The sequence below is a fragment of the Helianthus annuus genome, chromosome 6 (genome assembly GCF_002127325.2).
Source record: "Helianthus annuus cultivar XRQ/B chromosome 6, HanXRQr2.0-SUNRISE, whole genome shotgun sequence".
Classification (NCBI taxonomy): Eukaryota; Viridiplantae; Streptophyta; class Magnoliopsida; order Asterales; family Asteraceae; genus Helianthus; species Helianthus annuus.
In genome coordinates this window covers 52,137,506-52,208,400 of record NC_035438.2, presented here as the reverse complement: position 1 = coordinate 52,208,400, position 70,895 = coordinate 52,137,506, and the positions used below count along the sequence as shown (strand labels likewise).

Below are 70,895 nucleotides of genomic sequence, written 5' to 3'. Positions count from 1 at the left end.
CATAAATAACAGGACCTAAATCGGGGGATTGGACAGTATGAGGTTTCGTAAACCAAATGAGTATTGGAAATCATATGATATGGTTTAACAAGGCCCACATACTAAAATGAAACCTAACCTAAGTGCTTATGACCCATTACGACCCGTTTAGGTAGCTTATGCTACTTTAACACGTCGTTTGCGTAAAACGCGTTTGGATCGCCTAACTAGTCCTATGACAAGTAATATATGCCTTAACATGTCTAATATTGTTGCCTAATCAGTTTAGATGTCAAAACTTAGGTTACATATGCTTAAATGAATTTATGCGTAAAAAGGGTATTTTGGTAATTTTCCTAAGGCATATAAACTACCTATCATACAACTACTTAAACGACGTGACCATAAGGTATAACATGGGAAGGTTATTCCCTATACAACTATGGTCACCTAAAGTGTTTGGTCGGATCCTAATGATCGACCAAATGGGTCGGGTTTGAAAGTATAAGCGATTGATTAGATCGCTTACCTTTATGACCCTAAACAAGCACAAATCTAAAAGCGACGAGCTAAACATGCTAGAACATGTTTAGTAAAGTTAGAAAACAGGTTTGGTATTAAAACAAACGGTTTTAATACCCTAGAGTAGTTTGGTTACAAAATACGCGAGAAAACGCATTTTGGCCGAAACTACGACTCGTCACTGAGCCTAGATAACGTGGTAATCAGTAGGTAAAGTCACTAGGGACTATAACCATCGTGATTACGCTCACGTTATAAAGTTCAAACGAACTTTGCGTTGACCATAAACTGGTCAATGCAGAAAGTCAAACGCAGTTTGACTTTAACGCTAAAATGAACGAAAAACGCGAAAGAATACTTACAGAAGGTCCCCGCAAGATTGATTTCCAAGTATTTCTCAGGTATGAAGTGATGACCACTCCAACTTAGAGAAAATCTCAGAAATCAAGTGAGTTGGGGGTGAAAAGGGTGGGGGGTATTTATAGGAAATGGACCACCGTTAGGATCGTTCGTCGAATAACGTGCCTCGATCTCAACCGTCCATGTGTGCCCCTTGTTTTATGTCACACCCCGATTTCCACGTGTCTCACCGGTGGGCCCGATGGGGGATTTTCGTGACGTAGTTGGCAACAATATAGTCAAACCACACAATTATATGAATGCACAGCGGAAGCATAAAGATACTATATTTCAACGTCAAGTGTAATATCAATGTATCACCATTGTTGAAATAATAATCCACATGGGATCTAATAATAATAACAAAAGTATTGTTCAACAGACTTCAGGCATCTTAAACTTGCGAGACTTCTAGTGATGCTAAGGAGAAATCCCAGCCAATTACGCCTAGTACCTGCATTTAGTCTTTTTTGGGGAAAATACGTCAGTTTACACTGGTAAATACATTCAACTGACACTTTTGTAAAAATGTTTAATAAAATTGATTTAAATGCTCAAGGCACAAACTCTTTATAACTTGGGAGAATTTATAATCAAATCTTGTAAAGAATTACATGTTACTATGCGTTCGGTCGCCCGGGTCGTGCCGGGTTAAATTTTAATAGACACACCACATAGCATAAAACCGTGGCGGGTAACCAACGGCTACACTTTTATTGTTATAGACATAATGCCGGGTGTACGCCTACACCGGGATGTCAAGGTCGTGGCCATTCGTAAATGCTGCCAAGGATATCCGGGATATGGTCATTAAGCCCCCAAAGGCGTAAAGCCAACAAAACAAGTTTTTAAACGGGTCACATTGATAATACCCAACTATTAATGAGTTGGGGTCAATTTCCCGACCAAGCGGTATTTTAGATACCGTAACCCAAGCCCGTATAACGGAAAATAAGTTAAAAGTATTTACCTTTGCAAGTATAATCCTTAATTGAATAAATCACAGATAGCTTTTACTGGTCTCCTATTCTGGAACGAAGGTTTTAAATAACCTATTAGAATCCTAACGGGTCTTTATATTTGCCGTAGCTTAGACCGGTCAGTTTCAAAGGATAGTTACGGTTTAATCGCGTGAAAGGCGAAAGCCGTGAATGGAGTGTGATTTTGACCCAACAAGTTTGAAGACTTGTTTTATATGGGAATAATAATCATACTCTGGATTTTGGGGTCAAAACAATATGGTTTGACCCGTTTCGGCTAATTCATGTAAACTAGTTACATAAGCCGAACCGTGCGCGCAAAAGGCGCAACGGGTAACCGTAAGAGTCCTACACTATTTTCCTAAGTCAACATGCTTTAAAGAGGTTGTGGTATCAGTAGGATACCTTCCCTAATGCCCGTAACGAGTTTAAGTTCATATTATGCCCCGTAGGGGTATTTCGGTCTTTTTAAAGATTATAAAAGAGGTTTTAGATTTCTACAAGAAATCTGAGTTTCCCGAACAGTTTATAAAGTCTAAAATACTTTATTTATTATTTAAAATCAGTAGCAACTGGAATCGGGTCAAAAGACCTTGTAGAACTCAAGTTATGGCTGAAAAGGGCATATTCGGTATTTACCGAACCGTTGCCATAACCGCAGGTTATGAGCAGGTTAAAAATAATTAAAAATCTTTAAAAATCCCAAAATATTATTTTACATCAGTGAGTAAAAGGTTTGGTGTCGAAATCCGGGTTTAGATAGGCGTTATGCTAATTGCGCTATTTAATTACCAAAGTTTCGCAATTTGCGCTATTTAGCATAACTCCTATTCTGGACCTCAGATTGACGTGAAATTTTAGGGACATGCTTAGAAATCAGTAACCAAGGCTATGATCCATTCATGTGTCCGAAATTCTCGTTTTAATTTAAAAAGGGCGTTACGGTCAACTTTTAAGCATTTAACGGAAATGTGTAAAAGACTCGGACAAACAACGAACCGGTCACAGAGGGATATACCATCATGTAACCTGGTCCTAAGAGAGTCCTAAGGCATATCTAAATCAAACTTTAACGGTCAGAACTGAAGTCAATGCAAAAGTCAAACTTTTGCGACTTTCGGCTCCGAACCGGGTCTAAACAGAAAATGGTCGGATCAAACAAGCTTAGACTAGTTTATATACTTATTATCATGTTTTATGAGTGTTCAAACAGGTTACATATCATCTACATTACAGATTATGCAAGAAATCGCAAAATGACATTTCTGTTGACTTTTTCTAAGCACGTTTGACTCGATTTTTGATCTAGTTAGAGTGGGAATCAGAGGGTGCCCTTTTAGGGGTTTAATGCCCACATGATTACCATCATATAACTATCTTTGATTCGATAAACCACTGGACCATTTGTGATTTATCGCAAAGTCAATCGTTAATTACGACGGATTGACTTTTAAGCTAAACTAAGCAAAAACAAGGCCATAAAAGGGTTGGCATACTTACAGAAGCTTGGTGCACGACTTAGGATGTTAGAAGAGTGCTTGAGAGCTCCTGAGATGACCAAGAGAGCAGGTTTGAGGTGTGATTTACTTGTGCACAATGTATGGCCTTTTATAGTGAAAAATTTGGCTTAGGATCATTACAACACACCCTACAATGGAGCATGGATGATCAGCAGGTGGCCCTGGGTGCTAGGGGGCATGTAGAGGGCGCCCATGCTTCATTTATTGCACAAATGTTCGTTCACAACCTCAAACAGCAAGTCTGTCCAAGAATTCTGCATCTGGGGCTTGTACGCGGCCCACATTAGATTTAGGCCTTATGTACGCGGGCCGCCTGGATCTTCATGTCAGGAAACGTATCTACAGGTGGCTCGCGGCCCGCATTGACTTGCTTGTTTCCCTCAGGCGGGCCGCCTGAGGCCTGATTTCCAAGATTTTAAAATCTTTTGTAATCATTAACCTGACCTTTCGGTTTCGAAGGGGTAACTTTGTGATTTGGCCCTCGATTATTTACCGATAAGGGCCTCGTGCCTTTTACCCGCACTGTTAAGTCCCCGGTTAGTTTAATTACTATCCGAAAAGCCTTAACTTTTATTGTTGACGCTTTTAACCCTTCTCATACGAATTTGATCGTAACTTTCTCGTTTTAAAACGGAACGTCGCGAAATTTATATATTATATTCTAGTGAGCGTATTTTACTGTTACAAAGCCTCGGGTTCGTCAAGGGTCACTCATAGGTATAATTAAACATGTTGACACAATTAACCCCTATAGCTTGTAATCTCTCACTTTCTCCCGCGTTTCGCTCCGTACGGTCCATGATTTATTCGTTTGATGGTACGAGCATTAATTAGGGTCACTATACAGCATATTTACCCTTTGTTGACATTTATAACCCTCGAATTTACATACTTTCAAGGTTTGTCAACCTTAGTCCTTTATTTAATATTTAATGCCACGTGTAAACTCATGACACGTGTTAACACATTATTGGACACAAAATTTCGAGGTGTTACATCCTCGCCCCCTTAAAATAAATCTCGACCCGAGATTTACTCAAACAAATAAGGGTATTTTTCTTTCATCGTGGATTCAACCTCCCACGTGAATTCGGGACCTCTACGGGCATCCCACTTGACCTTTACTATAGGTACATGCTTCCTTCGAAGCTTCTTTACCTGTCGATCTTCAATCGACAAAGGTTTCTCCACAAATTTCAAGCTCTCATCTATATGCACATCTGTGTGTGGTATCACCAGTGATTCATCAGCGAAGCACTTCTTTAGATTGCAGATGTGGAATACATTGTGAATTCCATTGAGCTCCTCCGGTAAGTTTAGTTTATAGGCAACGGACCCGACCCGTTCGATAACCTCGAAAGGTCCTATGTATCTCGGACTTAGTTTGCCTTTCTTACCGAAACGCATCACCCCCTTCCAGGGTGATACTTTAAGTAACACTTTTTCACCTACTTCGAAGTGAAAATCTTTACGCTTTGGATCCGCGTAACTCTTCTGCCTATCTCGGGCAGCTTTGAGATGGTCTCGAATCTGGACAATCTTGTCCGTTGTCTCGAAGACTATCTCTGGTCCTGATAATTGGACATCTCCAACCTCCGCCCAACAAACAGGCGATCTACACTTTCTACCGTATAATGCCTCGAAAGGCGCAGCCTTTATGCTGGCATGGTAGCTATTGTTGTAGGAGAATTCGATTAGTGGTAGGTTCTTATCCCAACTACCACCCAAATCGATAGCACATGCACGCAGCATGTCTTCCAACGTTTGAATAGTACGCTCACTCTGACCGTCTGTCTGAGGATGGTAAGCCGTACTAAAATTCAAACGTGTGCCCAAAGATTGCTGGAAGCTTTTCCAGAAATGAGACGTGTATCTAGTATCTCTGTCGGAGATAATAGAAACAGGTATGTCGTGCAAGGCTACAATCTTATCAACGTATAACTGGGCTAACATGTCGGAGCTATAAGTCTCCTTGATGGGTAAGAAATGCGCTGACTTAGTCAGCCTATCAACGATAACCCATATTGTGTCATTTCCTTTCCTCATCTTGGGTAACTTGGTAATAAAATCCATAGTTACACATTCCCACTTCCATTCAGGAAGTTCAGGCTGTTGTAGCAAGCCAGATGGCTTTTGATGCTCAACCTTGACTTGCGCACAAGTTAAGCATTTTGCTACATAAGCAGCTACAGACTTTTTCAAGCCTATCCACCAATAATTTGCCTTTAGATCTTGATACATTTTATCAGCTCCCGGGTGAACAAAATATTGGAACTATGGGCTTCCTGGAGGATAACATCCCGTAGTCCTCCATAAATCGGAACCCATATACGTCCATTCAATCGTAAAATTCCGTCCTTGCTAAGAGTTAACTGCTCCTCAGTTACTCCTAACTTCTCTTTAGGATAGTTAGCTTCCAACACAGCCTCTCGCTGTGCAGCTAACAATCTCTCAATCAAATTATTCTTGATTTCAATGCTCTTGGCATTGATTCGAATGGGTTTCACCCTTTCCTTTCTACTCAGGGCATCAGCGACTACATTCGCCTTGCCGGGATGATATCTGATTTCACAATCATAATCATTTAAAGTCTCGATCCAACGGCGTTGCCTCATGTTTAATTCCTTCTGATTAAACAGTTGTTGAAGGCTCTTATGATCCGAATAGATCACAAACTTGATACCATACAGGTAACGCCTCCACAGTTTTAGTGCGAACACAACTGCACCCAGCTCCAAGTCATGGGTGGTGTAATTCTTCTCGTGCACCTTTAACTGTCTCGAAGCATAGGCAATAACTTTGCCTTTCTGCATGAGCACACATCCCATGCCAGTGTGTGATGTGTCGCAGTAAACTACGAACTCTTCGGCACCTTCAGGTAATGTCAGCACAGGGGCGTTGCTCAGCTTTTGCTTTAGAATATCAAAGGACTCTTGCTGCTTAGGGCCCCAAACAAATTTTATCTTCTTCTTGGTCAGGGAAGTTAAGGGCGCAGCAATCCTTGAAAAATTTTCAATGAATCGCCTGTAGTATCCTGCTAACCCCAGGAAACTACGAATCTCAGTAGGTGTCTTTGGCTCTTGCCAATTCATGACAGCCTCTACTTTAGCGGGATCCACCTGGATACCACGCTCGCTGACAACGTGTCCCAGAAATTGGACTGCTCGTAGCCAGAATTCGCACTTAGAGAATTTGGCATAGAGTTTCTCATGATGTAGAAGTTTGAGAATACAGCGAAGGTGTTTCTCATGGTCAGCTCGGTTCTTCGAGTAGATAAGAATGTCGTTGATGAAAACGATGACGAATTTGTCCAAGTACGGCTTGCAAACGCGATTCATGAGATCCATGAACGCAGCCGGTGCATTTGTGAGCCCAAAAGGCATCACTAGGAACTCGTAGTGACCGTAACGAGTCCTAAATGCGGTTTTATGTACGTCTTCATCTCTGACTTTCAGTTGATGGTAGCCTGACCTCAAGTCAATCTTCGAAAAATAACTTGCCCCTTGTAAATGATCGAACAAATCGTCGATCCTCGGCAAGGGATATCTATTCTTTATCGTGACCTTATTAAGTTCGCGATAATCGATGCACAGACGCATCGATCCGTCCTTCTTCTTAACAAACAGGACAGGTGCTCCCCAGGGAGACGAACTGGGTTTGATGAAACCTTTAGCTAGCAGTTCATCCAGCTGGGTTCTCAACTCCTTCATTTCGGTTGGTGCTAGCCTGTAAGGTGCTCTAGCAATAGGTGCTGCTCCAGGGATGATATCGATCCTGAGTTCCACTTGCCTATCTGGTGGCAAACCAGGTAGATCTTCAGGGAAAACTTCTGGGTATTCCGAAATGACGGGAATGTCTTCCATCCTCGGTTTAGGCTCTTCAATAATCACCTGTGCCATGTAGATGACACAACCTTTCTTTAGAAATTTAGAAGCCTTGAGCATAGTCACTTGCTCAGGCAATCCGTACTGGGTATCTCCCCGAATGGTAAGCGATTCACTAGAAGGAGTCTTTATCACCACTTGCTTTCTGTTGCAGACGATTTGGGCCTGGTTGTGAGAAAACCAGTCCATACCCAATACTAGGTCAAAACCGGCCAATTTAAAGGGAAGTAGAGATAGAGGAAAAGAGAGGTTCTTAATGGATATCACACATCCATCTAACACAGTGGAGACGGTTTCTATGGTTCCATCTGCTAGCTCTACCTCGTGGTTCACGTTTAAGGTTTTGACAGGCATATTCAGCAATTTGCAAAATTTATGATCTACGAAAGACTTATCAGCGCCCGAATCAAAAAGTACTCTTGCAAAGATATCATTTACGAGAAAAGTACCTGTGATCACGTTATCATCCAGCACTGCTTCTTTCGCCTCCATCCTGAAGACTCTAGCATTGTTCTTCTTGGCCTCTTCAGGCTTCTTGGCATATTTAGGACAGTTGTTTTTAATGTGCCCTTTCTCGCTGCAGTTATAGCAGGTTGCATCTTTAATCTTCTTGCAGTCCACGGTCTTGTGGTCCTTGGATTTGCACAACCCGCAAGCATACGACTTCGACTCAGTCTGCGAGTTTGATTCGAGCCTACACTTCCCAAAGTGATGTCTCTTGCAAGTCTTGCACTTGGGCTTCTCACCAGTCAGTTGCCCATCCTTCCTTGACTCTGACCCCCTCCTGTTATCACCGTTTCCACGGTGTTTCTTGCTCGACCTCCGTGAAGTTTCATCTTCACGCTTTCTCTTTTCAGCTTCTTTGTTCCTTAGCGATCTTTGTTGGACCGCATCCAGAGTAAGGGACAAAGATATATCAGCTACAGATCGAAAGGTCGTTGGCCGAGAGGCCTTCACGTTTGCCTTTATTTCGGGGGCTAACCCACCGATGAAACGAGCGATTCTTTTTGGCTCCGGGGTTACCAGATATGGAACCAACCGGGACATCGTGTTGAAGCTCGTTAGGTAAGCTTGGCAGTCAAGGTTTGTCATGGTCAATGATAGAAAATCGGATTCTATCTTTTCCACCTCATGCTGAGGGCAGTAATTCTCCTTGATGAGAGAAACGAATTCCTCCCATGTCATGCTGTATAGAACAGCCTTTCTCGAGGCCTGAACCAACGACCTCCACCAAGCCAGGGCCTCGCCCTTGAATGATTGAGACATAAACTTTACCACGTCTCTTTCTGCACAGCCGCTGATGTCCACCACGGTGTCCATCTCGTCAAGCCACGTCATACAATCGACCGCTCCTTTCTCCCCAGTGAAGTCCCGGGGTTTGCATGATACAAAGTACTTGTAGGTGCAGCCTCTGGCGCGAGATGCGTCAGTATATACTCTTTCTTGACGGACAATGTTTTCATTGGACGAATGATTATCATCGTCCTTTTTAGGCTTGGACAGCGGTTTGCTGTGAGATTTTATGTGGGTTTTCGGCTTTGATTGTGGTTTGGATATAGTTCGGCTCCGAGATTCAGTATATTCCTCATATTGTCGATCCAGAGCTGCCTTGACAGCGTTATCGACAAGAGCTTTCAACTCTGCGCCCGTCAGATGAACTTGGGCGTTATCATATTCGTCTTTCTTCGAGTGGCTATTTTCTCCACTAGGATCAGCCATGGTAACTTGAATCTATTACAGAAGATAACGAAAATTTTATTTAGGAGTTTATTATGGAATTGTCTTTTATGGCAATTCATTAACCATGGTAACAGAGACCATATCTGGTTAATTTGTTACTCACTTTTATTTAGGATTTGAACATACTTATCCTAATTACAAATAATATTGTTATTGGCACAAAAGCCTAGTCACGAGGACGTTTTTATAATATTAGCCGAGATTACAGAGAATCAAGGTATGAAGGTTTGAACCGTAGTCCTTTTACCCTTTCTGACAGGGAGTCATAGACCACCACTGTCTTTTGCCTTATTATGACAATAATTATGGCCCGTGGGCATGACATCACTAATGGATGTTTTAGTAAGTTTGGCCCGTAGGCACTACATCGCTAATGGATGTTTAATAAGTTATCATCTTTATTGATGATTTAACCCATGATTTATTAAATCATTAATTTGGGCTTTGAAATCCTTAGAAGGATTCTTATAAGAATGACGCGTGCGATTTTAACGAATCACATTTGCCATGAACGTTAACATGATTACAGAGGTTAACTGGAATTCTGAACCTTTTAATCAGGTCTTACCATCTTGGCCGGGTCTAAAAAGACACCTGGCTAGGTTTCACTCTTAAGATTCTTTACTTAGGCAGATTTAAATTTAAAAGGAATGATTTTGATTTATTTCATATATAGTAATAACAAAAATGAAATTTATAACATAACATTCCATAAACTACAAATACGATTACACGCTGCCCTAAACGGGACTTTATAATTAAATAACTACCTACGCAGAGGTTTATAGAATAACAAGTCCACGCAGGGACCAACACAAGATAGATGTCCGCACAGGGACTATAAAGATAAGTCCACGTAGGGACTGAAATACGATAAATGTCCACGCAGGGACTAAATTGCAAATACAACATTAAATAAGGAGACTAATGGTCTCATTTCTTCCTTCCCTTCAGTAGGTTTGCTAGGCCCTTGAGAAAACCACGATTACTCTTTCGTTCTTGTTCGAAGTCTCGTTCCACACGGTTTAATCGGTGGAGTATTTCTTCTTGCTCCGGTGGAGAAAAACGTGGCTGCTGCGACGGTTGCTGAACCGGAGGTCTAGAGGGTATTGGATACCCATGAGCTGAGTAATCTGCTCTCCAAGAGGTTCCATGGAGGGCATTATAATTAGCCGCTATCACATATGGGTCGGCATCATAGTTATAGTTGTAGTGCGTGTGAGTCGGCTGCTCAAACGGATTGTATGCCGTGGAAGCGCCGTACGCTGGTATCGGATTGTCATATCCGAATAGTGGCGGAGGTGGTGCAACTGGTGCAGAATTCACCTCTGCAGGGTGACCAGAAGGTTCCCCTAATTGTGGTTCTTCTTCAGGTACTGACGGAAAGTGACTCGCACTCGAGTGGCGAGGGGTGCTGAAATGAAATTCCCCTCCTCGGGTGGACATCCGTGCTCCTGATCTTCTACGCCTTGGCGGATCTGGAATTACTGGTTGAACCGTTTGCGGTGGTGGTGGCGTAACGGCCACAAACAGGATCCTGTTGTTGCTGTTGATCGTGAGGCGAGTAATGATGTGAAGGTGTAAAGTACCAATTACATTGGTCGAACCTCGCCTGGTAACTATCGGGACCTTGATAGGGTGTTCCATGGAAGGATGACCCATCAGAAATCTCGATTGGATGATTGGGAGTACCCCTTGCAGCTCGACGGGATCTGTATCCTCGTCCATATCCACTGCATTATCTTCAGAAAAGTGATCCTCTGGTCCTAGAGGGTTATACCCTATTGGCTCTTGGACATAATCCGCCGGGTTAAACTGTCCTACGAAGAAAGGTGAACGATCGCCATAAGATCGGTGCGAAGCAGATCGCTGTAGAGGTAAAAAGGATGGTTGAGGGTTATTTGGATTGTTTTCCGAGTCTGGTCCAAATGAATGGCGGTATGAGGGTGTTGAGCTATGCGAGGTAGAATGTCTCGCAGGTTCAAAAAGGTTTCTTCTTCGTCTCTGTGGTTCTTCACTCCTTGTACTGGAAGGAGCTCGCATGTTCGAAGGTCCAGCTTCGTGATCATTGTGAGTAATGATCGTTCCTCTGCCTCTTCCTCCTCTTCCTCGTCTGATTGCAGGTGGCATATTTTCTGCTTTCAAAACTTTAAATAATAATAAACAATAAAAAGACAAACTGGAATAACAATTCGAATTTGTCCTATGTTCTTGTCTAGACTCAAGTATGTGCAATTGTGTAACTGGGATTAAACACAAAGGCTAGTGTATAATTCACTTAGTGTTGGCTCTGATACCAACCTGTCACACCCCGATTTCCACGTGAACCTGTCACACCCCGATTTCCACGTGTCTCACCGGTGGGCTCGGTGGGGGATTTCCGTGACGTAGTTGGCAACAATATAGTCAAACCACACAATTATATGAATGCACAGCGGAAGCATAAAGATAATATATTTCAACGTCAAGTGTAATATCAATGTATCACCATTGTTGAAATAATAATCCACAGGGGATCTAATAATAATAACAAAAGTATTGTTCAACAGACTTCAGGCATCTTAAGCTTGCGAGACTTCTAGTGATGCTAAGGAGAAATCCCAGCCAATTACGCCTAGTACCTGCATTTAGTCTTTTTGGGGAAAATACGTCAGTTTACACTGGTAAATACATTCAACTGACACTTTTGTAAAAATGTTTAATAAAATTGGTTTAAATGCTCAAGGCACAAACTCTTTATAACTTGGGAGAATTTATAATCAAATCTTGTAAAGAATTACATGTTACTATGCGTTCGGTCGCCCGGGTCGTGCCGGGTTAAAGTTTAATAGACATACCACATAGTATAAAACCATGGCGGGTAACCAACGGCTACACTTTTATTGTTATAGACATAATGCCGGGTGTACGCCTACACCGGGATGTCAAGGTCGTGGCCATTCGTAAATGCTGCCAAGGATATCCGGGACATGGTCATTAAGCCCCCAAAGGCGTAAAGCCAACAAAACAAGTTTTTAAACGGGTCACATTGATAATACCCAACTACTAATGAGTTGGGGTCAATTGCCCGACCAAGCGGTATTTTAGATACCGTAACCCAAGCCCGTATAACGGAAAATAAGTTAAAAGTATTTACCTTTGCAAGTATAATCCTTAATTGAATAAATCACAGATAGCTTTTACTGGTCTCCTATTCTGGAACGAAGGTTTAAAATAACCTATTAGAATCCTAACGGGTCTTTATATTTGTCGTAGCTTAGACCGGTCAGTTTCAAAGGATAGTTACGGTTTAATCACGTGAAAGGCGAAAGCCGTGAATGGAGTGTGATTTTGACCCAACAAGTTTGAAGACTTGTTTTATATGGGTATAATAATCATACTCTGGATTTTGGGGTCAAAACAATATGGTTTGACCCGTTTCGGCTAATTCATGTAAACTAGTTACATAAGCCGAACCATGCGCGCAAAAGGCGCAACGGGTAACCGTAAGAGTCCTACACTGTTTTCCTAAGTCAACATGCTTTAAAGAGGTTGTGGTATCAGTAGGATACCTTCCCTAATGTCCGTAACGAGTTTAAGTTCATATTATGCCCCGTAGGGGTATTTCGGTCTTTTTAAAGATTATAAAAGAGGTTTTAGAGTTCTACAGGAAATCTGAGTTTCCCAAACAGTTTATAAAGTCTAAAATACTTTATTTATTATTTAAAATCAGTAGCAACTGGAATCGGGTCAAAAGACCTTGTAGAACTCAAGTTATGGCCGAAAATGGCATATTCGGTATTTACCGAACCGTTGCCATAACTGCAGGTTATGAGCAAGTTAAAAATAATTAAAAATCTTTAAAAATCCCAAAATATTATTTTACATCAGTGAGTAAAAGGTTTGGTGTCGAAATCCGGGTTTAGATAGGCGTTATGCTAATTGCGCTATTTAATTACCAAAGTTTCGCAATTTGCGCTATTTAGCATAACTACTATTCTGGACCTCGTATTGACGTGAAATTTTAGGGACATGCTTAGAAATCAGTAACCAAGGCTATGATCCGTTCATGTGTCCGAAATTCTCGTTTTAATTTAAAAAGGGCGTTACGGTCAACTTTTAAGCATTTAACGGAAATGTGTAAAAGACTCGGACAAACAACGAACCGGTCACATAGGGATATACCATCATGTAACCTGGTCCTAAGAGAGTCCTAAGGAATATCTAAATCAAACTTTAACGGGTCAGAACTGAAGTCAATGCAAAAGTCAAACTTTTGCGACTTTCGGCTCCGAACCGGGTCTAAACAGAAAATGGTCGGATCAAACAAGCTTAGACTAGTTTATATACTTATTATCATGTTTTATGAGTGTTCAAACAGGTTACATATCATCTACATTACAGATTATGCAAGAAATCGCAAAATGACATTTCTGTTGACTTTTTCTAAGCACGTTTGACTCGATTTTTGATCTAGTTAGAGTGGGAATCAGAGGGTGCCCTTTTAGGGGTTTAATGCCCACATGATTACCATCATATAACTATCTTTGATTCGATAAACCACTGGACCATTTGTGATTTATCGCAAAGTCAATCGTTAATTACGACGGATTGACTTTTAAGCTAAACTAAGCAAAAACAAGGCCATAAAAGGGTTGGCATACTTACAGAAGCTTGGTGCACGACTTAGGATGTTAGAAGAGTGCTTGAGAGCTCCTGAGATGACCAAGAGAGCAGGTTTGAGGTGTGATTTACTTGTGCACAATGTATGGCCTTTTATAGTGAAAAATTTGGCTTAGGATCATTACAACACACCCTACAATGGAGCATGGATGATCAGCAGGTGGCCCTGGGTGCTAGGGGGCATGTAGAGGGCGCCCATGCTTCATTTATTGCACAAATGTTCGTTCACAACCTCAAACAGCAAGTCTGTTCAAGAATTCTGCATCTGGGGCTTGTACGCGGCCCGCATTAGATTTAGGCCATATGTACGCGGGCCGCCTGGATCTTCATGTCAGGAAACGTATCTACAGGTGGCTCGCGGCCTGCATTGACTTGCTTGTTTCCCTCAGGCGGGCAGCCTGAGGCCTGATTTCCAAGATTTTCAAATCTTTTGTAATCATTAACCTGACCTTTCGGTTTCGAAGGGGTAACTTTGCGATTTGGCCCTCAATTATTTACCGATAAGGGCCTCGTGCCTTTTACCCGCACTGTTAAGTCCCCGGTTAGTTTAATTACTATCCGAAAAGCCTTAACTTTTATTGTTGATGCTTTTAACCCTTCTCATACGAATTTGATCATAACTTTCTCGTTTTAAAACGGAACGTCGCGAAATTTATATATTATATTCTAGTGAGCGTATTTTACTGTTACAAAGCCTCGGGTTCGTCAAGGGTCACTCAGAGGTATAATTAAACATGTTGACACAATTAACCCCTGTAGCTTGTAATCTCTCACTTTCTCCCGCGTTTCGCTCCGTACGATCCATGATTTACTCGTTTGATGGTACGAGCATCAATTAGGGTCACTATACAGCATATTTACCCTTTGTTGACATTTATAACCCTCGAATTTACATACTTTCAAGGTTTGTCAACCTTAGTCCTTTATTTAATATTTAATGCCACGTGTAAACTCATGACACGTGTTAACACATTATTGGACACAAAATTTCGAGGTGTTACATTTTAGGAAACCTTGGGCACCCATAGATTCAGTCCATGGTTTGAGAAATACCATTTGCAAGTGGTTTTGGAGTGCACAACAGCTGTTAACAGCTGTTTACAGCAATTTTGCATATCTGGGAAGGCCTCGCGCCCCGCGTAAGGTATAACCAAACTTTACGCGCCCGCCTGGGGTTCTGATCGGCAAACATCTTTCAGAAATGACAGTTTTGGTCCCTGTTATGCAATAGGCTCATTTCCGACACGTTTAAGGCCTGTTAAGCCAACCTTTAGGCCCTAAAATGAAGCCTAAACATTGTGGACATGAAACATGCTCAAAAATATGCCGGATGTCGGTTCGTTTGGTCGTACGATCGCGATGTTCGCTTAATTACGACGGGATGCGCATAAGCGCGAAAGACGATCCAAATTGCGCGACGAATGGATTTTTCTCATGCCAAACACTAAAATAAAATATTTTAATGCTTACATAAATTTTTGGATGTCCGGATGTATTCAGAACGTAAGTTATGCGCGAAAATGCAAACTCATGCACCTTTTGACGCTTTTAGTCCCTGAATGATCATAAAGTTTATTTTAGCACACCGAACCCCTCAAAGCCTATTTCTAAGCTATGTAAAGGATATTTAGGGTGTGTTTAACTTATGATCAAGTTCCAGAATGTTCGTTACAGTTCAAACTGACATACTTTCGCAGTTTGTCGAATTTAGCCCCTGTAAGCGAATAAACTTGATTTCGGCATACCAAACCATCCAAAACTTATTTCTAAGTTATGTGGAGGTTATTTGGGGTATGTTAAGCCTATGTCACTATTCCGGAGTGTTTGTTGCATTAAACTGGTTATATTTACGCATTAGTGTGCGTATAACCTTCCAGAAAGCGATTTAAAGCCCGAAATCGAACAAGAGCTGATATGTGCAAATGATACACATGTTTATACAAATCCCAAGTATGAAATACAATATTTCATTGGTTTGGTATTTGTTTGATGGCTGAAGTGACACAGGTGTCACAGTCTCCCCTACTTCAGGAAATTTCGTCCCGAAATTTATTTAGAGGAAACTTGTGAGAGTTTGAAACATGAAGTTGAAAAGATCGAACAACACTGGTTAGAGTCCTGAACTTCTAGTAACTTTAAATAACATCATGCTTGCAATGTGAGAGAGACACTTATATACAAGTATATAAAGCGTTATTGGTGTGTCCACCGTACCTCTATTACATTGTTCACATTTTGTTATGGTTGCCACTATCGGTTCTTACACATAGTAAATCTTACTGGGTTTCTGTGCACTGAATTTCATAATTATGTACGCGCCCATAATTATGTAATTCCTTGCATAGTCCGCACAGTGCATCTTAAAACGTGTAGGGGAAGAAAACAACGAACGAGCCTGTGATGATTGTGACTAGGCCACCATAGGGTCCTTTTAATTAAATCAATAAATGATTTAAATAGACAACCAAGGGGTCTTTTCAGCTTATATCATCACATGTCATTCTCAACCAGATTTTGAATCAATCTTTTGACCTAGACCACTCAAGGGGTTTCTTTTTGAATCATGGAATGGTACTATATAATCCAAGGGTCTTGACTATCACGTAGAAGCCCATTAAGGATTTATGGTAGTACCTTTGGATATCCTACTATGAATCACTCATATGAAGATATGGAAGATTCTACCTTTTGATAACTAATAAATTTAAAAAATATCTTAAATTTATAATTTAAATTTGAAGATAATATTTTATTAGAAAAAATAGAATGATTATATCCGACATTCAAAGTATGATAAGATTTAATATTAATTGATTATTTATTATTTAATTAATTGATATAAGATAAATATGAAAAGGTAGGAAATTAAAACGTAGACGCCTTCAATGAATGACACGTGTCCCAAAGTTGATTTTTTTATTATATAGTAAGTATAGATATTTTTTGGTTGGTTAATCATAGATAAACAAAGATAATTTTATATTTACATCATTGATCATTAAGAAAAAAAACACCAAAAGATTTATCAAAATAACACATTAACATTAGCCAATAAGTTGTACTGTCTAAGGTGCTGTTTGTTTTTGCAGACATAAAATGTCTGCAAGCTGATTTCATCTGTTCTCATGTCTGCAACTGAAGATGTGGTCTGAAGCTCTGCAAGCTGAAAATATAATACTGTTTGTTTTTATAAATTGATAGTGTCTGCACATAATCACAATACTATCAAATAACATAACATGTTCAGCTGTTCACAGAATCACAATACTATCAAATGAGTAACAATACAAGCTCTTGTTATTTTACATTCTAAACACACTTTGAACAAAACATTTAACAACTTTATACTCAAAACCTCAGTACCAAAAATTTACATACCTGCTGCTCGGACTTCTCTTGCCGTCACGACTCTCGTCGCCGGCGCCGGTTTATCAGGTCATGCCGTCACATACCACCATCATTATCAGCATCTCGTCTCCGTTAATCTCCGACCAGAACCATTGCTGCCACCTCCCCGCCGAAAGCCACAACTCGTGGTGCTGCCCTGACAAGTGGTCGGCCGGTCACCACGACTCCGCCACTCCTGAACCCCCATCATTATCAGCTCTCTGACTGTCACACCCCAACCGATGGCGGAAACATCGGGATGAGACGAAGTGTGTAGATTGCTCAAAACGTCATAACACTATGTGACAATAATTAATTTAAATTCAAATTTCATTTCAAAACTAAATGTCATACATAATTCAAAAGGAAATAACAACTTTGTTTCATAACATAACATAACAAACAAAATGATAGATTAATCTAGGTGTGTATCTAGTCCACCCTAAACTTGTTTCATGAATCATCCATACTTCAATAATCAACCTGCAACATGTATTAAAATAGAGTTTCAATGCAAAAGCAAAGAGCGAGTATACAAGTTTGTTTACATAGCATAATAGAGTAAAAACTCATATCCAACATGAACATAACAAAATAGTTTCAACGTGCTAGTTTACGTAGTCCAAGTGATAGCCCAAGTTTCCCAATGCGTTTAAAGTACCTAACCCAAAGTTTAACGGGAGGTTGAATGTCTCCTCCTAACAATACCCCAAAGACTAACGGGGAGGTGCATTACTCCTATAGCGCTACTATTGTTAAGGCGGAACTACACACAAGAATTAAACGTTCACTTTGCACAAAAAGTCTCAAGATTCACAAGTTTCATGTTTCATGTTTAAATGGATAGAGTAAGTTTCAAATAAGTTTCAAGTGTCGTGTGCGTTTAATATAGAATACATGTTGCACCCAAAGTGTTAAAAGTAGAAATGGGTTCGAGTATACTCACGGTTTACAAGTGGCGACTTGAAGTTCCGAGAGCAAGTTTGTAGATGAGTTAGTTTGGAGCACCTTGTCCTTCTACACAAGGAAACGTAGGTGTGAGTTTGGCGTAAACGGAAGATTATAGTTTCGAAGTTTTTAAAACATAAAGAAAGTAACATAGGTGAAAATAATCATCTTGTACACATAACTCTTGTTCTTGACACTTTTGAAACTCAAAAGAGTTGGTATGATTTCATGGATTCTAAGATCCATTAGAGTCGTAACAAGGGCATGGTCATAGATGATGTAACGTCCACTTAACAAATAACTATTAAGTCATCATCAAGTCTTAGTTACTTAGATGTATACGTATAGAATAACTTAGATATTATATAGTTTTACAAGTCTTAAGATTCAAGCATGAGGTAGGAGATTAATGTCTCCATTTAGGTACCTCTTTGTGTCATAGAATACATACATGAGGTAGGAAGAACAAGCTTCCATTTAGGCACCTCTATTGTTCACCACTACACTTGTTGTTATAAACAACAAGGAGGGTCATGAACATACAAGTATTAAGGTATTAACAACAACTAATCTCTAGTAAAACATCAAGAAATGAGTGGATTCTTATGAAGGATAGCCCAAGCTAATCCAACCATCACACATTCAACAAGTTTCACACTTGAACATTACTTGTGGGTAAAACCCTAATTAAAACAGAAAGTTTATGAGGTTTTAACCTCTAATTTAGATGTCTCAACCATGTTTTTAAGCTTAACCAACCATAAGAGGGGTTGTAAGCATTAGGACATTGGTTTGAGATGTGATTCACACAAGTTAGATGAAGTTTGCATAAGTTTGAAACAAAACAGAAAGTTTTAGTCCATTTTAGGGCAAATCCAAGCCTGATTCTTCCAAGGAAAAACCAAGGATTCAAACCCAAGGAAATAACAAAGCAATAGGAAGAAGAACCAAGTGATTTGGTTGAGAAATGAGCAAGTTACACTCACTTTAGTAAAGCTTCACGAATCTGTCCAAAACTCAGATTTTCAGCTGATTAGAGAGCAATTTTGTGAAGATTAGAGACTTGTGAAAGTCTAAAATGAGTTGGAGAAGGTGAGTATTTATAATGGAAGAGATTAGAGGTGATTGGAGGTGATTAGAGGTGGATTAAAGGTGATTGGGTGAGGTTGGAGAGTTGGATTTCGTGCAAAATTTGAAAGAAAACACAAGTCTGCCGAAACAAGGCGCTCGCGTAGCGCTAGCAACCAGGCTATACCCGTCGCGCTACGCTAGCACATGGATTATGAAAATAAGTTTGAAAAATGACAATTTGGCCCCTGTAGTTCATAGTTTAGGGTTTTTAAGAGTTTTAGGGGATGTTCTTGTCATATAAGCATTGTTTAAGGGCAAGACAAGTATGATTATCATAAACCAAGTATAATTGAGTGCATAAATGTCGAAATTAAGTATTGTTCTCGTTCAAAATACGTTCAATGCATAAGTTTAGTTTAATTACAAGTTTCGCACATAGTTTTCAAGAATCATGATTAAACATAGATTGATTCACCAAATCGAACATACGAGTATACATAGAATGCGTTTAACATAGATGTAACAAAATATAAGCTTCATTAATGATCCAAGTCTCGATTTGATAAAGATTACAAGGAAAGAAACGATTACAAGAATACAAAGTTTCCAAAAATAGAATTACGAATCAAACTTTCTATAAATGGAAAGTACAAAATAGCCGGGCGTTACACCGACGGCCGGAGCTCACCTCCGTCGTCCTTATCCACTACAATCTTCAGAAAAGAAACGGCTCTAGCCGTCGTTTCCTTGTCGTCGAGCCACACCCACGGTGGCGCCGCCACCAAGAGTGGTGCCGACCGTCCGTTTAACCAGAGAAAGACGAGATTGAGGGTGCTTGTGGGTGTGCAGAGAGTTTAACAAGGATGGGGGTTGGGTGTATGTAATGGAGGGGAGTTAGGGGTGTGCGGTAGCCGGAGATCCGACCTGAAACCGGCCGGACTTTTACTCCGGTCATCGGAGTTTAGAGAGAGGAAACAGAGAAGGTTTTTTGGTGTGCAGTGTTTGGATTCGGGTTTTATGTATTTTTGAATAGAAAAGAGAGGAAGAAAGGGTTTGTAAAGATGTTAGAAGCAAAGGTTCATAGCTTTTTTTTTAAGATGAAAGAAGCCATTTTTAGATCTGTTTAAAAAAAACAAACAGTCTTCAAGGTCTTATGTCTGCCCGCCTGCAGACATAGGCTCCTTGCAGACATTTTAAGCAAAAACAAACAGCACCTAAGTTTGAATTCAATTATAACCGGATTTACTACAGTGAGCTTTCGGACGGCGGGTTTTCCTCGAAACTAAAGATGGTGAGCTTAGACAACCCAACATTGTTTGCAATCGTCTTTTGTCATTGAGTTAAAGGTTGTTTGGCAACATCTGAACGGTTAAGTGTTGAATCAGTAAGATGTCTGAATCATTAAGTGTTGAACCAGTAAGAGGTATGAACCATTAAGGGCCTGTATAATGCTTACCCATTCGGAGGCAAATGTCTGACCAATTCAGATTAGAGGTCTAAACAATTCAGACTCTGTATAATGCTTAACCATTCAGAGGCAAATGTCTAAACCATTCAGACATCTGCTCGTGAAACAAACAGTCTGAACCATTAAGCGCTGAACCAGTAAGAAGTCTGAATCATTAAGAGCCTCATTAAGAGGTAAACAAGTAGCCCCTTAAACCGTGGGGTATGGTGGGGCGGGGGTTTGGGGCATGGGTTGACACGTGGCTTGGGGGGGCTTCGCTGGGCTGACCCACATTGAAGACGGTATGGTGGGGCGGGGGTTTGGGGCGTGGCCAGCCCAAACCGATATTAGAATATTTTTTAAAACAACAAATTTAATTTTTTTAATATTTTTAAATAAAGAAAATTACATAAAAAAAAATTCCTAACGCTTATATTTGTTATTTATCTCTTCTCTCATCTCCAAGATTAGTTGCAACTCGTCACCCTCTAGGTGATCAATGGGTTGGGATAGAAATTTCAAATCATCTCGTTTTTGTTTCAAGGCATCTCTAGCTTCTTTGCTCTTTCGAATTTTGGCCCTTTGTTGTTGGAATACGTTGAATGTATATAACTTGCATGCAATGTCATCCAACTGATCGCTGTATATTCCCCTACGCGAGCCCGAACTCCCAACTGAAGGCGATGCCGTACCCGATCTTGATTTTTGAGCGCGCCTTTTTGCGGCATCTCTTCCATATTCAGGCCGGTTTGGCAAATCATCCAAAAGGTCCCCAGACTCTTGATCTCGTGCATCAGATTGGGCTTGGGACGAGGCCCTTGACCTTTTAGAAGACGTGTTCGTTTCGCTACCACTGGGGATATTCGCCCACTTTGGATGGAACTTACAAATCTCCCAACAATGCATGAAACGGAAGTCGTTCCCCACATTTGTTTTGAATGTAACCAATTCATTTGTCACAATGTCGGCTTCGGTTTCACCACTTTTTGGGTTTTGCTTTGCTTTATTTAAAAAAGCACTAAATTTTGTAAGTTGGCCGTTTATCTCGCTCCATTTCGAGGATAAGCTATCGTTTTCACGATAAGCCTCCCTTCCCATTTCTTCATGGAATGCTTTACTAACCGCTTCCCACAAATGGGTTCGATGTTGAAAATTTCCTATTTTAATAAAAACAAAATTTAATATATTACAAAGTTATATAAAAAATAACCACTAATATTAAAATAAGGGCTACAAAATATTTAAGAATACCTAAAGTTGGATGTAGAGATTGTTGAAACCAAGCCCTCGCAAATGCAAGTTCTTCATTAACGACCCATTTTTGTTGTTTTCGTTTGACGTTTTCAAGTGCTTTCTCCGCCTCGGTTTTTTTCTTATGACTTCTCTTTTGATGGGTTTGGAGGCGGAAGTTAGTAAACAAACGATTCCTGGTATACGATGCATAACCCGCCATATCGGGCATAGAGGAGTGTAATAAAAATGGAGGAGGCATTGGACGATTGGATGGTGGGCTAGTATTTTATTGGAATGCCCACGGGTTGTTCGGGTCATAACCACGATTATGAGGATGCATTTTTTCGTTTTGTAGAATGAGAATAGAGATGATTATAGAAATTGAAGATGATTATTGTGGGTGAATGTGGTAAAAATAGGAATTGAAGTGTGATATTTATAGTGAAAAAATAATTTTTTTTAACATAGCCGTTGGCCAACGGCTAGTTTGGTTTGGCCATTGAGATCCCGCCATGTCACCTTGCTAGACCCGCCCCACGCCCGGCTTAAAACTCCCGCCGCTTAGGCCACGCCTCAACCCAAGCCCACCCGGGATGATGGCTTGAACGTTTTCAGCCAACTTACACCCCAACTCAAGCCCCATACCCCATAGTCTTACCCCGTAGCAGACTACCCAAGCTTTTACCCATTGGCTGTTAAAAAAAAAAAAAAAAAAAAAAAAAAAACCATTAACATTAAGTACCTGTTAATACATTTTTGTTGACAAATTCACAATCAATCCACCATTTGAGGGAAAGCCGTTAATGGAGGGCAATTGGCAAGCTTTTACATTTTTTGTCATTTAATTTATAAAATTACAACTCAGATAAAAGAACCGGTTCATCTATAATAGACCATTAAAGATATTTGGGCATTCAGAGATTTATGGAGAGTTTCTAGAGAGAGAAAGAGGAGGAAGAAGACGACGGCCATGGAGGATTCCACCGATTCCATAGCCGTTGATATGGAAACTATCTATCTTGGTGGAAAGGTATGATTTTTTTATTTTTTTTACTTTTTGTTTCAAGATTTATGTAATATAATGGATTTGAGATCATTCTGTTCATACCCACTTTGTTTCTTGGATTAGTTTTGTTAAAGTTTGGATTTTTCTTGTTTTTATGTGATTTTTAGATGATTTGTTGGATACCCAATTGGGACTTTGAAGGTTGTTTTCCCCAATTTTCTTGATTTGATTTTGCAAGTTGTTTAGTTAATTGAAATGTTGAATGGGTTGATGATCTTTCCAAGTTGTTGTTATGTGATTTTGAGGGTGATGTGGTGGTTCATAGTGGCTGATAACGACGGTTTATGGTGGCGAACCTTGGTTGTCGTTTAAGATCAATGACTGATAAGATGTGTAAAAGTGATTAATAAACGGAACAGCTAAACAAAACATTGGTGATGTGAGTCGTATGAGGACCAAATCACATAGCCCGTAAGATATTTTGACCGACAAACCCATATGGCCCGTATGACCTTTTATGAATTTTTTCGTCAGGAACACATCATTCGAACGGGTCATGGTTGTGTGTCTGTTATCTTATACGGAGATGAAGAAAAACCACCATTGATTACTTATCCTGATGTAGCCCTGAATCGTAAGATTCTCTTCACAGTGCAATCAACAATACTAATTACGCGTTTTATGATTGTTGTCTTTTTAACTTCTCGTTTAAATTACATACAGACATGTCATGTTTCCAAGGACTCTTCTTCAGTCCCGAAGCAGCGTCTTTGCTTCTACACAATTTCTGCATTTATCACATCACTCCACCCGGTCACGAGGTCTGCCAATGAACTTATTTCATGTTCTATAATTAAAATTTAATGATCAATAAATATATTATTAACCATTAATGTCTTCCGGGATTTGCACAAGAGTTGTTGCAGTTAGGAGCTGCATCCATTTCCCCGGATGTTCCCGTCCCGTCTGTCGATGATCTTTGTGATCAAATTCTAGAGGTCCTTAATCATTTTAGGTAAACAGATCATAAGTTCATAACACTTAACTGTCTCCTTCATGTAATAATCTAAATGGGTGTAGTGCGATATGCTTTCTTGTTGTTCAGGCTCGGTGCAGTGATGTGCATGGGGGCGATGGCGGGTGCATATCTTCTTACACTATTTGCGGTATATTAAAACAGACTATTATGTTCAGGGTTTACGGGTCATTATTAATGACTTTGGATTTGGTTTATGTGGCAGATAAGATATAGAGACAGAGTTACGGGTTTGATACTCATTTCACCTTTGTGCAAGGCACCTTCTTGGACCGAATGGCTATACAATAAGGTCTGTTGCGATACACTTTAAACATTATTCATATTTACCATAGAGCCACCGGCCACGTTCTCTGTATAAATTGTATGTTTTCCTTTGATGTGTAGTTGATGTCAAATTTGTTATATTATTACGGTATGTGTAGCTTGTCGAAGGAGTGCTTGCTACAAAGATACTTCAGTAAGGTGCCATAATAACTTTTTTCTTTTATAACATAGAATTTTCATGTGCGTAGTTGTTGACTCTAATAAGCGATTAATAAATCAGGAAGTCCGTGGTACTCCGGAAATACCCGAATCGGATATTGTTCAAGCATGTAGAAAGGTTTGTCTTCTAGACGTGTAACTATTTAAGACCTTTTAATTTATTTTTCTACAGATTGGATGATACGTAAGTGAATATACTTTTCTGCAGCTATTGGATGAGAGGCAAAGTATTAACGTGTTGAGGTTTCTTCAAGCAATTCACAGGAGACCCGACATTACTCAAGAATTGGAAAAACTAAAATGCCGAACGCTTATATTTGTTGGGGACAACTCTCTGTTCCATTCTGAAGCCCTCCACATGTCTGAAAAACTGGATCGAAGATTTAGTGCTTTAGTAGAGGTATGGTTTTATTTGTGCAAATTTGTTGAACAAGTCGATGTGAGTTTTTACATTATTGGTAACAAGTCAAAATGGTTGTGTAAAGATTGGCTAAAAGTCAAAAGAGTTAAAAGATCAATGGTGTGCAGGTGCAGGGGTGTGGATCAATGGTGACAGAAGAGCAGCCACACGCAATGTTGGTTTCCTTGGAGTATTTTCTAATTGGGTTTGGATTGTATAGGCCCAGTGAGTCAGATGGAAGCCCGAGAAGCCCACTAAGCCCGTTCAGCATCTCTCCGGAGCTTCTATCTCCCGAAAGCTTGGGATTGAAGCTTAAACCGATCAAAACACGGGTTCTTTCAAGAGGCGGTGACAGTACTTGCTATTCTTCGTAAAGGGGAGGTGTTTGAGCATGTTTGGTCTCTACCCAGAGCTTCCAGTGTCGGAAATCATGGGATCGAAGCTTAAACCGATCAAAACACGGGTTCCTACGAGAGGAGTTGGCGGTAATTCTTCATAAAAGAAAAGTTGAAAGAAAGTGTGTTTGAAGTTCTTGTATGTTCTTTTTTATTATAAAGAAAGGGTTGATGTACATGTCAAATGTGTATGGGTGTATAGGTTTAGGAAGGTAAAGTATTCTTTGAACTTTTGTTTCTTGTAGTCACTCATTTGCATTTTGTCATAAAAACTGAAGGACACATTTGGACAATGGTAATGGAACATTTTACTATAATGCCTGCTTGTTTTTGAAAGAATGTGTTTTCCGATCTGCCCTTTCTCATTAAACAATTGCCAAGGATAATTGTTTTGAGTGATTAGCTTGAGGGAAGTTTACAAGGATACTTTTTGCTGATAAAGAAAACACGGAATAATCGTCATGTGGGACCGTTGCTTCCAAGTCTAGGAGTTGACCAGTCCGAATATAACAGATTTACTTGCTCAATTTACATACTCCATTCTCTTGGCAAGTAGTATCTGAAAATGTTAAAATAATCTAAATACCATTATGTTTGACTTCAGTAGTCAAACTGTACATATATTTAGTTTAAAATAAACACATTGGCTTTTTAAGACATCATAATGTTATGTTTTGACCCAAGAAGTCAAATTGTTGACATATTGAATCATTAATAAATTGTCGGACTTTTCAAAGCATCACTGTACTATAATTGACATCATAAGTCAAGTTATCCTTATATCAACTGTGCAATAGAGTAATTGAAGTGATTTAAATCGCTAAAATGTACATATATAACTATTTGTTTGACCCAAGTCAATAAGAAAATTAAAGTACAGATTTTTATGAAAAAAATCAAAATATACATGGATAGTATCTACATCTAGACTCCAGACATCACTGAAAATGTGATTAAGGTTACTGAATAAAGAAGAAGAAGAAGAAGAAGAAGATCCATTCTTTAATCAAAGTATAAACAGATACATCGTTAACTAATAAGTACAATTCTTTAATAATCTAATTTGAATAAAAGATTCCAATTAATACCACATGGCAATCTCTCATTCAATTTTACAATTTTAATTTTATTTTATTTAAAACTATTTTTGTTATCCTTATAGTATTTATTATAAATTTTCTCAATTTTAATTTTAATATTATCTAATCTAATCTAATACTAATAAAGAACTCTAACTGATGCCACATGAAATTCCCTTCATTAATTTAGTACTAATATTGTTAACGTTATAAGTTAATATATTAATTTAATAACTAATATCTAATATATTTATTAACACATAACAATATGCTTAGCAACCCTAATATATTTATAGAGTCCGGTTAACGTACAATACTCCTTAACGTACAAGCGTACGCTGTGAAATTACGCACGTTGTAAAACTCAAAACCCTAATCACGCATATTGAAAACCATAATCACGCATATTGAAAAGACATAATCAAGCATGTTGAAAACCATAACATGCTTCATTACATAATTATAACATGCTTCATTACCTAAGTATAACATGCGTGATTAGGGTTTTTCAACATACGTGATTAGGATTTTGAATTTTACAACGTGCATAATGTCACATCGTACGCTCTTGCGTTAAGCAATATTGTATTTTACACTTTCATACCAGTACAAAACTGATCCTAAAGCAATTACAAACAATACATAGATTTACCAGTAGAAAACTGATCCTAAAGCAATTATGATGCTACAAGTGCTTTAATAGATTTTATTATTTTATCTTATTAGATTAGATATTATAAATTGCTATATTAGGTCATTAAGATTTTTGAGATAATATTTAATTATTCACAGGTCACAGGTTGTTATTATATACTTTTGTTTATTGTTTTTTTATGAGTATTTCAATCTTTATTCGAATTTAAAAACATACATGCTGTTCACTTGTGTTTAATATTTTTTTTCTTTTTATGTCTTCAGTTTTTTGGTGTAGATCTCATTTGCTAGCTAGCTTGGAAGGATTGGAATTTGGGTTATCGGATTTGGAAGATCGTCTTTATTTTGTAACAGTGAATTGCCTCCTAAACTCCTAAACAACCACATGACCCGCCCCGAACCAAAATGTCCTTGTTAAAACAACCTGTTTTGACCTGAACCAAAGGTCATGTAACTGTTGCCTCTTTGATCGAAAACACCCTAAGGAGAAGAGATGAACAGAAAAGGAGATATAGGATCTTCTTGACGAATTCCTTTAGAACAATTGAACATAAAAGTGGGAGAGCCATTCACCAACACAGATGAACTAGCCGATGACAAAATACCATGGGTCCACCTGCACTATCGGTCCGGAAAACACGTCTGACGTTTCACCTCCAACAAAAAATCTCAATTCACATTATCATAAGCTTTCTCAAAATCAATCTTCAACAAAAAAAATTTCTTTCCCATTCTTCTTCGCCCACTCTAATATCTCATTAATAATTAAGGGACTGATGAAACAATGGTTAACCGGGCATGGTTAACTCACTGGTCTCGTCAAGAAGGGTTAATCCCTTCCTCTCGAGGATCGCTGGCTGGATCACCGGTGGTTGATCTCCTGCACAAGGAAACAAGCCGTGACTCGTAACAAGGAGGATGGGGTGGGGGGTGCTCCTTGTTACCACTCTCCGGCGTGAGAATCAGTAGTTTGCTTGGGAAGCAAAGTAAGATAGTATAGTAGTGAGAGAATTGTGAGAAGATACCTCAAACCTGGTTTGGGGTTGGTATTTATAGCCGAGGAGTGGAGGAGGATGATGATGGATGGACTGACGACGTGCTGCCCCTTTTCAGGTGTGTCAGGCTCGTCGGTTATGGAGGTTACGCCACGTCAGTCCATTGCTTATGTAGCTCTGACAGGTAACTGTCATTGGTGCCACTTGCACTGTGGTGTCAGTACCACTTGCTTGAGTACATAGGATGCGGTGCAAGCCGCATCGCTACGTGCGGTAACATCTGAAGTTACCGCGTCTCCTACTTGTGATCAAGGAATACGCGAGATGCGGTGCTAGCCGCATCGTCGTCTTGCCTGCATCCCTTGTCGTGACGAAAATGTCCGTATGGTGCGGTGTCAGCCGTACCACTACGTTCATCTCCTTCTATGCCTAAGGTAAGGCTTTCCTGTATTGATAGAAGTGTTCACTGGACGCGGTGCGATGCCGCGTTGCTGTGACTACTTCCGTTTTCGTACACCAGATGTGATGCTATGTCGCATCACTCTACCGTTCTCCTGTTCCATGTAAGTCCTCCTTTGTTACTAGATAGATTGGATTCAACCCTTGTGTCGATGCGTCCCCGCATGGGCACAAGTGGGTTGTTAGCTTAGTGGGGGTTTTGATAAGGGTAATGGTCACTCGCGGTCGATGCTGACGCGAGATCTGGGACCATACCCCTTCAAGTCCCCCCAGTCTAGTGTTGCTGCCACATACAAGGTGTATGTGGGAGGAGTACTGGACTATGGTGTTTGGAAGGTAGTTTGGAGTCTGGAGAAGATCCTAGACCATGTGTGGTATTTTCTGTATGTAAATGGAGCTGGAGGTCCGGAAGGGTCATCTGACGCCTCTTCCGTATCGGTGAAGGAATCTCGTCGGATGCGAGATTCTCAGCCGATTTATGTCACCAGGTGGTCTGCCACCTGTTGTTGTGCCGAAGGTCTCTTGGAGACCTTGTTAGTAATGCTGCACAAACTTCGAACCAACCTCTGAGGTGGTGGTTCCAAGGTATGTGGAGGTTTCCCATCCTTTAAAGGTGGGTTTTTCTTCATACCAATTGTTGAATTGGTGCATGAAGAAGAAAAGAAACTTTTTGGACCAATCTTTGAGACTGGGATCAAAAGTTGTTGATGCTTGCAAGTGCTTTGCTCAAGCTCTATGTTCAGCATCGAGTTATGAGACGACAATCCCTTTTTTGTGGGGTTTTCGTGTTTATCGTCATAGCTCTCTAGTAACCGCACATTCTTTGCGGTTACGTCGTTGCGTCATTGTTGGCCATGTTTGGTCGAACAATGTATATTCATACTATGGGTAAATAAACATGGTCATAGGCAAGGGTATGCCCACTATTGTTTATTCTATGCGGCCCATAATCGGGTTAACAAAGTCATAAGCAGACTTGTTACCGCTGTTCGGACGCTTGTTGTTCGACGAGAGTTTATTTAGAGCGCTGTTCTGCGTTCGTTTTGGAGCCACTTACCTTCCCGCTCCAATACCGAGTTTGCCATGCAGTAGCATTTGTTCGGTGATATGGAGTGAGCTTGGCTCTTCCGTAGCAACCACTCTGCGGAAGCTATGGTTATGTCCGTAGCTCCTCGTGAGTGTCTGCGGTTTTGTATTACCACATTTGCTCGAAGTGGGTGTGGGTCGGATGTAGCTCTTGAAGGTTCAGGAGGCAGGGTTGCTGATGTGCGTTCGCGTGCATACCCTTCCTTCCTTTTGTTAAAGAAGGTGTTCATGTACCCTCTGCGGTTGTGAACCGGGCAGGAGGGATTTGAAGCTTGAAGAGAATGAAGGCAATGCAGTTCCCCTGTGTCTGAGATGCGGTTCAGTCCAACGGCCAACGCTGGTTCTGAGCATCTGACACACCTGAACGGGCTCGTGTGTGTCATGTCCGCATATTCCACGTGTGCTCGTGGGTCGTGCGGATAGGTATTATACCCCCTTATAGTGTAGAGATATATGTTTTTACCTATTTTTAGGGGTATGTTAAAAAACGACATGCGGTATGGGTTATGGTGCGGTATACCAGAGAAACCGCATGCCGCTTATAATTGGATAATGTAGTCGCTTTTTGTTGCATACGTGGCTGGACGCACGTGTGAGTTGGTGGAAGTTGGTGAGATCTTCCTGGCATGTGCTGAAATGAAAGGACGTTTGCACTGCCCGAGGCATTAAATGCACTGTAGCGAAGAGTGTAAACGTCTCTTGTGTCAGGCGCGTGGGCGGCCACGCGCGCGTGATAACCGTCAGCGGAAACGGCGCTCGACACGTGGTGTCCTATGATTCGCTCTTTTTGAACGTGATCATTTGTTTTCTCCCTCCGCATTAATTGCGATGGGTATATAAGGGGAAACCGTTCGTGGTTTCCCCTCACTTGTTCGAAAATTTCAAAAAATTTGCCGTTTGAGAGAGAAACTGTTATCTGTCTTCTCCGACTATTTTTTCTGAAATTCCGGTGAGGTTGCTGGTGTTTCCGTTCACCATCTTTTGTTTCTTGAATATTTTTGATGGCTGAACCATCGAATCCACACAATGTGGAGGGTGAAAACCCTGAACAGCCGATAGTGGCTGAGGAAGAAGACGAGGGGGCTGCCGGTGTTGGTTTACCGGCGTTAAGGTGGACCAAGAAGTCTTTTGACAATCTTATGCTTACTGTCCAAATGCCCCCTGAATATGGGGCTCAATATCCATCGGAGGGTGATACTGGTGCCGACGCTCCGGCCGGTTATGTGACCATGTGGGCCGACTTTTTTGGTGACTGTAATCTCCGGTTACCGTTGACGGTGTTTGTCGTGGATGTCTTGGAGTGGTACAAGGTCCACATTTCTCAGGTGAGTCCGTTTGGTATGATTCGGATTCGAAATTTTGAGTTCACCTTCCGTGCTCTTGGTATAGAGCCTACCGTCGGAGATTTCCGACGGTTCTATCAGATGACAGTGTCCATGGGGTTCTTTTCTTTCCGTCAACGAGACGGTACCCCCAAGCTGATGACTCCCCCCAAGGGGATGACGATGTGGAAGAAGAAATTCTTCTACATTAAAGCTGCTGCCATTGTTGCAGATATGACGTTTCGGAACGTGACCGAGACGATCATCGCGGAGACCATTGCAGTCCCTAGCTCGAAATCAGTGGAATGGTTTCCTCAGTTGCAGACCATTGAGACCGTGAAGCTGACCAATACGCAACTATGGCTGTTGCGTATGATGCTGAGGAGGAGCAAGAACTCGAAACCCGTGGTGCGGGAGAAGAGTGGTGGTACGTACTTTTTATCTGTTTACGCTCCTTATTTTTGTGTGCGTTACTGATATTTGTGTTTGCTATCAGAAAATGCTCCTGCATGGAGGATGTTTGCCCCGGATTTCCTGGGTACGGTTGAAACCGTGGTTTGTGCGGATGGTGAAGAGGATCACAATACTATCATCCGTAGCAACTTCCGGGTGCCTACTGAGGCTGCACTGGCAGTTGAGTTGCCGTCAGGCAAAGGTATAATATCCAAGCTTTGTCACTTGTGTTGATAATGTTGGTTTATTGACGTATTGATTCCATGCAGGTGATCTTGGGGCCTTGGGGGACCCCGAAGCGAAAGGTGTGCCAAAGAGGCAAACTGTGAAGGGCGTGCGCTTTCGCCAAAAGAAGATAAAGGAGGTCACTACTGTGCCTCATCTGGTGCCGCAGGCAGCAGGTATCTCTCATTCCTCTTTTCGTCGACACAAGGATTATGTGATAATATCTGATACCCTCGAGGGTTTGGGTATAGCCGCGGAGTCACGTTCTGGTGCTGCAAAGAAGCAGGCAGAAGAGGCGGTTGCGGGAGGAACAGATGCGGGTCCCCCTGTGATTGGTGAGAAGAGGAGGCCAGAGCAGAAAGCTGCTGGTGGTGTTGAAACCAAACGTCGGAGGCTGGTAACCAGAAGGTCCGCTCCAACGCAGAAAAAACCTGTGGTTGTCACTGGTAAGTGTAGGCTAGCTTGTTTTAACTGTTATGTGTAACTTGTTTTGATAGCTATTTTGACGTTGTTTTTTGCAGAGCCTCAAGATGAAGATTTTTCCATCTTTGATGCTCCGGAGTCGCCCCCGCGTGCCACGGATGCGGGTGCAACTGAATTGCCATCAACACCCCCTGCCAAGGTGGTGTCGGAGTCGACTGTGCGGACAAAAGGTACCGCAGAGGATGTGGCAACCCAGATTTTTGATACTGTGGATTCATCCAACAATCTTATTAGTCCCCCTGATGGGGATAATTTGGATCTGCGGTTTTCTGATGCTGGGAAAGGAAAGTCTGATGCGGAGGCGCAGAAGACTGATACTGAGCCGCAGAGCTCTGCTGCTGGGGCGAAGGTTACCGGTGCTGGTACCGGTGGTGCGGGTTATGATGGGCCTCCAATTCAGCCTGGGGAGTCTGAGTTGGAGTATTATTACCGCACATACTCCCAGGGTCGCAGTACTATGTATCACCGACCCCCCTGGACTGTTATGCAGGGGGATGATATTTCGAATGATCCTGCGGCCTGTAAGGAGATTTTGGGTGGCCTGGGGACCCCCTTTGAAGTTGAGCGCGCCCGTGCCGCACCTCGAGAGTTGCGTATAAACCAGCTCTCAACAATGTTGGTAGGGACTTCCATTGTGGCGAATGCCATTTTGGAAGACTATAAGGTGCTGGGTCGGCGCGAGGTAGATGCTGCTCGTATGCGGGCAGAAGCGGAAAAGCTGGTCCAGGCTGCCCGTGCGGGTGCGGAGCAGCTGGAGAAAGACAAAGCTGCTTTTGAGAAGCAGAAGCAGACTGCTGAGTGGGCTGCCACTGCCCAGCTGAAACAGGTGCGTACCCTTGCTAAACTCCTTGCTGATGAGCGCAAGAGTTGGAACGAAAAGTTGTCCAATGAGCGCAAGAAATGGAATGAATCTTGGGCTAAGCAGAATAACGTTCTGTTTCATACTCGGCAGGAGTTAGCGAATGTCAAGGCGGCAAATGTTGCCTTGGGCAGCGAGAAAGCTGCGGCTGAGGCCATTTCTGTTAAAGCGCTGCAGGAGAAAGCCGACGCCGTGAAGGCGCTTGAAGAGGCCAAAGCAGCCGGGGCTCGTGCCTCAAAGGCCCTTGAAGAGGCCGCGGAGAAGGAGAGCCGTTCTTCCAAGGCTCTGGAAGAGGCGAATGCGGAGCGCATTCGTTTGGATAAGGTTGTTTCCAGCCTTCAGGTATGTTTCGTTACCTCTGTTGTATATTTCCTTTATTGTTTTGAAAATATTTATCGGGTGAACTGTTTGCTGTTCTTGTAACAGGCTGAGGTTCAGGCCCGGGCGGTTGCGGTTACGGACCTTACTGCCCGCGTGTCTGATGCGGAGAAGCGGGCTGACGCTGCTGCTGAGGCTAAGGATGCCTTGGTGTCCTCTTTTAACCAGCTGGAAGCTGACCGTGAGTGGCTGCGGACTCACGGCATTGCGCGTGTAAGTATCCATTGCCTTTACATTTGCTTGGATTAGCATTCAAGACTTATGATCTTTTTATTGCAGATTGTCGAGGCTATCATGAATGCTCCTGAGACCTCATCTGGTTTGGACCTGGTTAAGGAGCGCGCGCGCGATGCTGGCTTTAAGGCTGGTTATAACCGCTGCATTGGGCATATCAATGTATTATCCGCAGGCGGTTATACTGATCAGGCATCCGGGTTCCATGATGTGGATACCGAGGGTCGTCTGAAAGCGGCCGTAGCCTCCTTTTATGACACGCCCCTTGCCTGTGTAGGGGAGCTGGACGAGTGTTTGGAGGTTGCGGACTATGTTGACCGCTTGTGGATGCTTTACCCTGATGTGGAAGAGGAAGAACCCGCTGGTGGTGCCGCAGGAGACGCGGGTACCAGCGGTACAAAATAGGGTTTAGGTTGGCGAGTGTGCCTCCTTTTTGTATTCCTCTTGTATAGAATAGGAACTTTATGTAAATTCCGTAAGCATCATGTGGATACTTGAATTTTTTTTTTGAATATAAAGTTTCTTTGTTCAGTTTGTACAAGTGTTTTGAATTCTTGCATGTCTGAACGTGTGTATGCGTAATCTTTACCCATTTATGAACGGGGTCAAGTATACTCCATACTTTTGTTGTATGGGTATGCATCAATTCTGTTATTTACCGTGTGAGGGTTTTAGAATTACTTAAGCTTTGTAAAAGCTTATATTACCGGAACTCTACCCATTTGTGAATGGGGTCGAGTGTACTCCATACCTTTGTCGTATGAGTCCGCGTCAATTCCATTGTTTGCCTTTTTGGGCTCAGGAATTGTGTTAAGTGTTTAACAAAACTTGTGTATCCGGCCGGATAAAACATGCAAGTCTGTTTGCCTTTTGCTGGCCTATTACAATATTTGTGTGTGGTTACCACTTTGTATGGGTATCACGAATGAAGATTTTGCCAATCTGTTTTTGGGATACCGCAAAGTGGAACACGCATTTGTAATAGTAATAACAAACAATAATGTAGAAAATTGCTTATTTATTTATTTGCAAATGGCCTGCGGCCCGATAGGTTACATAGAGAAATGTAAGAACATGGCTTACATATAACAGCGTCGAAGCTGTTGTGCATTCCATGTGCGTGCGATAGGTTCGCCTTCTAGTGTTTGCAATCTGTACGCGCCTTTCCCTAAGACCTCTTTGATGAGGTAGGGTCCTTCCCACTTGGGGGCGAGTTTGCCTGGGCGCTCGGCATTAGATGCCTCATTGTCGCGTAGAACGTAGTCTCCTGGGTTGAAAGTACAAACGCGGACGCGCGCGTTGTAGTACTTTTCAAGTTTGGATTTATATTTGGCCTCGTTGATGGCAGCGTTTTCGCGCCGTTCTTCCAAGAGGTCCAAATCGATCCTGCGTTCCATGTTGTTGTCTAGTTTTTCAATAGCCAACATTCTAGGAGAGGGGAGACCGACTTCTGCGGGGATCACCGCTTCAGAACCGTAGACTAGGCTGAAGGGTGTTTCCCCATTGCTTGTTTTTGGGCTTGTGCGGTGAGCCCATAAGATATTTGGGAGTTCATCGACCCAGCCACGCCTGGCCGTTCCCAACCGTGCCTTGATCCCTTCGACTAGGCTTTTATTGATACTCTCGACTTGGCCGTTCCCTTGCGGGTGTGCGACTGAGGAGAATATGTGCTCAATGTGTAGTTCCTCTAGCCATTTTTGAAATTCGTCGGCAGCGAAGTTGGTGCCGTTATCGGTGACAATGCACATTGGTAATCCGAAACGGCAGATGATGTGTTCCCAAATGAATTTCCTTGTTATCATAGCAGTGGTTGAGGCGAGTGGTTTTGCTTCAACCCATTTGGTGAAGTAATCAACCGCCACTATGATAAATTTAACCGCACCTGGAGCGTCAGGGAAAGGTCCCACAACGTCAATTGCCCATTTCTGAAAGGGCCATGCGGTTGTAACGGGGACTAAGTTGTTTTTTGGCCGCAAGGTTTTTGGAGCATGACGTTGACAGTCGATGCACTTGCGCAACTCTTTGACGGCGTCCAGGTGCATGTCGGGCCAGTAATACCCGGCATTCATGATTTTGGCCACTACCATGCGTGGTCCAGCGTGTATGCCACATATGCCCTCGTGTATCTCTCGAATGAGGTATGTGGCGTCCTGGGGGTTGACGCATCGTAGTAGTGGCCCGAGGTATGACTTGCGGTATAAGATACCGTCTCCCATCTGATAATGGCACGCTTTGTATTGTAGTTTGCGTGCTTCTGATTTGCTTTCGGGAGTCACACCGGATTGTAGATATGCGATAATAGGTGTCATCCATGATGTTGAACCGTATTGAATGACGTTGACTTGGCGCAGGGGTACCGAAGGATTTTGCAGGATTTCGATGCGTATCTCCTTTGCCAAGTGTTGGAAGCTGGTAGATGCAAGTTTTGATAGTGCATCTGCGGACTTGTTTTCGCTTCGATTAATATGGCGAATATTGAATGAAGCGAATTTGGATTTTAGTTGCAGGACTTGTTCGAGGTAGAGGATCATGATATCCCCCTTTGCGGCATAGTCGCCGCGTACTTGGCCTGCAACTAACAAAGAGTCGACGTGGGCTTCCAGATGTTGCACGCCGATTTTGACTGCTAAACGTAGCCCCGCTAACAGAGCCTCATATTCTGCCTCGTTGTTTGTGCTTTTGAATTCGAGGCGGATTGCATATGTGAGTTCTTGGCCGTCGGGGCTGACGAGTCGCAGACCTGCACCCGCTCCTTCATCGTTGGAGGCACCATCTATGAAGAGTGCCCATGTTTCTGAAGAGGGTGGCGGTGGTGCAGGAGTTTGTGCTTCTTCGCATTCTTGGATGCGATTCACCGGTACTTCGGCGGCGAAATCAGCTAAGATCTGGCCTTTAATTGCGGGGCGCGGTTTATAATGTATCGTGTGCGCGCCCAGCTCGATGGCCCATTTCGCTAATCGCCCAGAGATGTCGGGTTTGGAGAGGATCGGGCCGATCCTGTAATTGGTTAGCACTGTGATGACGTGGTTTACGAAGTAGCGTCGCAACCGTCTTGAAGCGTGCACTAGTGCTAGCACCAATTTCTCCATTATTGAGTACCTTGTCTCTGGGTCGTTGAGCATCTTGCTGATGTAATAGATGGGTGTTTGAACCCCCTTCCGCTCCACAATCAGTACCGCACCCACCGCGTTGTCCGCGGCGGATAGGTATAGTATGAGTGGCTCATCTTTGCGTGGTGCGGTTAAAGTTGGGAGTTGTATCAAACACTCCTTCATTTCCCGGAAGGCCTGTTCAGCCTCTGCGGTCCACTGGAATTGTTCTTTCTTTGAACAGCTCCGCAGTGTCTTGATGAACGGATAAGACTTAGCTGCGTGGTTGGCTAAGAATCTGTTGAGTGCCGCTAGCCTGCCGGCTAGCCGTTGCATATCCTTCATCGATGAAGGCGATGGCATGCGTTCGATCGCCTGGACCTTCTCCGGGTTTACCTTGAATCCATCTTTAGTCACGATGAACCCAAGGAACTTGCCTTCTTCCATTCCAAACGAGCATTTCCCTGGATTGAGCTTTATGTTAACGCTTCGCAGAGTTTGGAATGTTCTTTCGATATCTGTGAGCATGGTATCTTCTTCCATGCTCATGACGACCAGGTCGTCCATGTAGATTTCGACACTTTTGCTTATTTGGCCGCGGAAAGTGTCGTTCATCAACTTTTGGTAGGTTGAGCCCGCGTTGCGCAACTCAAACGGCATTTTTGTATAGCAGTAATTTCCGGTGGGAGTCCGGAATGCCGTTTTGTCTTCATCCTCGATTACCATTTGTACCTGATGGTATCCTTTGTAGCAATCGAGGAAACACTTCCACCTGAATGGTGCGAGATTATCGACCTTTTCGTCGATTTCTGGAAGCGCGTAACAATCCTTGGGGCAGGCTTTGTTAAGGTCTTTGTAATCGACGCACATGCGCCAGCCCCCGGACGGTTTTTCTACCATGACTGGGTTGGACAACCAAGTCTGGTATTTAACTTCCCGCAGGATGCCTGCGGAGAGCAGTTCTTCGATCTACTCTTGCATCGCCTGATTTTTAGCTGACCCAAGGTGGCGTTGGCCTTGGATCACTGGCTTGATACCTGGCGTGGTATTCAAGTGATGTTGCGCAATATCACGTGGGACCCCGGTCATGTCTGCGGGTGTCCACGCGAAGATGTCTTGGTTCCTGAAGAGGAGCTGCTTCAGTTGCGCTTTGGCGGTCGGGGACAAGGCGTGACCCAATGTGACCTTTTGTTCTGGGTATCTCGCGTTGAGAACCCATTTTTCTGGCTGGTCATTGGGGGTGGGCCTTGCGACCTTGGTCGGACGTACTTCGTCCGACATCATGACGTCCCTGCGGGCATAGATTATCGCGACCCCCGATTCGGTTGGGAAACCAACCGCAGAGTGGGGGACCGACGTAATCATATTGAAATCTCCTTGGGATTCTCTCCCGAGGAGTACGTCATATCTGGAGGTGTGAGGTAAAACCATGAAGTTCACCTCTTCTGTCCTTGTGCGGTTTCCGCTGGAAAGACGCACAGGAAAAGTAATCTGGCCTAGGGGAAAGACAGTTTCCCCTGCGAACCCGGTTAACGGGTAATCTACTGCTTGCAACCGATCTTTGTCCTCCTGGTCGAACTGGTTGAAGCATTGTTCGTAGATTATATCAGATGTACTGCCCGGGTCGATGAATAGACGCTCGGTGCAGTAGTGTGCCAGTTGGCCTGAAATGACGACGGCGCGCCTATCGCGCGGTCCGCCTCGGACTTTTGGAAAGACGACTTGTTCGTCCTTCCAGTCACATTCCGGCCTTCTTGCCGCTTTCCGCGGCCTGCCCTTGCCTCCGTGGATCATGTGGGTGGAAGCCACGTGCATGGTTCGTTTCCCGGAGGAGGTACCTTCGCCGTGAGGGGTAATGCGCTTGGTGGGTTTTTGCCCACCTGGCAAAAGATGTTGCAGTTTCCCCTCCTTTAAGGCGCGCTCAATCTCCAGTCGGAGACTGATGCAGCTGTTGGTGGTGTGGCCCGAGTCCTTGTGGTACTCACAGTAGAGTGTGAGGTCCTGATTTTTCTTGGACTTCATTGGTTTGGCCGGTCGCAAGAACTGTGGGTCCGCAAGGAGGACCTCACTTGGCGACATGGTGATCTCGGTCCAGTTGCGGTCCCGAGATTCTTTCTTGGACGCCCGATTGTCTCGGGCGGGGTTGTAGTTCTTTGGGTCGAACGTGTTGGTTTGCGGGAAGTATGGTTTGGAAATATCGCGATTTCCAACGTCCCGGTTGCGTTTATTGTTACGCTTGGACCCTTGTTGGGATGTTTCGGCTTGGGGCTTTGCCTTTGCTACATGCGGTTCGAGTGACCGCTGTGTCTGGGCGTATTTCTTGACCGCAGTCATGACATCTTCCCATTTTTTGGGCAAGCCCTCCTTGCCAGAGATGGTCATGATCATCTCTCTGTCTTTGACGGCCCGGATGAAGTGGTTTCGTGCCATCTGGTCTGCCACGTCACCTATCTCCAGGCATTCTTTATTATAACGGACGACGAATGCTTCGAGCGATTCGTCGTTCCTTCGCCAGATGTTCATGACGTCACACGAATCTCGTTCGTGGCGTCGCTGCTGGCAAAAATGTGCGAGGAACTTGGTACGCAAGTCCTCGAATGAATCCAGTGATCCCACTGGCAAAGAATCGAACCATGCCCTGGCCAGGCCCGTAAGGGTCTGGGGGAAAAAATTGCACCAAGTGGGTTCGTCCCACTGGCCGTTGATGCCCGCGCCTATGAAGACGTTCATGTGGTCGTCCGGGTCGGTCGAACCATTGTATTTCCCAACGTTGAATGGGAACTTTGTCGTGGTGACATGGGCGTTGGCAATCCGCGTGCCGAACTTGGAATTTTCGGCCGCTGCCTTTGGCCTGTATGGTTCGTTTGTAGGGCGCTTTGCCGCCCTAAGGTATGTGTTGCGGGGGTGACTGGGAGGAACATAATTACGTCCTCCCGGTCTGCTACTGGTGTCATGCGAATCACCGCGGTAGCTATGGTCGTCAGGGTCGGTATGACCGTACCCTTCGGTGTATGGTTGTGGGCCCAATCGGCTCTGAATGCCGGGGCCGCATCTGGAGGTTGATCGCCTCCTGTCCTCGCCATGGGGGCCAAGGCGGGTGTGTACCGGTCCTCTGGTGTGGGACCCGTATGAGGAATCATCCTCGTTGAGGGTGTGGACCGAACAGTAAGACGATCCCCTTTCTTCACGCCGGCTTCTTGAAGCCGGGCGTGAATGGATCCTGCCGTCGTATTGTAAAATACGCTCAACAGGGGTGTGCGGTGCTGGGGGAAGCCCAGCTCGTATATTCGCTTCAGTACAAGCGCGGTTGTATGCTGCAGTCAGCGTAGCTGCCTGCTGCTCGTACCAGGCATGAATTGTCGTGCCTGGTGGGATCACAGATGGGAACTGTGATAAGTCATGTCCGAACATAAAGGAGGTGCTCCTTTGTGTGGACGTGCCAATGTGTCCGGGTTGGGAGGTCGAGGCATTGACCCCTACCGGGTTTGGGATTGGAGGATTTTGGTTATCCGCAATGTTGTTTTGGTGATCAGTCATGATCGTGAGAGAGGAAAAATGATGATTTAGAAAATGCTAAGAGTAGCGGTGGGCGCCAATGATGAAACAATGGTTAACCGGGCAGGGTTAACTCACTGGTCTCGTCAAGAAGGGTTAATCCCTTCCTCTCGAGGATCGCTGGCTGGATAACCGGTGGTTGATCTCCTGCACAAGGAAACAAGCCGTGACTCGTAACAAGGAGGATGGGGTGGGGGGTGCTCCTTGTTACCACTCTCCGGCGTGAGAATCAGTAGTTTGCTTGGGAAGCAAAGTAAGATAGTAGTAGTAGTGAGAGAATTGTGAGAAGATACCTCAAACCTGGTTTGGGGTTGGTATTTATAGCCGAGGAGTGGAGGAGGATGATGATGGATGGACTGACGACGTGCTGCCCCTTTTCAGGTGTGTCAGGCTCGTCGGTTATGGAGGTTACGCCACGTCAGTCCATTGCTTATGTAGCTCTGACAGGTAACTGTCATTGGTGCCACTTGCACTGTGGTGTCAGTACCACTTGCTTGAGTACATAGGATGCGGTGCAAGCCGCATCGCTACGTGCGGTAACATCTGAAGTTACCGCGTCTCCTACTTGTGATCAAGGAATACGCGAGATGCGGTGCTAGCCGCATCGTCGTCTTGCCTGCATCCCTTGTCGTGACGAAAATGTCCGTATGGTGCGGTGTCAGCCGTACCACTACGTTCATCTCCTTCTATGCCTAAGGTAAGGCTTTCCTGTATTGATAGAAGTGTTCACTGGACGCGGTGCGATGCCGCGTTGCTGTGACTACTTCCGTTTTCGTACACCAGATGTGATGCTATGTCGCATCACTCTACCGTTCTCCTGTTCCATGTAAGTCCTCCTTTGTTACTAGATAGATTGGATTCAACCCTTGTGTCGATGCGTCCCCGCATGGGCACAAGTGGGTTGTTAGCTTAGTGGGGGTTTTGATAAGGGTAATGGTCACTCGCGGTCGATGCTGACGCGAGATCTGGGACCATACCCCTTCAGGGACCATCCAAGATATATCTACCTGATAGAAAAGTCGACTGAGTCTCTGATGTAATACTATCCATCACAAGACGAAGACGATTAGCAAGAATCTTTGATATAACTTTACTAATAACCCCAATCAAGGTAATTGGCTTATATTCTCTCAATCCCACCGGGTCAGGCAGCCCCTACCCCCTTTGTAATAGAACCGTGCTCGTAAAATTCTGCCATGATGTCATAAAAATCATCAGCAAAAAAAGGGCAAAATTTCTTTATGAATCGAAAGTTGAATCCGTCGGGACCCGAAGCTTTGTCATCCCCTTCTGTGAATGGTGCCACTAACATACCTTGATGAGATTGAGATACCATCTTAAGACCAAAACAATTGAGCCGAGGTCTATGTTGTAACTTCTCTTCGAACCGTGACTTAAAAAACCGATACACTTCTTTTTTAACCTCAATTGGTTCGAAACCCAGGACCCGTCAATCATAAGACCCGGAATATTATTACTCACCCTCCTCTTGTTAATGACCCCATGAAAGTATTTAGTATTATCATCTCCTAGTTCCGCCCATTTATTTCTCGATCTCTGAACCAAATCTTTCTTTTTAAAACTTTCAATTTCAGCCAATCTATTCTTACATTCGATCCTTACCCAGTTTTCTTCTTCCATAAGGTGTTCAATATACTAGAACCGTGAAATATTCACAGTTATTGATTCCTGTGATAGTTTAAAAGACTAACTAAGAAATAAACACCAACAAAGTTGAGATGGCCGAGTTGGTCTAAGGCGCCAGATTAAGGTTCTGGTCCGAAAGGGCGTGGGTTCAAATCCCACTCTCAACAAAAGTTTTTTTTTTTATTTTTTAAATTAATTTTTAACATGTTCTTCTACTATAGATATAATGATTTTTTAAAGGGGAAAATTCATAAAAATATAACAACTTTTCGAATAAATCATACAAATCTGCAAAGATTAGAAGATTCAATCAACTCAGCACACCAAAATTAAACGTATAAGTTCCGTAAATAAGAATGAATGAAAGGAGAGCAACCTGTTAAGGCTGTTTCATTCTGCACTTGCAACTCCTTGTGTTCTTAATCAGGGCCTAAACATCATTCACAGTTATGCACATAAAAGCGCAACATATATACATATTATGCAATCTTATATTAATGATCACGCAACCTTATATGCATAATTACATAACCTTTGCATTAGGTGCAACAGACTTTAAACAAAAAAAGTCGTCTTTTATAAAGTAAAAGGCATTAAAAAACTATACTAAAGTTAAAGTGAATAAAATACTCGATTTTATAACTATAAAAATAACAATGAGGTATCTAAGCGTTTAAAGGAATAGTCTCATTTTTCGCCTGTTTTTCCAACTAGTTACGAACTTGTCATATCACCTCTATCTTAGCCATTTATTTGTCTTAATCAAAAGGGTTATTGGATTTTAATAATACAAAGTTTCACTGGTTGGCCGATAATAATTCCAATTTCAAAAATTGCCTACAACAGTCCCAACTTGTAAGATTTTGGTCACCAATAATCCTTGTCTAACTGGGTTAGTTAAATGTGACGTGGCAGGTGACGTGTTTAAAAACTAAAATGTGGATCCTGACGTGTATCATATATGTCATTGTTTAAAAACCCTACGCTGACAAACCAGCCGCACACCTTCCCCTCCTTCCCTCTCGGTCACTGTTTCCGGCGACCGGAGCCGTGGAATCCGGCGCCCCTTCTTCTTCCAGCGAGCACCCACAAAAACCCTCCCCCTTGTCTCGTTCCTACTCACACCCACCTTGCCTGAAAATGAAAAGAAAACAAATGGAAGAGAGAGAAAGAGTTATCGGAGAGAAAGAGAGTAGAGATGGAGGTCTGGTCAGCGGTCATCGTCGACAACCGCATACAACGGTGCCCGGAGTTCAGCGGCTGCAGTGGTTGTGTGGTTCGGGTTGGTCATGACGGCAGCGGAGGAAGTGGTGGTGGCTGTCAGTGGTGGTGGTCGGTGACGTGATTCAGATGGTGTCGTGGCTCGGCTCCGGCGAGGTGATGTCAGCTGGAGTGTTGATACGACAGTGGCGGCTGTGGTCTCTCCGATAACTCTCTCTCTCTCTCTCTCTTCCGTCTGCTTTCTTTTCATTTTCAGGCAATGTGGGTGTGAGTAGGAACGAGACAAGGGGGGAAGGTTTTTGTGGGTGCTTGCTGGTCACCGGATTCCACGGCTCCGGTCACCGGAAACAGTGACCGAGAGGGAAGGAGGGGAAGGTGTGCAGCTGGTTTGTCAGCGTAGGGTTTTTAAACAGTGACAGATATGATACACGTCAGCATCCACATTTTAGTTTTTAAACACGTCACCTGTCACGTCACATTTAACTAATCTAGTTAGACAAGGATCATTGGTGGCCAAAATCTTACAAGTTGGGACTGTTGTAAGCAATTTTTGAAGTTGGGATTATTATCGACCAACCAGTGATACTTGGGATTATTAAAATCCAATAACCCTAACCGAAAGCTTCGGAGACTTCGCACCATTCTTTAACCTGGTTATTTGATATGACCACTACATATATAGTTTTTTTCATGCTGATTTATTCAAACATACATTAACTCAATAGAGCATGAACAAAGCAAACTTACGTTTGTTCAGCTTGTTTACACTCTAGTTACAGTAATAAAGTTCGTACTGTTCATATGTATATTTAGAAAAATACATCAACAAAGATATAGCTCTTTGTTTGAGGAAGATTTGATATTTTGATTGCTTATATTAAGCTATATGTATCCCAAACCTTCACAATATACTCAAAGGTTACGATCACAATATACGTATGCATTAAGAAACCTCAAACACCAAATGGCAAACGGCATATAAAATTAAAGCAAGAGTCTAAGAATATTATGTAGAAGGTATACTTGGACCATAAAAATCACCAAACAATCCCATTTTCACAACTCAAAACTTCCCAACACTCGATACAGATAACACGTCTCATGTGATGAACTCTGTAATGTGACACCAACAACAGCTACGGAAAAACTCTACCCTTCTCAGATATTCAATCCAATACTAACCGAAACGTTCATTTTTATACTGTGATGTGGTGGATCATGGCGTTCAAGCAGCACCATTAGCAGCAGGGAGATTACTTTCGATATTTGAAGGCATTAAGATGTTGAAACCATCTGCAGCTGTAGATATGAGCATTCCTGGAATCTGAGTATGCCAATGAAGTTCTTTCAAGTCTTTCTGACCCTGTTCACGTAAAACCAAAAGGTCAACAAACGTTACAAAAACAATCAGCGTATTCAAACTGATAACATCAAGATTCAAGAGGGTAAGTTAACCTGATGAACAAAAAGAAGCTGTGGTGGCAGATCTGTGGGTGCGTGTACTTCCTCTTGTGTTTTGGCTTTAAACTCGGCTTCTTCTTCCTCGTCTCGTTCTAAAGACAGATCCCAAATTCTGAAATTTGAACAAAAATAGTGTTTATACGGAGGTCAGTTAGTAAAGAAGGTTCAAATGGTTTTACAAATCTTATTTAAACAAAGCACATACGTCAATTGATTATCGGCCGATGATACTGCTAAAGTGGACGCTTCATGTGGACTCCATTCAATGGATGTTATCGGATGTTTGTGGTACTGAAAGTGCGCTACAACAGAATCACCTTCCTGCACAAATAAAACAGTAAATAACTTACATTTATATCTATAATTAGTTTTACCGATAAAGAGAACCTAAAGAATCAAAAAAAAAAAAAAAATCAAGCTTCGTTTTCTGAAGACATACCTTAAGCATTCTAAGATCACGAATAGAAAACGCCCCGTCATCGCTACCAGATGCCAACATACAGCTTGCAAGCCTAATTCAAACCAACAACGCAAAAAAGTATAATATTATTAACCCTATTAACTAGTTCATAAAAGTTTTAAATAAAAGATAGATCATGCTACAAACCTGTTCCAAGAAATAACATTGACGTCCGTTTCATGTGCCTTAATAGAAGTTGCTGGTGATTTCCCTATACGCGTGTCCCATATCGCGATAGTTTTATCAACAGAACCGGACGCAAACACAAACGGTTCCGTAGGGCTCCACTGCATCAAAAAGAAGTTGACAAAGCTTGAGTTCTTTTACTCAATTTTGTTTATGTATTTACATTTAACGAATAAAATACCCGTAAATATAAGTGTCAAAAAATATAAATTGGGTACCTGCAGATCTTCAACACTGGCCGTATGTCCGACAAAAGGTTTACTATCAACGTTCCATGTTGAGTCGGAAGCTGGCTCCCATAAGTGGATGCAATTCTTGCAGTCCCCTTTTTAAATCCAAATAACAAAAATGAACTGTTGAATATAATATCAAATAAAATAAATTCAAAATTCACGGTTTATTATTTATAACTCATACCAGAAACAAGCCTGCCGGGGACTAGAGGACTCCAATCAATTGCGTAACCTTCATCCTTGTGACCGGTAAATTTAACTAATGGCGGTTGATTAATTATTGTCGTAGCATCCTTGCTTATGTTAGTTTCCGATTCCGCCATTGCGTTTAGATGAGAGCCGACATCCCAAATCTGTGACACCGGTAGCATAGATTTTAATCAAGTACAATAAAACACTAAAAAGGAATATTATGATCTTTATGACAAAAAGTAACCTATTATACCTGCACATGACCAGTATCTCCCCAAGATGCACATATATGAGGCTTTTGTGGCATAGCACGAATCCTGTTAACACAGCCTTCATGAAACACCTTGCGCACCTATGAAAATGTACGGAAATTAAAAAAAAAAAACAACTTTTTTTAAAAAGTCGGGAACATTAATGGCAGGCATGTGTTACCTGGAAAACTGGAGCCTTTGGTCCATCATTCTCCGCATCGTCATCATCACTATCGCTACTCTCACTGTCCATATCAGTGTCATCGGATGGTTTTTTTGGTACTAGTTCCCGACGTTTCCCAGATATGTTTGATATTTTAAATATTCCAATTGAATTAGAAGCATTGTGTGCCTAATAGAATAGACAGATTAACAAGAATAAAGCATAAGAGCTAATAGCTTTATGGAACATTAATGGCAGGCATGTGTGTGTTACCTGCAAAACTTCATAATTCCTTTTGACACATTAAAACTTAACCTCTTAAAGTCGAAACACAAGAAGCTTAAAAGCTAACAACTAACATTACCTGAGTTCCAGTGACACAATATATCGTGTGCGGAAATTCTGTCCGAACTAACCCAAGTGAATCGCGCACAATATCAAAGCTGCAACACATCAAACAAATCCATGTCATTGTGTTGCAACAAAAACCTTCTTTTCACCAAGTGTTGCAGCATTTTCAACTAGCATAGTGAAATTATTAGCAGCTCACTTCCAAATACTTATATATTACCATAACTCTAATTACAAACAAAAAAAAGAACCCACAACATAATAAACCTAAACACAACAAAAGCACATGTGTAACAACTTATCAAACATACAGGTGTAATAAAAATACAAACTTTCTACCAAAAAAGGGTAAAATAACTCATACAACAACTAACCCACAACAGAAAAAATCAAAACACACCAAAAGCACATGTGTAACAGCTTATTAAATATTTGGGTGTAATAAAAATACAAACTTTTCATAAAAAAAAGGGTGGAAATGAGTAATGACAGTGTGATTTGTGAATAATAATTACTAATGGCAGTTATGTAATAAACCTAACCTTAAGCAGGGCCAGCCAATGTGAAAAGCATGAAGAGAATTATAAGCTGAAGGATCACATTGAAGCTCTTCACCCTCTTCTAAAGCATCCACACCTGGCTGCCACACCTTTGCTGGAACTGAAGGTATTGAGCTTGATGAAGAAGAAGACCCATCTCCTTTCTTTGAGCTCTGATTATTATGTTATGAATCACAACATACAAAGAATACAAATGGCAATTCAACAGGTGTAAATTAACGAGTGGGATACATACCTTGTTCTTTCGCTTTGCTTTCTTGGGGTTTTTCAAGCTTCGAACCATCTTTGATTTGATTTTGGGGCAAAAAGGTTGTGAAGAAGATGGAGAACAGAGGGTTTTAGTTTTAGGTATTTAGGGTTTTATATAACTCAAGACTTTGAGAGTAGAGATTGTGAAATGGGAACACCATTGACGGCCCAAGAATGCTTATAACTTTTTAATTTTTTTTTAAACTAGTTTTTTTTTTTTTTAACGGCTAACTGCTTTCCACGTTTAAACCCACCATTTCGGAGCTATGTCCAAAGGCCGACTACTCGACCACCGCTAGAAAGCGTAGCACACCCCTGATGCGCAGAAACCCCGTGAAATGGTTAAACCCTCGCCCCCCGTTGGACTCGAACCCGGAAAGAATCCCGAGCCGAGCCTTCACCCGGGTGTCTCACCCTGCAGCAGCCAGGGATTGAACCGGCGTCTCCAAAGGAGACAACCACCCAACCCACCAGCTGAGCTAGAGATTGTTGACTTTTTTTTTAACTATGGATCGATCAATACAATTTACGAAAATAATAAGACCCTAGCAAAACAGATTCAATGAAATGGGTCCATTGACCTCCATGGCCTCATCTCCCCTGCCCGACCCCCTAGCAACATGCCGTTAACTCATTACGGATTTTTTTTTTTCATTTTCTTTTCTTTTGAAAAACTTAATAAACTCAAAGAAAATTGGAAAACTGGAAGATTTGAGTAACCCGGCTAGGTTTAAAAAAAGAGCATGATTCACCAAGAAGCAGGGAGTACCTTTTAAGTGACCTGGGGAGGGTGGGGGGATCCGCCCCGCGAATATTTCAGTTAGAAATGTAATATTTTCGGTTTTTGTCTGAAAAAATTTAAAATTATATAGGTCCGTCTCCGTCAATTATTTTGCCTAAAATATCCTGCCCCTACCAAGTTTATTGTCCAAAATATATTTATAGATATTCTTGTATTGAGTTAGAAAATGTAAAGAACGGGCTATTAGTAAGTTTTTTATTATTTTTAATATCTTTAAGTAAATTTTGTTACTACTTTATATATAAATCAAAGTTGAGGGTTCTTTTTATCTTAAAGGTCCTAAAGATACTTACCATTTATCTTAAAGGTTGTCGGGCTGAGTTGTAATTCTTCGTCTTGGTACTTACCATTTATCTCGTATCATTATAAATATTTTGGTCTCTATTTTTGTTAAACAATATTTGGCTTTTTTTAGTTTTATGTGTAAGAATGCGTCATTTGAATGATTGAAGATTACGTTGTTTTATTTGGAGTTATTATTGTTTGACCCGAATCGAACATACAACCCAAAACATGACGATAGGAAAAAGGATTTGGTCCCATGACTTTCCGTTCTCTCGAAACTTTTAGTCAAACTCCACCACTACCAAAAATAATACCATGTGTTGCTAGACCAATTAGTTAATTACTGTATATCATTATGCTAGCTAACAACAATTTAGGTTCCCCATGGGACACAACGTTTCGAATGATGAATATGAGTAGGCATATGGCATTATAACCATCGCTACATTGTGGCCTTTCAAATCTACGTATTTGGGTCTGTTTGGTATGGGGTAATGGAATGGACGGGGGAATGGAATGGATGAGCTAATGGAATGGATGAGGTAATGGAATTGATCACTACCATTGCATGTCTTGTTTGGTTACAATGTGAGAATGGAATGAACCATTACTTTTTGTTGTTTGGTATGCGAGAAAAGACGAAGGAATAAAATCGGATGGCGGTGGTCAATGATGGGCGGCGATGGTGGGTGGTGATAGGTGGCAGTTGTAGCGGCGGCGGTGGTGGGTGGAGACGGTGGCGAGTGGAGACGGTGACAGCGGTGGTGGTGGTGGGTGACGGCGAATGTGGGTGGCCGCGGTAGTCAGAGCTGGTAGCGGTGGCGACGGTGGTGGCAGGTGGTTACGGTGGTGGGGTGGGTGGTGGTGGTTGATAGCAATGGTGGAAATGGGTGGCAACGACGGCGGTGATCGGAGATGGCAACGGCGATGGTTGCGGAAATGATCGAAGGTGGGTGGTGGTAGTGGTGATCGGAGGTGGCAACGGCGATGGTGGATGGCGGCGACGGCGGTGGCGGTGGCGGGGATGGAGGTGGGTGGCGGCAACGACGGTGGCGGGTGACGACGGTGGCGGGTGACGACGGTGGCGGGTGACGGCGGTGGTGGGTGACGGCAGCGGATGACAGTTGTGGTGGGTGGTGGCAACGGTAGTGGGTTGTGGTGTTGTTAATGAAGGGTGAAGAGGGAATGGAATGGAAAAAAAAAGGGGGGAGGGATGGAATGATTTTGAGAGAATGGAATGCATTTTGGAATGGGTGATTCTATTCCATCGACCAACCAAACACTCTTTTCTTCATTCCCTCTCAATGATCCATTTCATTTCACCCATCATTCCTGCGTACCAAACGCTACCTTTGTGCTTCCCCTAAAGCATCATGAAATCAATTATGGCCATCTTCACAACACAGATATCGTATGAAAGCACATTTAAAAAAATCCCCCAGAAAAGATTATAATAAAACACTTTTTGATATATGCCATACACTTCATTATTTAAAGATAATACCGGTACCAAATTTGTCGAACCGAAAGATCTTAAGTACCAATTCGGTACCGACTTTTGGTGTTCCTGGTACCGGTTCACTAACGTTTTTTACCTTCATATACTGGTACCGTAACCGGTATTTACGGTATCGGTACCGATTCTATATCGGTTAGCCCCGAACTCATCCCTACCCCTAAAACTAAAAAAAGAAAAAATTAAAAGTTGAAGAAAATCAACAAAAAAAGTTGTACGATACCGTTGTTGTTCGTACGGTACCCGTGATCAGGGATGGGCAAATGGTACCGGGTAGCAGTGATGTGCACAAAATGCAACATATAAATACATCAATTGTGGCATAAAACTAACCCTTTTTTAGTACTAATGTTGGAAAAAGTGTGTTTTTGTCTTCCTTTTGTATTTTCAGAATTAAATGAGCTCAAATGAACAAAAGAAGCAAAAATACAGCTAAATCTAACATAAATACAAGAAAAGGAACAAACGTGGCATGCCCGACCTTTCGACAGCATCTTCCCAAAGCAAAACAAGAAGGCAGAAGGCTGAACACGCCCCGTGCTCAGTGAGCAGGGGGGCGTGCCCAAGTAATCATTCGATCACACAGAAATCATGTATTATAATCTTAACAATCTAGCATACAGTTTACGGATTCAACAATATCAAACACCAAGAAGTCCTAACCGTTAACAGGTTTAACATGTTGCCATCACATAACCTGAATTGGGTTTACAAGTATCATTCCTATTCATATGTATTATAATAACCATCAACAACACTCACAGGGAATCCGAACGTATGATCGAGCATTACATAATATCAACGAATCATATTTACAATTAACATATGCAAATCACTGTGATCACAAACATTCATCACTATCATCTTTCATTGAACCCTAGTCTACAGAATTCCATTAAAATCATACACTAAACATGCATTCGTGAACACGTAAATATTAGCAATAAACTAACCGAAAGGTATAGGGATTAGTACGGTAGACTTGAAGGTCTCCAAGAATGACAGTGATGGTTGCCGTTGGTTAACAGAGAGGAAAGAAAGCTAGGGTTTGCAAATCAGCCGAAACTGTGTGCTAAAGCTACCCTATATCGTTATAAAACCAAACTGGGCCTTTACTGGGCCTCGGTGAACTAGTGGGCCGGCGAAACGCCTGTTTCGTCGAGATGCTTGTGACGAAACAACTCTGTTTCATCGGTATGAGTTATGGCGAAACACTCGTGTTTCGTCGGGTGTGGGTTATGGCGAAGCTCTCCTGTTTCGTCGATCACATTCAAGTTTAACAGTTAGTTTTTCAAACAGGTTGCATGATAGATCATCAAACACTTTAATCACATTAAACAGATAACATAACCAGCAAACATCTCAACATACAATTCAACATGTACAATTACAAGGCAAATAATCAACGACTAAACAGTTAACATGCAATTAATGTGGAAATAGAATCTTGGAAACTCGAGTTGTCACATTATCCCCAACTTGAAAGAAATTCCGTCCCGAAATTTAGCATGCGGTTACTAAGGAAGCTAGTTGTGTTATGCTGTTTCCTGGTTTTCCTGGGGTGTCACACTTGAGTGAGCCATTAACTCGAATGAATCACACACTTTGTAAATGACTAATGAACAGTTAAAGTGTTACGTGGAATATGAATTGGTGATGTGAACTTGTGTATAACTTGGATACCTGCTATATGATGACAATGAACTGTTATGTACACGAGTAATTGCTACACGTTATGTGTATTTCGGGTACGCTGCAGGCTTGATGGTGTATTTATTTCTTATACGCTATGTGTGTAATATGTGTGAAAAATACGTGATTAATGTGCATACGAAACTGACTATCTTTGGTAACCACGGTAGGGTTTGGAGTGTCCAAAGGTAAAACGAATAACTAATCTTACCGAGCAAAACTAAGGTGAGTTCACTGCTCTTTTCCAAGCATGCATCCTGGGGAGGGATATCGGGTAACGTTCCGGGGAGGAACATCAGGTTAATGGGATACTTGTTATTACACTCATTGTCTATAAGACCCCTTACATCTACCGATAGTTGCCGGGGAGGCAGCGAGGTTATTAGTTGATAGCGCTATTAGGTTTGACACCCTCACACCGTACCGGGGAGGACGGGCGTGAACTAATTTCCTTAAAGCATGACCAATGTTTTGATAGAGACATTGGGGTTAGGCAAATACATCTTGTAGCCATCTGCGGTAATCGAGTTAATAACAACATCAAATCAAATTATTGAACTGTTGAACTGTTTTATACATATACCTGGTAACTAAACGCATTAACAAAACTTTGAACTCACCAGCGTCGTCTGACACACTTGTCTGCATGCTTGTAGGTCGTTAGATGTCTTGGACTGGAACTTGCTGTCTGGAGTAGCTGGAATGGTCATGGGTCGACTGGATGGATTCATGTGATTAAACTATTGATATCATACATTGGTTTACTATTTGCTTCCGCTGAACATGTTGGATTTCATTTAAACTCGTTGATGGTATTTTACATTAATAATTAAGGATTTTATATTGAAACTTGTACGCGTTCAATGTAATTAGTGGCTCGTTATTGGTACGTCACACGCCTAACAGGGACATTCCCTATGTGGTATTTTGGGGGTGTGACAATTTTCGTGGTTAAAGACGTAATGGAGCAGTTAACAGGCCTAGTGATTTTACACTTGGGTGGAAATGTTTTGTTTTGAATTTTGCAACTTTTTGATCGATGCATGGATGAACTGATAAAAGCTTTACCCGAACTATCCGAGGACAATAGTATGTTGGAGTTAAGGAAGCTGTAGCTTTTAAGTTTGAAACAAAGTGCTAAAGACTCACCTTTTTGGGGTATTCATTTACCATCGTAGAGGAGCTATTGCCAATGGTTATGTCCTAAGTTGGAGTGTTTTAAATGAAAGCAAGGAAGCAGCAGAAAACAAAGTTAATGACAACAATTTCTATGAAGCTTTTGTTAGAAGGCATAACAATAAATGGTGGTCCAAGATTGTTAGTGCAAAGGAGGGCCGCCTTTCCACTACTGCAGTGAAGCTTAAAAAGAATTGCACCTTTTTTTTTAATCTTTTTTCAACTTTTGATTTTTGAGGTCAAAAATTTAATAGGAAGGGAGTATAGTTAAGGTAATAATAGTGTAGGGGTCATTGGGAATTATTGAATAGTATAACGGCCAGTTCGTTAATGTTTATGTACTTAAACGATGCTGGGAAATGAAAAAGGACATCGATGAATTGAGTTTACTTCTTCTCTTAGGGTTTCATCTTCTCTTTATCGATCTTACACTCGATTACCATTTGTGTTCGTAACACTCTGTTTCTGATCGCTATCGTTGTCACCATTGTTCCCGTTACTGGAGCTCACCATCAACATCACAACCAAAACACCATCTACAACTCACAACGATCACCACCATCGTCTGCGTCAAACACCACCAAAACTATTTGTGCTCCACTGTTTTCAGACCTAAACTACATTTTTTCATCGCTACATCACCTCCAATCACAACCACTACTTACAACCACTAATAACGGCACTGTTATTGTCAATCCTCATTTCTGTTATAATTAACAACGCCATCACTCACCAATGGTCCACCATTATTGTCGTTTATGTTTTCCGTCACTTATAACAACATCATCAAACATCACCGTCTCACTGTTCTTCCACCGTTACTAACGATTGCTATCACCGTCCTCACTCACAACCACCATCTTCATTGTCAACATCTCATCCTTCACCGTCGTCACTGCCGTCTACGAGTGGTTGGGAGAACTTAATACATATATATATATATATAGAGAGAGAGAGAGAGATTAGAGGGAGGGATAAGATTTTCGAGCTCTATAGATATGTAATGGTGATGGTGTAATCATGGGGGCAACTTAAGTAGGGCGGGAGGGGGCGGTTGACCCTCCGAACTTTTCGCTCAGCAGTAGTGGAGAGTATATAGTTTTCGTAGATATTTTTGGGTATATACGTTTTCGAACCCCCGGTTTTATAGAAATTTTTAGGTCCGGTGACTTCCGCCCCCCATTCGGAAATCTCAAGTTTCACCACTGGGTGTGATAATAGATATCGGTAGAGAGATGGGAAGAATGGGTAGAGAAGAGAGTTGTAGAGAGATAGGGAGATATTTGTTTTTAATTTAAACTACTAATATTCCCCGCGCGTTACGGCGGGTCTACGGCAGTATCGGTTCGATTTATAACGGGACCGATATGATATTGACACTCGATATAGTAACCAAAAGATTCAACCAAAAAATAATAGTAATGATATGACCAAAATGAGGTCAACACGTGTTTTACAATGGTCGAAAGACGAAAACCATAAAAAAATGAATATCTGTTCCAATAATAACGATACCAGTACCAATGTTGTTCGGTCGAAATCGACAACGCATTGACGTTGCTAGCACAGTGCCAGTTTAGTTGGTCATGGTAAGGGTATGGTACCAACACTCGCTATAGCTTACAATATATAAAATATACTCTATACTGCTACCGAAGTTGTTCAAACAATATTGGTTCGGTTCGTCACAATAAAAAACAAAAAAAAATCAATTATATTTTACCCGTTCGATTCAAACAAAACTTATATTTAAATATAGATAAAATTAAGCATGTCGCAACACTATATTCGAGATTTTATAAGACATTACTTGTATTATTAAAATAATGTAAAGGATAAACGGCGTCGACATATAATAAAAATACTAAAACGTAGATAAAAAAATAGACACGTCGTAACTGCATATTCAAAATTTTATAAAACATCATATCATATAATAGAAAAACAAAACTTGTTTAATTAATATAATAAAATAATTAAAAACTAAAAAAATATAATAACATATATAATTTTAATTTTATTTACTGTTCATAACCACTTTATTTTAATATGTATAATAAGATTCTTTTAAGGACAAGTAAAAAGACCAACTTGTCCTCATATACAATGCACATAATCAAACCTTTATTGGATGTGTAATAAAAAAAAACCTTTATTGGACGTATGATAAAAAAACTTTAAAACACGAACAAATGAAGATCAGACCCAAAAAAGACAAACAACGTATCAAAAACGTCAAATTGTATGGAATCTAAAAACATGCGAACTCGATTGAAATAAATTGATCTAAAGAAATCGACTGAAAATGAGATCAACTTGAAGAGAAACAAAAGTTCCAACAGATTAGGGTACTTAGCGTCGATATGAACTTGAAGTGGACCGAATAAAGGGGTTACGTTAATAAGGTTAATTTTACCATTTTCGTGTTTAAAATTCTAATTCCATCAACAATATTACAAACCAATCATAATATGAATTTTCAAAAGATTCCATTCTACTTCGGGTATGTTTGATATGAAGCTTTTAGGAGCTTCTAGTTTTAAGCTTTTAATCAAAAGTTCATACTCAATAAAAAGTCTTGTTTGGTTGAAGGAACTTGAAGCTTTTAGGTTAGGAGCTTGAAGCTTTTGGTTGAACGCTCCTACTAGTAGCGTTTAGAAGGAGCTACAAGCTTTTATGGAAAAAAAAATGACTATTTTAACCTCTAAAGATAATGAACTTTTTAGTTATGTCTATTTTGTTCATTTTATACATTTTATTAAAAGCTTAAGCTACTCTATGAAACACCTAAATATATCTAAAAAGCTACAGTCACCAGCTACCAGCCTTCAGTCACCAACTTCCAACCACTAGCTAGTTTTACCTAACATACATAACCTTCGTATTTCAATTTTTAAATCCAAATCCAATTTCTTTAAATTATATTTCACGGACCAAACGCAATTTTATTACAACTTGATCATACACTATTTACATTTTACACACATTAAATTACCTTCACGTAACCATTTATTACAAAAGTTTCAACATTTTACACATTTCAACCTTGAAGGGTAGTTGAAATACAAAAGTTCTTGAACCTCATTCCTCATTTTCATCAATCTTCTCTCCCCTTGATCCTCGGTTAGGTATTTCTTACAGACATCGGATTTTCTCCTGAATCTTCTCCTCACACATATTCAGCTACAGGTATGTCGATCCGATTCATACGATAAATCTTACTTTATTTTTACTAACAATTCCAGATCTTATCGATTTTACGCCTGATCTCGATCAATATCTTTCGTTTTAGATCATGGGTTTTGTCTGTTATTCATTGTAGATGTGTAAAAATTCGATCTTTATTTGTTGCAGATAGTTGAGGAATAATATTATTATTTGTATACAAACAGGGGTTTTGAATCTTGAATCTTGATTCTTGATTTTTGAATTTTGGTTGTTGAGGATTGTGGTTATGGCAAGTTCTGGTGGACCTAGGGCAGGCAATCCACCGTCGAATTATAACCCTAATTCGATTGCGGATAATATGCAAAACCTTCAAATCAATCGCCCTAACCAGCCACCGAATTTGGGTGCTGGACCTAGAGGTCCGGTTCCTCCTTTTGGTCAGCAACCGTTTCCTTCGTCGGCTCCTTTTTCGTCTCCGTTTTCGGGAGGAAATACTCGTCCGGGAGCCCCACCGCCAGGTGCCGTTCCCAGGGGTGTAGTGCCACCTAATGGACCTCCACAAGGTGCATTGCCTCCTTTCATGGCTCCTAACACACGTCCCGGTGTTGGTGGTGTTCCTCCTGGTGGTAATCCACCTCCTCCGTTCGCTTCACGGCCCATGGGTTCTGGACCTTTGCCGTCATCAACCGGTGGTATGCCAGGTCAGCGACCCGGACCTGGTCCTTTTGCAGGCCCGCCTGGGGCACCACCGAACGTAGGCGGTGGTATGAGTAATGGACCTCCGATGTTTGGACCGGGCGGTATGCAAGGTGGTCCTCAGTTTCCCGCTGCTGGTGTTCGACCAAGACCGTCTGCTGGACCTCCACCTTCTCCACCAACCATGTCATCACCCGCAGGTCCTTTTTCAGCTCAAACAACACCGTTTTCCGGAGGTCCACCGGATCAACCACCAAGAGGGCCAGCATCACTAGCACCGCCCTTTTCCGCACCTCCTAGAGGACCCCCGACATTTTCTGCTCAGGCTCAAGGCATGCCTCAACAACAACCTTCTCCTTTCGGGGCTCAACCATGGCAAGCGCAATCTCGACCGGTAAGTATCTTACTTCAGTTATGATGCACATTTTTTCTCCTTTTGATCACTTCCATTTCGTGATTGAGTTATGAATTCAAATTGTATTAGAATGTACCACCACCCCCGATTCCGGGATCTGCTCAACCACCACGAATGTATGGCATGCAACCACCACTTCCAAATCAACAATCAATGGCTACAATATCACCTACTATGGGTGCTGGAGGCGCTGCAGTTACCGGACCGTCAAAGATCGATCCTAACCAAATTCCCCGGCCCATTCCCAATACCTCAGTGCTTCTTCACGAAACTCGACAAGGCAACCAAGCCAATCCTCCACCGGTATCTTAATTATTCTTAAGTTTCCCCTCATAACAATGTGCTTTTTTATTCGTTATTGACTTTTTAAATTTTGCTTTTATTTTGAAGCCTGCTACAAGTGAATTCATCGTACGGGATACGGGAAACTGCAGTCCACGGTACATGAGGTGCACAATCAACCAGGTGATCTATACTTCATTACTTCCCGTTACTTACTTTCTGTTTAAACATGTAGGTTGGTTTAACGTAAGATTGTCGTCTTGTTTCAGATTGCTTGCACTTCCGATCTTTTGACGACTTCCGGGATGCAGTTAGCTTTGTTGGTTCAACCTCTGGCCCTACCTCATCCATCCGAGGAGCCCATACAAGTAATGCACAAACAATAATGTTTTTTTTATTTATTTTTCTTATAAATTGAAACACATTAGTATTTCTAGTATTTCTGAAACTGTAAATGTTATATTTTCAGATAGTGGATTTTGGGGAAAGTGGCCCTGTTCGCTGTTCGCGTTGCAAAGGCTATATCAATCCGTTCATGAAATTCGTTGACCAAGGAAGACGTTTCATCTGTAACTTTTGTGGTGAGTATCGAACTATCGATATTTTCTGCTGACTAATGGCCTACTATCTTGTATCTAAGAGTACGCAATTTTCACACTGCGGTTTACGCTTTTTTTTTTTTGATTTTTTTGCAGGTTTCACCGATGAAACTCCGCGTGACTACCTGTGCAATCTCGGTCCAGATGGCAGAAGGAGAGATGCTGATGAGAGACCCGAGCTATGTAGAGGCACCGTTGAATTTGTTGCTACCAGGGAATTTATGGTGCGTGATCCGATGCCAGCTGTATTCTTCTTCCTCATAGATGTATCGATGAACGCCGTACAGACTGGCGCGACTGCTGGAGCTTGCAGCGCGATCAGCCGAGTTATTGCAGATCTTCCTGTAAGTCTGTGTTCATTACGGCATGCTCAAGCTTATGAAAACGTTACATGTAGTTGGTTTATATTAATCTGATTGGTGCAGGAGGGTCCTCAAACGATGGTGGGAATTGCGACATTTGACTCGACCATCCATTTTTATAATCTGAAACGCGCATTGCAGCAGGTTTAATGTTTTGAACATTAAAATAAATAGATAATAAAGAGAAGTTAGAAGTTTTGACTTAGTGTAGCTTTTTTTTCATAATTTTGGTGTTGCAGCCTTTGATGCTCATAGTTCCCGACGTACAAGATGTTTACACTCCGCTTCAAACCGATGTTATTGTTCAGCTTTCCGAGGTTTGTCATACAATTTCTTTACATCTTTACGAGGGTACGTATGATCTGTTTAGTTTAATGTAAAATTAGTAAACATTATTTTTGTGGTGACAGTGTCGTCAGCATCTAGATCTACTGCTGGAAAGCATCCCGACTATGTTTCAGAATAACAAAACAGCTGATTCAGCTTTCGGTGCTGGTATTAAGGTACTAACTTTTCCGCTTCATTTACAATATCGCCCCCCCCCCCCCCCCCCAAAAAAAAAAAAAAGGAGCACGGTATTTTTTGTCAACTTTATGTAACATGCCTTTCACTTCTTTATCACTCAGGCTGCTTTTTTGGCAATGAAGAGCACCGGAGGCAAACTTTTGGTATTTCAATCAGGCAAGCCCATGAATAATATTGATCATAGAGTAAACTGATATACGAGAGTAGTTATTCCGTTCTAATTGCTGTTTGATATTTCAGTTTTGCCTTCTGTTGGTATCGGGGCTCTTTCTGCTAGAGAAGCTGAAGGGAGAACTAATATATCTGCAGGAGAGAAGGTATATAAATATTTAAAAAAATAATATCTCTTGCTAGTGTTTATTTTTTTTAATAATGTTTAACCTAAGTCTCAAAGTGACGTTTATATCTAATTTTCAGGAACCTCATAAACTACTTCAACCAGTAGACAAGACTTTAAAGACTATGGCTATCGAATTTGCTGAGTACCAGGTAATCTATTTTTTTTTTTTTTTAGGGAAATAACTTTTAGTATGTTGTTTTCATATATCTATTTTTAACATTTTCAGGTCTCCGTTGATGTATTCCTTACTACTCAAAGTTATGTCGACATTGCTTCCATATCCATCGTTCCAAGGACGACTGGGGGACAGGTAGTCGTAATTACTAATTAAAACGGCAAAAAAATCATCTTGTCAATCGTTATTTTGTGACTTGCGTACTAATATTATATTATTATTTTTTCTTTTTCAGATGTATTATTATCACCCTTTTTCTGCTCTTTCTGATCCTGCAAAACTCTACAATGATCTTCGATGGAATGTAACAAGGCCTCAAGGGTTTGAAGCCGTGATGCGTGTTAGGTGCAGTCAGGTCAGCTCTCAATACCTACACAATCACTATTTTATTTTCTGTATATTAATCATAAACACCGGTTAATTCTTTTTCGTTAATTTTTCAGGGTCTTCAAGTTCAAGAATACTCCGGAAACTTCTGTAAGCGTATTCCAACAGATGTGGACCTACCTGCGGTTCGTTTCCTTCTCGCGTTTAAGCTCCGTTTTACTTATGAAATCATTATTAAGTTTGGATGAACTTATTTGTTTCTTTCAGGTCGATTGCGACAAAGCTATCATGGTAACTCTGAAACACGATGACAAGTTGCAAGACGGCACAGAGTGTTCCTTTCAGGTGTGTATTTGTGCATCTTACCGAAATTAATATATATGTGTATATTCTGTTACAATATTGTGTGTTTATATCGCGTAGTGTGCACTTCTTTATACTACTGTGAACGGGCAAAGAAGAATACGTGTGTCCACCTTGTCGTTGCCATGCACAACTATGCTGAGTAATCTCTTCCGGTCTGCTGACTTGGATACACAGTTTTCGTGTTTCTTAAAACAAGGTAATTGATTCTTACTCCGTACGTGATTAAAAACTTGTGTTTGTTAAACTTAATTATTCGAAACGAACGAGACTTAATTTGTTTTAGAGTAAAATGCCATTTTCGTCCCAGAGGTTTGGCGAGTTTCGCGACTTTCATCCAAAGGTTTGTTTTTCCGCATCTGGATCCAAAAGGTTTGAAATCTTGCCAATTTTATCCGGCTTGTTAACTCCATCCATTTTTCTCAGTTAAGTCAGGGGTATTTCCGTCCTTTTTGTTAACTTAAAAGGCAATTTGGTCTTTATCACTATATGTACAAGCATTTAGCATAATGTACAAGTATTCAAAAGACCGAATTTCCCTTTAAGTTAACAAAAAAGACGAAAATACTCTTGACTTAACGGAGAAAAATGGATTGACTTAACGAGCCACATGAAAATGACAAGATTTCAAACCTTTTGGATCCAGATGCGAAAAAACAAATTTTTGGACGAAAGTCGCAAAACTTTCCAAACCTCAGGGACGAAAACGGCATTTTACTCTTAATTTTAACATCAATAAAATTTCTTTTGTTAATTTACTTTTTTGAGGTATAGCCGTATAGTATTAATTAATCTTTTAATTGCTACAGCTGCAAATGAAATTCTTACGAACCCGCTACTACACGTAAGGGAGCAAGTGACAAACCTTTGTATCAACATTCTTCACGCCTATCGCAAATTTTGTGCTACCGTATCATCATCAGGACAACTTATTCTTCCAGAAGCACTAAAATTGTTGCCTTTATACACTCTTGGTACTTTCCTTTTTCCCTTTTTTGATATAAGGCACTCTAGGTTATCTATGATTCTTCTTTCAGGTGGGTTGATAAATTATCTTATATTTTGTTCATTTTAGCTTTGATTAAAAGCGTGGGATTGCGAACCGATGCGCGCATTGATGATCGGTCATTTTGGATCAACTATGTTTTCCCTCTTTCTGCACAACTGGCAATACCACTTGTGTACCCCAGAATGATTAGTATTCATGACCTTGATCTAAAGGTAAAGATTTTGCGGTTTCCCCTATAATATTCTCTGTATGGTGTCTCAGTCGGTTTTTTGTTTGAGGTTACAGGAAACGGAGGGATCGGTTATTCCTCCTGTTATTCCTCTGTCAAGTGAACAAGTGAATGAGCACGGAATCTATCTTCTTGAAAATGGTGAGGATTGTTTGATATATATCGGAAGCACTGCGGATCCCGATACAATGAGGAAACTGTTTGGCATTTCCTCGGTTGATGAAATTCCCAGTCAGGTACGCTCTTTAAACGGTTGAAAGTCGCCAAAGTCTATTTTTAATGCATTCAAACTTCTGCTTAAAGAAAGAAGTTAGTCTTGGTATATTATATTCTTGATCGGTGTGTTGACGTATACAACATACATGTAAGGCAGTTATTGATAACGTCTAGTTTTCTATTCAGTTTGTATTGCAGCAATATGATAATCCTTTATCCAAGAAGCTTAATGAAGTCATAAACGAGATTCGGAGCCAAAGATGCAACTACCTGCGGTAAATATGATGTTTCTTTGCATTTCTTGATCAATTTGTCTTTGTTAATTAAATAATTTAATTTAATTAATATACAACATATATTCGTTTTTGACATTGTTTTACTTCTTGCAGCTTAAAATTATGCAGGAAAGGAGACCCATCAGGTAACATAACCATCAAAAGCTGTTTATTTTATTTTGTTCTCTTTTTTTCCCTTTTTTGTGCTATGTTTGACGACCGGTAATTGTTCTTTTAAAATTTATATATGCTCTTTTACTCTAAGATGATCAATTTTGTACAACCCTATTAAGTCAATTTAACATACCATCCCCAAACCTGTTCATTTTCGAGTCGTGTTATGGGTTGTGTCACCCTATCTATACTTTATAACGAAAAGTTAGACATGACATCTTGAGAAGGCTAATCACTTATTTTCTTTTCGCATGATTTTTTTTTATTTAGGAGCTCTGTTTTTCTCATATATGGTGGAAGACAAGTCTCCGGGTGGCCTCTCCTATGTAGAGTTCTTAGTACATGTTCATCGACAAATTCAAAGCAAAATGACATGATCCACAGGTTGTGATGATGGTCAAGTCACTCTTTTTGTCGAAAACTAGTTGAGCAAGTGAAGTTTGGAAATTATAGGCCTTTTGGTTATTTTTGTAGTTTATATTCCCATAAATACTTTGGTTTATTTATACTCTCTTTTATTTCTTTTAAAGTCATATTTGGTCCTTGTTATGTATGAGTTACAGTCTTAAAACCTTATTTAAGTATGAAATGACCCTTATACCCTTTTCATCATTGCAGATTAGCTTTGAAAATTCATTCCATTTTACATTACCTTAGTAATAATATTTTTTTTATTAAGTTAATTGACAAGTAAAAAACTTGCAATCTTTTAGAACAAAAAAAGAGTAAAATTTTACCCTTGTGGTTTGGACGCGCCGACACCCCGACATTTCTTGATTGCATTAATTTACCCCTCTAAGAGATAAAACTGTAACCTTACCAAAAAGACACTTTTGTAATCTTACCTATATTTATATAGTTAACTTTAGTTGTACACCCTGTGTTTTACCTACGCTGACACGTTTACACCCCGTTTTATTAAAGTCGTCTTCTCCGACGATGTTCTGATCACTCCGGCAATATTCTGACCATCGGAGCAAAACCTGGTGCCACCAAGACCGAGTCGGAAGCACGTCGGAGCAAAACCTCTTTTATAAAAGTTGTCTTCCTCATCCACACCCTTTCGTATCCAAAACATCACACGATTTCTTCCCTGGTGCCACTGGGACAAAGTCAGAAACACGAAGTTCTGTAAAATCTGTTTCAGAGGCTCGTCAAGAGTTTGAACGCCGGCCGGTTCGGGATGAGACGACTAAATAGAACGATGTACATGCGTTATAGGTTCATCTAGGGGAACACGAACTTCGGTTTGTTTAGAGACGAGTTGCAGGTTTTGCTTCGATAGTCGGAATATCACAGGAGTGGTCGGAACATCATCAGAGAAGACGACTTTTACAAAACAAGGTGTAAACGTGTCAGCGGAAGTAAAGCACGTGTAAGTGTTTCGTTTACTCTAATTCTTTTTTATTATCAGGAGCAAAAACGTATTTTCACACCCTCAGGGGTACATTGATGCAATGAGAAAACGTCGGGATGTAAGGTAACAAAAATTTGAAAAAATAGGGGGTAAGGGTGTCAGCATCCCCAAATCACATGGGGTAAAATTGTAGTTTACTAAAAAAATAACGAAAAATGAATTATAAACTAAAACACTAACATTCCAAAAAATTTATCAAGTCAAATGAGCTGTAAACTAAAACACAAAATTCCAGGTTAAAAAAAAAACAATATAAGATTGTACTAGGTAATAAAAAACTTTTGGCAATTTCAGTATCATCATACAAACATGCCTTAAATATAGTTTGTAACTCTAGAAATATGACCACTACCTCATACATTATGATCTCACTATCACTCATTTGGATCATATTCTTGAAAACTGCTTTTAAATCTTTCCACCATTTTTATTTCTTCTTCTTTATCAAGCTTACAATTCCGCCAATCCGCCCTGTCTGCCATGTTTAACAAACCGGCTAAAACCTGCATTTCACAAACATCCATGTCTTACATATCCAAAACTTGTTCAAATCAATATTCAAAAAGATTAAAAATGTTCAAGTGGCTGGTAAAATGCTGGTAGCGCGAGCATATTTATAAACTAGTGATGTGAAGCATCTCACCTCACGACCAAACTGCACGGGAAATTTCTCGTTCTCTTCAACCGTATGTGATAATATTGTACCTCCAGGGAGTTCCACATAGAACACACTAAATTTGCCATCAAATTGATCGCGCAACAATCTTCTTCCCTCCAAACTGTTGTCGCCTGCAATGATTAGATCAAGTTTAATGCCTTTTAACATATCCGAGAGCAGTTTACTATATTCGTTATGCTTATATAAGACAACATTCCAAAAGCTCTTAATTTATGCATATTTACGACTTACTTTTTAATTCCATAAACTTGAATCCCAACTTTTCAGCAGCTAAATTGAATATATCCTTAACAGCAGATGCTCTGTTTGAAGGAATTGGGATAGCCTGCAATAACAAATATTTTATTGAAAATTCCACATTTTATGATATAATAAAGAAAAGTAAATTACCTGTAGATTAGCATGGCTTGTTTTTAGGTAAACCCACTCGAAGAAAACGACTTCTTTTTTACGGCTCTTGAAATAAGCTCTGAGACTGTTTTGAAGTTTAACCAACTCTATCTCAAATTCTGGAGGTGAAGAGAGTGTATTTGGTAAATGTTCAATTGGTAATATAAGTACATGATCCGGAACCAACGGTCCCTTAGCAAGTGCACAATAGCAGTTTTCACCAACACTCGTGATTAAATGCGACTCCACATTCGGGCTCGATAGACAAAACCAGCATTCCTTTGATCTATAATATGTTAATGTTGTAACATTAAATGACTATCCAATTTAATGAGTCGAATAAAAAAAAATATACCAACCTGCCTTCCTGCAAACTGTGCTTACGGTTGCAACCTTCACCTCTTTCACATTTGCCTTTATTTAAAAACTCGAAACATACGCCCCTCATAGATTGTGTTCGTGCATCCATATCATGATTAAAATGACATTTATCTCCTTGTGGACAAGAATCAGAAGAAACAAATTTGAAACATAACCTAGCACTGTCACCACCTCCAACTTTCTGTCGTTTCGAGACATCATATCGCCAATACTGCGAGTCATTTGCCACATCAGCAGACCGTTTTTCGGCTTCGTGAGCATTAGCAGGTCTTTCCACAAATGTATATGGAGACAAGGTTGTATTTGGAGGTTTAGTTGATATCTCGGTAGAAGACATGGTAGATGCTGGAGTTGGAGAAATTGCATGAATAAATTTCTGAGAAGCATATATAAGTAAGTTAAATTATAGCAAGAAAATGATGATTAACATAACCAAACGGTAAAAACATTTACACTGTTGACCAACACAAACCTGCTTAGATGCATTTCCGACTGCAGCCAGCCCTATAAAACGGGTTACATGTGCAGCATCAACATTCACGTAGGGTTCACGAGCATAAAACACCCCCTTAGCTCCTGCAACATGATACCGCGGTTTGATCTCCGCAACTAACTCCGATATTATGGGATCACTGCCGGACGAATCTGATAATCCCGGAGGAATATCAGATGTTGAAGCTCTATTCAAGACTCCACTCGGCCATTCATTAGTGAGTAGTAATTAAGGAAATGAAAACACATGATACATTCAACACACACGAAACACTAAAAATAGAATTCGATGAAAGGATATGTTAAGAATATGTCTATAATTCCAGGTTCCTCAGCTAATGCGCGCAGCGCATCAACGTCATCTTGACTGTACGTTCCGTACATTACACCACTCGACGATTTCCTACCCGACAAGTATGCCACAGACAAACCTAGAAATGATTACATTAATAAACTATTCCATAAAGTAAATGAATTGACATAAATTTCTACAGCATAACTTTCACAAACCAAACCCTAACATTTATACTTTTTACACAAAAAACATACCATGGAGAACAAACTTCCCACTGCCTTTCAACCAAAACAAATTATCTCTAATCTTCAATCCATCCATCTTAAACCCTAGGTTTCCATTCTCCTTCGCAGCCGCCGTTAAAACCTTAACGGCACCAGCTCCATAATCACCGATAAAGTACGTCGGTAACGGAATATTCTTCCGGCCGTCAACGTACTCCGTGAGCTCCTCCAACCGGTCCGACGAGTCCGGAAAAAACTGACCGACGCATAACAACGCATCGAACGGACCGGTTGATTTGTTAACCTAATTGCACAAATCAAATTGTACGATTCAGAAAACCTAATTATGATATAAATGAATAATATTATGTATATGTATATACCGATGTGACGCGTTTGAAGAGCTGGTTTAGGTGGCCAATAGGATCTCCGCACAGGAGGATTCGTGGTGGCGCCATTGGAAAGAGGATGGCGGAGACGACGGCGTTTTGAGATCCACGGCGTGATTGGCCCGAGTAGATTTTGGTTTGGGCTGGACTGGCCCAGTGGGTATGGTTGAATATGGTTTGGGCTCTGGGTTAAAAGTGGGCCAACGTATGTAAGTGTGTAATAGAGAGGTACAAAATCCGGTTTTAGGCCTAAATTGGTTTTAGAAAAACCGGTTTGGGTTATGAATCGATTTATGGTTTAAAAATCCCAACACTATACAGATAGATTATGGTCGGGTTTTGAAGAAACACGAAACTAATTTTAGGTATTTAGTTTGGTTTATGTTTCGACCATAAAGATTAATCTTCTTAATCCTTCCTGAGCTGACGCCTTGATCTCCCTGCAAAACACTAAACACCCCGTTAAGCTCGTTAACAGTAGGGGAATAGGAGGGTTCTCCTCTTAACCACTCTTCGGCGTGAGAATAAGTATATGTTTTGAGGGAATAAATGTGTGATTAATACTGAGAGAGCAGAGAACACAATAGAATTAACCTGTACATGAAAGTCCTTATTTATAGCCGGAGTAGTGTAGAAGGAGATGGGCTTTGGGCCTGGAGTGGACAACAAGGAATATCCTTTTTGTCCCTTCTGTCATGGCTGTTAGCGTTTCTAGAAGGTTAATGGAGCTGGCGCACCCTGAGTGGAGCCACGTGTCCTGGTTATCGTCCTTGTTGTCTCCCTGACATCAGCAGGTGAGTGGAGATCATGGGGCAGATGTCGCCGCCCTTTGATTGGTGCCACAGAGGCGTCCTTGTGTACCTTATTGTCCCCTGCACGATTGCTAATCGTGGAGCACGATAGGATACAGCCTGTTGGACGCTGATTGGCTCATTTCTCTGCCACTCGTACCTTTCATATTGTCTAGGATGGACCCCGCTTTTGTCCTCGAGCGGCCTCTTGGGCACATCCACATAGTCGGCGCAAGGTCCAGGGAGTGGGGGTTTTCATCTAGGATACTAAGTGTAGAATCTGAGCTTTAACTTTGCTTGGGCCTCGCGCGCGACCTAGGTTTACCTATTTAGTCGGCGCAGGTCTAGTAAGTTTCTCAGATTGATGTAGTAGGAGTATGGTCTCGCGCGTGACCTGATTGGTTCGTGCGGCTTTTTGGGACCATACCCCTTCAAGTCCCCCCAGTCCAGTGTTGCTTCCATTCGCGAATTAAATGGTTGGAGCTCTTGACTAGAAAAAAGAATTGAGTGAAAGTTGGCCTTTTCGAGTACTTTCTAAGTCTTGGTAGCGGGTGCGCGTGTAAGTGCTAGACAATTACTACGGCGCGGCTATCAGGCTTGTTTCTTAAAGAGTATTGTTCTTATACGCTTGGTGGTCTACCTGTTATTTGTCTTCTTGCTTATGAGAGCCGGCGCGCGTGATCATTGATGGATGATGCATGCGGCGCAGCTCTTGTTAGCTTCCTCTTGAAGTTTCTTGAAATTTACGCGGGAAACTCCTGGAAATTTGAATCCTGACAGCTTGGTACAAATGTCGTTGATAGCGACGCTTGAGTTAACTACTGACACGGTGATCATCATGCTGTCACTTCGGCTTTTCGTCTGTTGTCAGGCAAGTGAGGCCCACGCGCGCGTGGTAACCGTCACCCCGGAAATCCCGCCTTACGTGTCAATCCCTGATTGGGTACGCGCGCGGTGCGTCTGGCACGGTTACCCATCGCATTAAATGCGATGGGTATATATATTCGAAGATAGAGAGAGAAATCACTACCATTCCTTCGAATTCTTTTCTTCTCTCTCCGAATTCATTTGAATCTTCAAATTCTCAAAGATTTCCATGTGATCCTTCAAGTTTTTCCAGAATTTTCTGAAGATCTTCATCCAGTTCCTTAGTTCTTCCATCATCTTATAGAATGGCTGAAGAAGAACCGATTGCTGTTGAAGAAGCCGCTGGTCTGGTGCCAGTTCTTAAATGGGACCAGGGTTTGTTCAAGCAGATTGTTAGAGGATATCAGTTTACGGCTGAGTGGGATGCTCGATATCCACAACAGGGTCAAACGGCGGCTGATGCACCACCCGGCTACATCACTTTGTTTGCCGACTTCTTCATAGATGGTGATACGTGGTTGTAAACCGGTGCTCGCTATTGTTTAACTTAACGTTTTTACGTAAGTTTTAGTTTCGAATAGCCTACTTTTAATCAAGAATGTGTTTTGCAGGTTTGATGGAGTTTAAGGAGCTTTTCGGGAGCTTTACGGGTCACCGGGTCGAAAACCGGAGCACCGGGATGCGTTACGGATCAACCGAGAGTGCAAGGAGCGAAAAAATGAGAAATGAGCTTCAAGAAGCCGTCGCCGACGGGCTAGAGGCCGTCCCGGACGGGCTCTAGATAACCCCGTCGGCTAAAAACCTCCGTATCCAGTCATTTTAACCGTCGGCAACGGGCAGTGGTTTTCACAAACGCGAATTTGGTTGAAAATTGGGTTAAGCTCGATTTCTATTGGATGGGGGGTATTCAATTCGGAAGTTACACACTCCTTGGGTTTTGAATCTTGTTCTTGGAGCCACAACAAACCATCTTTCACCTACCATTCCATCTTTTTCATCAAGAATCACAATCCCCAATTCCTCCATTAAACCCTAGCCATCAATCCATTCATCATCATCCATCACCAAACCTTCATCATTCACCAATCCTTCATCCTACAAGCTTCAAGATGACTCCATCCGCATTCTAAACATCCGGTGATCAAGTTGCATCAACTATGAGCGGCTAATCATCTCGGTTTCACCCCGGTGTAGGTAGTTGTTAATTTTAGGGTTTCAATTTATTCTTGTTTCATCTTAGTGACAATTTGTATTTGGTTTTTGAAACTCTTGACAATAGTATTACATTTGTTACGAATTCGTGAATTGTCGAGCGATGTTAAAAGTTATGACTTTGTGAAACGGTGATATGTAATTGTACATTGTCATTGTTAGGATTTACTTGTGTTGATTACAAAGTGTCTTTTTGTCCGTTCTTCGGGGCGTTGATAGTTAGTAGCACCTAAGTCACGGTACACTAAATCCGTTAATCAAATGCATTTGAGTTGAAACTAAAAACTGTAGAAATCCTAGGTTAGCAATTACCGAAACCGGGTGTGATTCCTTTTTATTATTATTGTTCTAGTATCCAAATTTCTTGCAATCGTTAAGTAGTAGTTGTTAATTAATTAATCCAATTTCAGTAGTCCAAATTCACATCTTTCTACTAAACAAAAATACAAAAATATCTGGCAAGCTTCATAATTGTGACAATTCTTTATAATTCAGTCAATTCCATACACAAACTACATACTCTTCGTGGTTCGACCCCTTGCTACCACTAACACATTGTTAAGGGTAATTTGGGCTTATAAATATTATCTTTGACCGGTGCGCGACACTCCGATCAAATTTTGGCGCCGCTGCCGGGGAGTGTGTGCGCTTTGTGTTTGGATATTGTTTGAATTTGTGTGATTAACTGTTTAATCTGTTTAGCTTCCTTTTTGTATTTGTCTTTTTCCTTGTTACGCGGGGTGTGTTACTTGTGCAGGTTACAGGTAGTGCATGCATACGCGGAACTCCGGGAGGACTTCACCTATAGTCTACGAACCGGAAATCGAAAGACTCGCAAGAAGGAACCTAGCAAGCCTGTTAGAAGCAACTCTTGCTTCTAATCAAACCAACCAAACACCACCACTCACGCCGACCATTGAAACCGATTCAATGGCGAATCAAAACTCCAATCAAAACCATAACCAATTCCAATACCGGAGCAACTTTAATCCCGCTCAAAACACCCAACCTATACCTCAAGAACAACCGGGTGGTAACACCAACGCTAGACCACCCACTCCACCTTTCCGAAACCAAAATCTCAACAACACCCAACGAACACCTCAACAACAAACCCTTCACCGACAAGCATCGTTACCTATCAACCTTGATGATCGGAATGTCAATTCCGATCGTAGAGGTAACCGGGATCGCGGCAATCCCGAAAATGAAGACCCGTTTTTCAACATCGACGATTTAAGGAACGCAATCCCCGATGATGAACCGTATAGTGTTCCCGGTTATCAATCGCCGGAACATGTAAGCATTCATACGGAAAATTCGGACGATGGGGGGTACTACGATGATCGGGTTAATGATGATGAAGATTGGGGCTACGTGAATAGGGGAAACATCTACAACGCTAGAAGGTATGATGATGAGGAATTTGGCTACCAAAATGCCAATTACGTTGGGGACGATGAATACGGTTACGGAGGTGGAAGAAATGATGGTTATGGGAACAACCATCAACCATGAAACAATAACCAACGGAACCGGAATGATGGGTTTTATAATAACCACAATGCACACCCTAACCGGATTCCTCGTTTCGTGGGAGGTGGTAACCCAAGGGATAACCGAAGGGAGGATCGACGAGATGATCGAAGAGGTGAAAGACGGGATAATAGAAGACCGGTCGATCAAGAAGTTAATGGTCCACAACGTCGTCAACAACCTCCACGGGGAGTAAATGACCGTTTCCGACCGATAGTGACCGAGAATAATTCTCCGATAGTATGCGAAAGGAGGATGTTTGATTGTAAACCGCATTACATCAACATACTTCCTCAGTTCAATGGGAGGTCCAATGATGAACCATACACACATTTAACGAAGTTCTCTTCCATTTGTGATACTATTGGGGGGCACAATTTCGCACTAGAGGAAGTTAAGCTTCGGTTATTTCAATTTTCGTTGAAAGACAAGGCAAAACAGTGGTTCCTCACACTTCCGGCCAACAGTATTCGAACTTGGGAACAAATGCAACAAGCATTTTTGGATGAATACTATTCTATGGCAAAGACCGACGATGCTAGAGATGAAATTCGGTCGTTTCATCAACTTTCGAGTGAGCCTTTACATGAAGCATTTACCCGATTCAAGGAGTTGATGAGGAGATGCCCACATCACCAAATAGAAAAATGGGAGTT

At 41.5% G+C, this 70,895-nt stretch overlaps 4 protein-coding genes and 1 non-coding gene across 7 annotated transcripts; 3 read left to right on the top strand and 2 right to left on the bottom strand.

The window, feature by feature from the left end:
• Positions 1-22,562: 22,562 nt before the first annotated feature.
• On the top strand, positions 22,563-25,412 carry LOC110865481 (protein NDL1). 2 transcript variants are annotated; one of them, XM_022114740.2, is made up of 10 exons: positions 22,563-22,802; positions 23,313-23,412; positions 23,502-23,599; positions 23,694-23,793; positions 23,884-23,944; positions 24,020-24,106; positions 24,202-24,279; positions 24,362-24,418; positions 24,509-24,700; positions 24,829-25,388. In XM_022114740.2, the coding sequence occupies exons 3-10, from the start codon at positions 23,509-23,511 to the stop codon at positions 25,072-25,074; spliced, it is 912 nt and encodes a 303-aa protein (XP_021970432.1). In that variant the 5' UTR covers positions 22,563-22,802; positions 23,313-23,412; positions 23,502-23,508; the 3' UTR covers positions 25,075-25,388. The 2 variants fall into 2 exon arrangements, with proteins under 2 accessions (XP_021970432.1, XP_021970431.1); XM_022114739.2 differs by having other exon boundaries at positions 22,564-22,802; positions 23,705-23,793; positions 24,829-25,412.
• A 16,287-nt stretch (positions 25,413-41,699) lies between these two features.
• Positions 41,700-41,780, top strand: TRNAL-AAG. The gene has a single exon. It is a non-coding gene; the product is annotated as a tRNA-Leu (tRNA).
• Positions 41,781-43,799: 2,019 nt separating this feature from the next.
• Positions 43,800-47,086, bottom strand: LOC110865471 (glutamate-rich WD repeat-containing protein 1). Its single transcript, XM_022114727.2, has 12 exons — positions 46,927-47,086; positions 46,674-46,843; positions 46,145-46,223; positions 45,799-45,969; positions 45,620-45,718; positions 45,359-45,527; positions 45,160-45,266; positions 44,903-45,042; positions 44,735-44,807; positions 44,501-44,616; positions 44,290-44,407; positions 43,800-44,197 (listed from the first exon to the last, which is right to left on the bottom strand). Exons 1-12 carry the CDS (start codon positions 46,972-46,974, stop codon positions 44,060-44,062), a joined length of 1,428 nt encoding a protein of 475 aa, XP_021970419.1. The 5' UTR covers positions 46,975-47,086; the 3' UTR covers positions 43,800-44,059.
• An 8,367-nt stretch (positions 47,087-55,453) lies between these two features.
• LOC110865472 (protein transport protein Sec24-like At4g32640) lies at positions 55,454-62,178 on the top strand. Of its 2 annotated transcripts, none has more exons than XM_022114728.2 (24): positions 55,454-55,600; positions 55,766-56,669; positions 56,760-56,993; positions 57,081-57,155; positions 57,242-57,340; positions 57,442-57,553; positions 57,668-57,915; positions 57,997-58,077; positions 58,173-58,250; positions 58,344-58,436; positions 58,560-58,614; positions 58,699-58,775; positions 58,876-58,947; positions 59,025-59,108; positions 59,209-59,328; positions 59,417-59,485; positions 59,568-59,645; positions 59,724-59,862; positions 60,473-60,637; positions 60,739-60,884; positions 60,958-61,137; positions 61,304-61,392; positions 61,507-61,538; positions 61,837-62,178. In XM_022114728.2, exons 2-24 carry the CDS (start codon positions 55,866-55,868, stop codon positions 61,941-61,943), a joined length of 3,237 nt encoding a protein of 1,078 aa, XP_021970420.1. In that variant the 5' UTR covers positions 55,454-55,600; positions 55,766-55,865; the 3' UTR covers positions 61,944-62,178. The 2 variants fall into 2 exon arrangements, with proteins under 2 accessions (XP_021970420.1, XP_035830644.1); XM_035974751.1 differs by having other exon boundaries at positions 55,455-55,600; positions 55,804-56,669.
• A 1,041-nt stretch (positions 62,179-63,219) lies between these two features.
• Positions 63,220-65,988, bottom strand: LOC110865473 (zinc finger CCCH domain-containing protein 64). The gene is made up of 9 exons (XM_022114729.2): positions 65,828-65,988; positions 65,475-65,748; positions 65,227-65,356; positions 64,906-65,143; positions 64,412-64,809; positions 64,053-64,338; positions 63,894-63,987; positions 63,627-63,772; positions 63,220-63,486 (listed from the first exon to the last, which is right to left on the bottom strand). The coding sequence occupies exons 1-9, from the start codon at positions 65,900-65,902 to the stop codon at positions 63,358-63,360; spliced, it is 1,770 nt and encodes a 589-aa protein (XP_021970421.1). The 5' UTR covers positions 65,903-65,988; the 3' UTR covers positions 63,220-63,357.
• Between the last annotated feature and the right edge of the window lie 4,907 nt (positions 65,989-70,895).

Bases quoted from the DNA above. Each gene is read 5' to 3' on its own strand.
- LOC110865481 (XM_022114739.2), top strand. From the start codon at position 22,743: ATGGAGGATTCCACCGATTCCATAGCCGTTGATATGGAAACTATCTAT. The intron at 22,803-23,312 runs GTATGATTTTTT...TTTTTTCGTCAG, and splicing joins CTATCTATCTTGGTGGAAAG to GAACACATCATTCGAACGGG. The intron at 23,945-24,019 runs GTATATTAAAAC...TTTATGTGGCAG, and splicing joins ATCTTCTTACACTATTTGCG to ATAAGATATAGAGACAGAGT.
- LOC110865473 (XM_022114729.2), bottom strand. From the start codon at position 65,902: ATGGCGCCACCACGAATCCTCCTGTGCGGAGATCCTATTGGCCACCTA. The intron at 65,357-65,474 runs GTATGTTTTTTG...AATCATTTCTAG, and splicing joins TGGGAAGTTTGTTCTCCATG to GTTTGTCTGTGGCATACTTG. The intron at 63,773-63,893 runs GTAAGTCGTAAA...TAATCATTGCAG, and splicing joins CAAGTTTATGGAATTAAAAA to GCGACAACAGTTTGGAGGGA.
- LOC110865472 (XM_022114728.2), top strand. From the start codon at position 55,866: ATGGCAAGTTCTGGTGGACCTAGGGCAGGCAATCCACCGTCGAATTAT. The intron at 58,251-58,343 runs GTTTGTCATACA...TTGTGGTGACAG, and splicing joins TTATTGTTCAGCTTTCCGAG to TGTCGTCAGCATCTAGATCT. The intron at 59,329-59,416 runs GTCAGCTCTCAA...TTAATTTTTCAG, and splicing joins TGCGTGTTAGGTGCAGTCAG to GGTCTTCAAGTTCAAGAATA.
- LOC110865471 (XM_022114727.2), bottom strand. From the start codon at position 46,974: ATGGTTCGAAGCTTGAAAAACCCCAAGAAAGCAAAGCGAAAGAACAAG. The intron at 45,528-45,619 runs GTATAATAGGTT...CCGGTGTCACAG, and splicing joins GAGATACTGGTCATGTGCAG to ATTTGGGATGTCGGCTCTCA. The intron at 44,808-44,902 runs GTTTGTAGCATG...GGTTTGAATTAG, and splicing joins AATGTTATTTCTTGGAACAG to GCTTGCAAGCTGTATGTTGG.